We start from the raw sequence: 60,948 nt of genomic DNA on the forward strand, positions 1-60,948 counted from the left end.
TACTCTTTCTCATTTTTAATTTTATTTTTTAGCTATTATCCCATAATATTAAATTCAAACTTGTGCTCTCCATCCAATATATTCCTTCTAACTGCCCTAATAATGAGAAAATTCTTATGAGTTGCATTTTCCCATCTAGAAAAGTATTTAGTTTAACCTAATTAAGTATCTTATGGTTTCCTTTTCCGGTTTATCTGTTCATGCTTCTCTTGAGTATTAAATTTGAAAGTCAAATTTTCTATTTGATTCTGGTCTTTTCATCAGGAATACTTATAACTTCTTTATTTCATTAAATATATATCTTTTTCTCCTAAAGAATTTCACTCAATTTTGCTGGATAGATGATTCTTAGTTGTAATCCTGGCTCCTTTGCCCTTTAGAATATCATATTGCAAACCCTCTAATTCTTTAATGTAATGTGGCTTCATCTTGTATTAACCTGACTGTGACCCCATAATACTTGTATTGGTGTTTCTGGATGCTTGCAATATTTTCTTCTTGGCCTGGGAGCTCTAGAATTTAAGTATAACACTCCTGGGAGTTTTCATTTTGGGATCTTTTTCAGGAAGTTATTGGCTGATTCTTTCAATTTCTATTTATTTTACCCTGTCGTCCTAGGATATCAGAGAAGTTTTCCTTGATAATTTCTTGAAAAATTATGTCTTGGCTCTTTTTCTCATCTTGGTTTTTAAGAAATTCAATAATTTTTAAATTATCTCTCCTGGATTAATTTTCCAAGTAAATTGTTTTTCCAATGAGGTTTTCTTCTATTTTTTTTTGTTCTTTTGGTTTTGTTTTATTGTTTCTTGCTATCTCAAAGGGCATTAGTTTTCACTTCATCAATTATAATTTTTAAAGAATTTTTTTCTTTAGTTCACTTTTGTATCTTCTTTTCCATTTGGCCAAGATCTGCTTTTTAAGGCATTCTTCTCCTCATTGGCTTTTTGTGCTTCCTTCATCATTTGGCTTTATCTGTTTTTAAGGTATTCTTTTTCTTCATTTTTTGTGCCTCCTTTACTAAGTTGTTGACTCTTTTTTTTTTTCACAATTTTCTTGTATCATTCTGATTTTTGTTCCCGATTTTTCTTTTATCTCTTATTTGATTTTAAAAATCCTTTTTGAGCTCTTCCTTAACTTCAGAATAATTCACATTTTTCTTTGAGGCTTTGGATGTAGAAGTTTTGACTTTATTGTCTTCTGTGTGGGTATTTTGATCTTCCTTGTAACCACATTTCTCTGATATTTCTCATTTTTCCTGCCAACTTTTTAACTTTTCACTTTTTTATTAAAATAGGGCTCTGGTTCTAGAGTGCTGGGAGCACTGTCCCAAGCATCAGGGGTTTTGTGTAGTTATTTTCAAAGATATTTCTAGGAAACTGCAAATTTTCAATTCTTCCAAAATGGTATAATCTAAGGAAAGGTGTGTTTACTCCTCTCCTAGCCTGTGATCTTATCTGAAAGTGACTCCAAGCATTCTTTTCTATTCTAGAATTGTGAAAAGGGTACCCACTCCACTTTGATCACAAGCTCTGGTATACTACTGCTCCTGCTCACCCTGGTACTGCCACCCAAAACTGCAACCTGGACCCAAGGATGGGCAAAGCAAGAGTGTCCTGCTTCTTCCCACCTTGCCAGCAAAGTTCCTCTGTGCTTACTGAATGAAATGCACTTTAAGATAGTTCCAGACCCAAATCTTCTGTACAGCCTTCTTTGTCCACTCCAAATCATATTCTTTGTCTTCTGAACTCTGAAAGTATTTTATTTTCTCTATCATCCCCTTAGTACTGAACATGTTATTTTTTGTTAATCTTGTCATATATGAGTACATACCTATATAATATATATCTACACACATATATAAATATGAATATAAATATAAAGATCTTATTTCCTCTGCTAGACTGCAAACTCCTTGATAGTAAAGACTTTGCTTCTTACTTTTTAATGTCTTGTACAGAGTAGTTGCTCAATAAATATTTTTAGCATTCTTGATTAATTTATTCATCCCTACTGTCAGTATAATCACCAGTCTTACTCTTTTTCCAGACAGATGTGATCATTTTTTGTTTGTTTACATATAGTTGCTTGCAACAGCAGCAAATATGTTACTTTGTCTTATCAAATACATTTTTGTTGACAACACATCAGATAGAGAATGAGACACTACTCCCTCAATCTAAAAATGTTCATTTGGCAGACAAAGCACAAACTTAGAGAAGTGAGGAAAACCAAGAATCTACTTAAGGGAAGAAAAACATTTCTTAAAAAGTAGGTCAGAATTATGCAATATTGTTGGTTTTTTTTTTTTTTTTTGGTTGCTCTTAAAGACCTAGACAGGATCCAGACTTCTCAAATCAGGTCTGAATAACCAAGAGAGAGTGAAGAAATATAGCAATTTTCCTATAAATTACTAAGAAAAGTCCTCTAATAATGAGGGTCAAAGCCAAAACAAAACAAAATAAAACAAACCATTTCATTTCTCATTTTATAAATCTCTGCCTGAATCATATAAATAATAGTTGTTTGCAGCTTGATAAAGAGGAAAAAATCATTGTTTCTAGAGTAAAAAAGACTTAAATTTGAAACTTGCCCTTGAAAGTAGTATTTGTGTGATCATGCTCAAATCACTTAATTCTTAATATCCCCAAGTAACTACTTTAATCTTTAAGTTAGAGGTCATTGTTGATCTGCATGTCTGGAGGCAATTTCCACACCAGAACTTCCCTACATTTATGAAATTATATACTTGAAATAAAATTTAAAAAAATAAATTAATTCTACATAACATCAAAGTGTTTGAGAAATCTTGATTAAAAGGATTTGAGGGGGGTAAATCCATCTTTTGATTATAATAATTATTTTAGGTTTTTTTATCTAGAGATTTTATAAATATATATATTTTAGATAAATTTTAGTTATAGAAATAAATATAACTAAATATATAATATATAGATATATAATGTTCTATAACAATTTTTATAGAAATAAATAAAACTAAATATGAATAATGGAAAAAATATAATAAATATAAAACTAAATAAAAAGTTAGAAGAGGATGACAGTTCTGAAGTAGAGATTGTAAGGCTCAAGAAGCTATGTGTGATTAGTCATTAGAAGAGGGCAAGAAGAGGAAATAGAAAAAGGAATGGGTAGATGATTGCACATGAAACTGCAAATCTATTGTATAAAACTTGCTATTCCTTTTAAATATATATTTATCATGTAAATTTCTTTTTTTCCTTTTTTCTTCCCTCTCTCCCCCACCCTAGAGATGCTACCATTAGACAGAATAGTATATATGTGATTCATTTATGTGTATATATATAGATAGATAGATAGATAGATAGATAGGTAATTTGTATGTATATGTAAAAACATTATATACAAATTTCTACTTATTAGTTCTTTCTCTGGATGCAGATGTCTTCCTTTATGTCTTTTGTAGTTAATTTATGTATTTATAACAATTAAAATGACTTAGTCACTCAAAGGTGTTCTTAAGACAATATTGTTTTTACCGTGTGCAACTTGCTCTTGATTTTTCTCATTTCATTCTTCATTATTTCATATGTCTATCCATGTTTTTCTAAGATCATTGAGCTCATCATTTTTTAAACCACCCTAGTATTTTATCATAATCAGATAGTACATTTAGATGGAGAGAAATTCACCTATGGAACTTTAAGTCAAGGGCAAGGGTTAGAAAAACTACCCTGGAGTCAGGAGAGCCTGAGTTCCAATCAGCTCAGACATTTACTAGTTATATGAACCTCCGGTAGTTACTTAACTTTGGTTTCCTCTGCCCCCAAAAAAAGTACCAACAAAAGGGGAATTTTAAGTTACAAAATTATCCAGGATCTATCTTTTATCTGGACTATTTGAAGTCAACTCTTTATAAATCTAGGGTGTGCATTAGATTATTTCAAGGTTCTTTCTTCCTGTCTTAGATGCTAAGATGCAGTGGTCATTTCCTCTAGTTCTCATCATTTCTGTTTCAGCAAACAGTCCCTACTTGCAAGCTAAAAATCAGGTCCAGAATAAGTGTATCCCTTATTTTTTTAACCTACCTTTTGAACAATGAAAAAAGAAATTATCAGTTGTTTGGTTTGGGATGGTGAAACAAGTCTAGAAGATGGCTGACCAACTGAAGACCTCACTTCAATTCTATACTATGTTTCTGTTTTCTAAGCTCCTTGATGAATTCATTCTTCTGACCTTTTGTTCTGTACTATATTCCTATGGCAATATTTTTTTTTCTTTTCCTTTCAACTCAAGTTCCTGAATTTTCCTCACATGAGTAAATCTTCTTAATATACAGCACTAATCTACTTAGCTTTTGATTCTCTTTTCTGCTACTCTTGAATACAATACTCACTATCTGTGTGACTTTAAGTCACAATCCCTCTCAGCCTCAGTTTTATTAACTGTTTAATGTGAGTACTAATAGTACCTAACCTCTATCTGTTCTGTATTTATCTTGGATTTTCTGATTTTGAAATGTGGCTTCTCTCATTAGGCTCTAAGCTCCTTAAGGGCTATAACTAGTTTTCCTTTATCTTTTTATCTCTAACACTTAGCACATTGCCTGATACATTTTATGTGATTTTATTAATGTTTGTTGATTATTGATTAAAACAGACTACATGTGCAGTGCTTTGAAGAACTTAAGGCATTGTATAAATGTTAACTGTTATCAATATTCCCTTTCTACAGATTTGTTGCAGTAATGAGTCTCATCTTACTAAATCTCAGTTGTATCTATGAGATCAAATTCACTTCCTTATCTTAGAATCTCTAGTTGGACCTATGTTACCTATATGTTCTTTATATATTGGATGAAAAACACAAAAAACAGGTCTATTAGAACAGATATCTTGAAATGGAAAGAATAGTAAAAGAAAATGAACACTGTAATTAAAATGACTAAATGTTGACCTAAGAGTTATGAAAAAGCACCTTCTTCCCTTCATTGCAGAGAAATTACATTCTTCAATTTTTCATATACTGTCAGATGTAGTCAATGTAATATTTGATTTTATTGAACTGCTTTCCCCCCTTCTCTTTCATTTTTAATCTGTAGGGCTCCCCAGGTAGGAGAAAGGGAGGGAAATATGCAGAGATGACAAAAATAAAAGGCATCAATTGTAATTTAAAAAGAAAAGGACATTAATCTTAGACAGACACTGAACATGGATAATCATCTGAGCCCAGAATTGAATAGTAGGAAAAAACTGGGCTGGATTGCATTTGGGAAATTATGCAGTGCTTTTATTGACCCCATTGCAATCAATTGTAATTGAAGAACTCCCCCTATCAATAAGATAATAGATCCATCAAAGTTTTGCAATATGTGCTATCTTTACATATAGAGAATAGAGGACATGAATTTATTGCTAACTCTTTTTTTGGATATTATATCCCCAGTATAAATTACTGGTCTTCTCCACTGCTTTATTTCTTATTACATTACACTTGCTATTCTCCATGGTATCTGGCATGGCAGATCTATATGGGTTGTTTTCTCCCTCTTCCTCTCTTTTTACTTTAAAGGCTTCTTGATAAGATTCACAAAATTCCAGAAAAATTTGTACTTTTACTAGTCCTTTTTAGGTATTGAACAAGCCTATATTTAACCAATGGTCTACAAGCAAAAATTTCATTCTCAGCATCTTCTTAGTTCATTTCCAATACATAATCCTCCTTACTCTCAGATATTTTGTGCACAAATGAAATATAACACATCATTCTTCTTGGCAACTAATGTCTCTCAGCACTCTGTCATTCTTGTTGATATCTCTCATGCCTTACTTACTTTTGTAGTAAACTGCATGTTTTCCATACGTGATGGGTAAACCGAGAATCTCCAATTATGCAGAGTCTCAGTCACTGGGAGCTTAAGGAGACCTTTTTAAAAAAAAATTTTTTTTGTAAATAGGCTTCCCATCTTTTCCTTTGATATGGTGCTAATGTCTCAGCTGCCTTTGATCTGTAATTAGCAGAATCCTACCAAGATGTAAAGCAAAGAGAAACTGCCCCCAACTGTCCTCTGTATATTGATATCAAATAAATACAATTACCAGCAAGACTTTGGATGTTTTTTTAAAATCTTATTATTTAGTTGTTATAGGGAATTCCTACTGATTCAATGCAGATTCCAAAAATTAAAGTCTTGAAATATTATATTAGGCAATGAGAAATTAAGATACTTTTCCAGGATACTAATTCATGTATCAAAAAGAGACTTAAACCTATGTTTCCTAGCCCCAAGACCCACTTGTTATCCACTCTTTCCTATTCCTACACTAAACTCCTTCTTATCAAGGCTTTATGTAATTAAATTTAATTACTCCATCTTTTCTTCATCTTTTTTGTCTCTTAGATATCACTTTACCCTTACTTGACCTCTGATAAAAGAAAATCCTAATACACAGAAAATTGACCAAAAACTCCTTAATTAAGCAGACTCTGCATTGTTCTGCTGTAAAGAATGTCTTATCTGGCTTTCACTTTCCTTCTCTTGCTAACATTTTCAGCATCAAGATCAGTTTAAGTCCCTTAAACCATGGACAAGACCAGTTTTTATAAGCTATCTATATTTACTTTCAGAGAGTAACCAAAACTAGCAACCTTTTGACAGTAGTTGCTCCATTCCCACCTCATAGATCAGTTGCCTACAATTGCCTTTACTAATTTTGTTTCTCTATGTCTATTTCCTCATCTATAAAATGAGAAGGTTGGTTTATATATATTTTATTCCACATTATGACTACTGTGATCATAGGTGATTACAAGTCATTGGTTAGTAGATCAATCAATAGGAAATGAAAAATGAGGAGGTTGAGAAGGTAACTATGTGCCAGGCACCGTGCTAGCTGTTAGAATTTCTGGTGTCACCATCTTCCCTCTACAGCTTTATTTCAGTCCACCATTTTAGCATCATGGCTCTAGATCTAGAAGGGACCCCAAAAATCACTTAATTCAGTTCCCTCATTTAACACAGAGGGCCTAAACCCCAGAGAGTTTAAATATTTTGCTCAAGATCACCCAGTGATCAAAAGTGGGATCCAAGTGTTTGGATCTCTCTCTCAAATTTTCCCCTCAAACAGGCACTATTTTTACCCTCAATATCTGTATCTCAGAGTAAGTAATTATTTCCTGACCAAAGCTAGATTACTGGGAAGTGATCATTTATAAAGAGCCTGGCCCATCCAATCAGTTGCATACTATTTGAAAAGTCATCATAGTGTAGTAATGAGTAGATCTAGAAAGAGAAGACTTGGGTACAAATCCTAGATGTTTATTTGTTTTTTAATAACATTTTTTCCAATCATATATAAAAACAAATTTTAGCATTCATTTTTAAAAAATTTTTGTTCCAGATTTACTCCCTCCCTGACCTCCCCATTTCCTAAGATGGTAACCAATTTAATATAGGGTATACATGTTGAGTCATGCAAAAGCTATTTATATTGTAGACATGTTGTAAAAGATCAGTTCATGGCTTCACCAAGAGGAGACAAGTGTCCCAATTTTCCCACGTCCCCGCCAGCATTTATCATTTACCAATCTGATAGTTGTAAGGTGGTACCTCAGTGTTGTTTTAATTTTCATTTTCTTATTCAGTAGTGATTTTAAGCAGTTTTTCATATTACCATAGATAGTTTTGATTTTTTTCATCTGAAAACTATTTGTTCAAATCCTTTGACTATCAATTGGGTAATGACTTATATCCTTATAAATCTGACTTAGTTCTCTACATATTTGAGAAGTGAGACTCTTTATGAGAAATATTTGATATAAAATTGTTTATCAGTTTTCTGCTTTACTTTTAATCCTGGTTGCATTGGTTTTGTTAACATAAAACCTTATATTTAATGTAATCAAAATTAACTGTTTTGCATTTCATAATTCTTCTATCTCTTGTTTGGTCATAAATTCTACCCTTCTTCATGAATTTGACAGGTAAACTATTCCTTGCTCTCCCAATTTGCTTATGGTATCACTCTTTATGTCTAAATCATGTATACATACTAGATATATTTATTAGCTTTGTGACCTTGATCAAATCACTTTAATCTCTCTGCACATCATTTTTTGTCTGTAAAATAAAGAGACTGGATTTAATGATTCCTAAGTTTCCTTCCAATTTTAAATCTATCTCCATCCAGACCTTACTTTGGCAAAGAAATTTGCCCTTTTTTTCTTAGCTCTATGCTTAGACCAGGCCAAGTTGATAACTATTCATTTCCCAAGTCTTTAAGTAGATGAAGTTTTTCTTCTTAATTCTTCAAGATCCTTATACCTCAAACTGGCCGTTTTCTCTTTGGTTCCCAGGTCAGGAAGTCTTTCAAGATAATCCCTTTCTAGTAATAACTAGATCCATTTGCTTGATTATGCACTCAATGCAGCCTCTGAGGCTGATACAACAAATTATAAATCAATTCTCTACTGCTTGTGCTAATGTTGGCACATTTATTTAAGAAATTAGTAATATTTAAGAAAATAGAATTTCTCCCACCAGCCAGAACCACACTACCCACGTGTGGAACCATCAGTTATAGCAAATGGAGAAATTTTGAATGGTGTGATTAAGTTCACTTACTTTGGCAGTATATTTTCCAGAGATATACACATAGATTGATGCAAGCATTGCCAGAGCAAACTCAGAGTTTTCCAAACAAAGAAAAGCATGGGAGAGGAGATTAAACTGTTCAAACTGAAGGTCTACAGAAGCACTTTGCTGACCTTATTGTTGTAGGTCTGGGGATGGACAGTATACCAGCTCCATGCCAGGAAACTGAATCACTTCCATTTGAATTGTCTTAGGAAGATTCTAAAGATCACCTGGCGAAATAAAGTACTGGACACAGGCCCTTTCTCAAACTGAATTGCCAAGCATTCAAACTCTAAGGCAGAGAATGCAACTCCAATGAGCTGGCCATTAAATATCAAAAGTATTTTTGCCTAAAAGGCAAAACTTACACAAAACAAGTACTCACATGGAGGTCAGAAGAAGCAATACAAGGACACCCTCAAGTTCTCTCTGAAGAACTTTGGAATCGATTGTGAGAATTGGGAGATACTGGCACAGGACCATTTTGCAAGGTGTGCCTGCATCAAAGAAAGTACTGTATTCTATGAGCAAAACATAACAGCAGTTGGCTCAAAAGAAAAGTAAAATATGCAGATTTAGAGACATCTCCATCCCAAATGTTGATATGGGCTATTTTTTTTTTTACAACCTGTAGTAGAGCCTTCCAAGTTCATATTAATCTGATCAGCCACATTGAGACACAATGTGCCTTAACCCCAATATAGTGATATTATTTTGGTCTTTCAGAATGAAGGAAATTAACAACTAGAAGAGTATTAGAGATATTATGGAATCCTAGATTGCAGACTGGCCTAGAAGCTAAGAATATTTGAGTTCAAGTTCTGACTGATATATGGCACTATGTCTGGCAAGTTTCTTAACCTCTTAGTACTCTATATAGCCCCCACTATAAGTTACAAAGAAGATGCAGACCAACATAATTAGGAGTTTCTCATACCAACAAAATCACAGGTTCAGTGCTATTCTATAATCTATATCAACATTCTAAACTACAATCTTTTGGGTCTTACGCTAATGAATTAAATACTTTCCTTAAAGAACTGGGTACCAATTCATTTTCTTCCATATTTTGGATTTTGTTGTTGTTTAGACATTTTCATCCTCCAGTTATACTGACAATTTCCCTTTCTCTTTCTGCTTCTTTTTAGTCACTCTCTGGTTTATAATAAATTAGCATTTATAGCTATCTACTTTTCCAATTAAATGCATAATATGGTTCTTGCCTATAGCAAGAAGCATCTTGTCTGTAAAACACATACAATTGAGGAAGGGGAACAACTCTAGACATATTGTTATCAACTAGTTTTCAAAAACCTCAACAAAGCAATTATTCCTTATTATGAAGTAGCAGAAGTACCCTATAGCTAGGATTATGGGATGTAGGGAAGAAGAGAACCTTACTACTCTCCATCCACTTATATTACCGTGTGTGTGTGTGTGTGTGTGTGTGTGTGTGTGTATGTGTGTGTGAATTTTGACTAGGTATTCTCTAAGTTTTCTTCCAGTTAGAAATCTACAAACCTAAGATCTTGCTATCTTTTTATATGTTCTGTCATTCAACAAGCATGAATTAACAACAAATACAAAGTTAGTAAATTGTTATTAAGTCATTTTCAATCATGTCTAATTTTTCACCATCCCGTTTGGTGTTTTCTTGTCAAAGACACTATAGTGGTTTGCCATTTCCTTCTCCAGCACATTGTTTAGATTAGAAAACTGAGGCAGACAGGAAACTTGCCCAGGGTCACATAGCCAGTAAGTAACTGAGGCAAGATTGAGACTCAGAGCTTTCTGACTCCAATACTGGCCCTCTATCTACTATATCATCTAGCCTCCCCCAAAGTTACAGTAGTTACATGTACAGCATATGTACATACAGCACCTACAGTACTTAATCAATACAGTAGTTAAATGAAGTAATTGAATATAAAATAGTTTGGATTAACAGGGGTCCTCAAACTACGGCCCGCGGGCCAGATGCAGCAGCTGAGGTCAATTATCCTCTTCACCCAGGGCTATGAAGTTTCTTTATTTAAAGGCCCACAAAACAAAGTTTTTGTTTTTACTATAGTCTGGCCCTCTAACAATCTGAGGGACAGTGAACTAGCCCCCTTTTTAAAAAGTTTGAGGATCCCTGCAGGGAAGGCTAAGCAGTTGGGGGAATCAAGAAAGGCTTCCTGAAGAAGGTGGTGACTGAGCTCTTTGGTTTTTTTATTAAAGTTTTTTATTTTCACAATCTATGCATGGATAATTTTTAAGCAAATAACAACAAAAAGAGTGAGAATGTTATGTTGTGATCCACCCTCAGTTCCCACAGTCCTCTCTCTGGATGCAGATGTCTCTCTACATCACAAGATCATTGGAACTGGCCTGAAACATCTCATTGTTGAAAAGAGCCAATTGATCTTCCTATAATCTTGTTGCTGTGTACAATAATCTCCTGGTTCTGCTCATTTCACTTAGCACCTGAGCTCTTTCTTAAAGAAAGGGATTTTTTGAGATAAGGAGAAACAAGAGCTTTTTCCAGGCATGAAGCACAGCAAGTGCGAATGTCCAGAGGCAGAATGAAAACCCAAAAGAAGTCCTATTTGACTACATTATAAACTGGGGGAAGGGAATAGTATTTAATGAAGCTGGAAAAGCAGTTGAATCCAGTTTTTGTAGGGCTTTAAAAATTAAAGAGAGTTTATGTTTTATTCTGGAAATGATTGGAAGCCACTATAGTTGATTGAGTAAAGGAATGACATTGTTAAATTTGGCAATGTGTGTAGGACAGACAAGAGTGAGTAGACTTGAGGCAAGGAGAAAATTAATAGGCTTTTGCAATTATCTAGATGAGTGGTGATGAGGACCTGAACTTACATGATAGCTTTCTTTGTTAATGAAGGTGTAAGACACAAGAGATGTTGTGAAAATAGAAACAATAAAATTTGACAACTTATTGGACATGTGGGATAAGGGAGAATGAGTAGTAAGGATAATGATAACGTTATAGACTTTACAGAATAGAATGATAATGGTGAGAGATAGAAAAGTCTGGAAGAGGAAAAATACATATTTATGGGATATGATGTGGATGATAAGCCCTCAAAGGAGATCAGTCAGGCAGATAGGAAGTAGAGAGAGAAGTATCCCTTTAGACCGCAAGTTCCTTGAGGTCAGAGACTGTTTCATTTTTATCTTTTAGCAACTGGTCCAAGGTCTTAAAAATACACACACACAAAATAGATAGAAAATAAACCTAAACTAGTTCAGGAAGGAAGAACATTAGTAATTGGGAGGTTGGGAGGAACTGGAAAGAGTTTATTCAGAAGATAATGCTTAGATTAAGTCTCAAAAGAAGTGGGAGGTTGTCAAATCCTGAAAATAAATAACTAAAGAGCCACAGAGGGGATACACTAATTGTTAAAATCTGAAAATACCAAAGTGTTCATTGAGGTTGTACATTGTTAACTCTGAAAAAATAAAAATAAAATCAAAGAACTCACAGGTTATAGACAAAAGTCTTCTTTATTCTATTGGAGTATAGAAACTACACACACTTGCCAGAGTTTCCTCTGAGACCTAGAAGACCCAAGGCAGGGAAGCTAAGCCTTGACATACATAGTTGGGGGCTACACAAAGAACTAAGCAATGAGGTGTAATGAGGTGTAATGTAGCAATGAGACGGAACAGCAACAATGAGGCAGGTTTTCTAGTGACAATATGTCTATTCATAGCAGGGTTTCATGACCAGAACATGGTTCTTGTAGATATTTGGCTAAGGTGAGGGACCATCTGGTTTGAGTCCAAGTGGATGATTTTGCTACAGCAGAATTCATCCATAGGCTGAGTGCAAAGAATTGTTGCTTTGCCAAACTTGGAGCACAGCTTTCTTGCTGGACCTCAGCTCTGGAAAACAAGGTGTCTCCTAAAAATAAGGAAGTATAGGAATGAATAGAGAAGTGTTCTTGGCGTGGGAGTCCTGACAAGGTGATAAAGGAATCCCAAGGCATTGGAGCATGGCCAGGGTAGGTACACAGATATAGAAGATGGAATGTTCTGTGTAATAAATAGAGAAAACCAATTTGAATAAATAATGAAATATGGGAGGGTGAGTAATGTATGAGGTTGGAAAAGTGAGTTGGGGGTCAAGATATAAAAGAGTTTAAAAACCAGAGGAGTTTATATTACACCCTAGATAGAGAACATAGAACCACAGAAGTTGACTGAATAGATAGTTATATATGGATGGATTTTAATAATTAATAAGTGCTTATTGAATTGACTCTAATTCAGTCCTCTTATTTTGCAGTTGAGAAAACTGAGGCTTAAAATTTTTTGTAATTTTTTTTGAGGCTTTAAATTATTTGAAATATAAACAGCTAATAAGTTGCAGAGTTAAAATTCAAATCTTTGAATCTAAATCACCCCGTGTTATTGCCATCATGCATCCTACTTCTGCCGCTGTCACCTAAACCCATGTTATCTAATATCTTTGTTTCAATTTTATTCTATAAAATGGAGGCAATATCACTTGTTCTATATTTTGAGAGAGATGATGTGATCAAATGAGCTTATAGATGCAACAATGCTTTGAAAGATCAAAAGCAATCTTAATGTATGAGAAAACTAAAAATGCTGATTGTTATATTTAGAGTAATAATTATAGTGCCAAAATAGATTGTATAGTTCTGTATTTGACATCTAGATAACCCTCCATTTTTATTTTTTAATTAAAGTTGTTATTTATAAAACATACGCATGGGTAATTTTTCAACATTGACCCTTGCAAAGCCTTCTGTTCCAAATTATCCCCTTTCCTTCCACCCCCTTCCCTAGATGGCAGGTAGTCCAACACATGTTAAATGTATTAAAATATATGTTAAATCCAATATATGTATACATATTTATACAGTTATCCCTCTGCACAAGAAAAATCGGATCAATAAGGAAAAAAAAACTGGGAAAGAAAACAAAATGCAAGCAAACAACAACAGAAAGAGTGAGAATTCTATGTTGTGGTCCACACTTAGTTACCACAGTTCTCTCTCTGGGTGTAGATGGTTCTTTTCATCATTGAACAAGTGGAATTGGTTTGAATCATCTCATTGTTGAAGAGAACCATGTCCATCAGAATTGATCATCATATAGTATTGTTGTTGAAGTGTATAATGATCTCCTGGTCCTGCTCATTTCACTCAGCATCAGTTCATGTAAGTTTCTCCAGGCATCTCTGAAATCATCCTGCTGGTCTTTTCTTACAGAACAATAGTGTTCCATAGCATTCATATTCCATAATTTATTCAGCCATTCTCCAGTTGATGGGCATCCATTCAGTTTCTTGATACTATAAAAAGGGCTGCCACAAACATTTTGGCACATACAGGTCCCTTTCTCTCCTTTAAGATCTCTTTGGGATATAAGTCCAGTAGAAACACTGCTGGATCAAAGGTTATGCACAATGTGATAACTTTTTGAGCATAGTTCCAAATTGCTCTCCAGAATGGCTGGATGTATTCACAACTCCACCAACAATGTATCGGTGTCCCAGTTTTCCCACATCCCCTCCAACATTCATCATTATCTTTTCCTGTCATCTTAGCTAATCTGAGGTGTGTAGTGGTACCTCAGAGTTGTCTTAATTTGCATTTCTCTGATCAATAGTTATTTGGAACAACTTTTCATATGACTAGAAATCGTTTCAATTTCTTCATCTGAAAATCATCTCTTCATATCTTTTGACCATTTATTAATTGGAGAATGGCTTGAATTCTTATAAAGTTGAGTCACTTCTCTTTATCTTTTCAGAAATGAGACCTTTATCAGAACCTTTGACTGTAAAAATATTTTCCCATTTTATTGGTTCCCTTCTAATCTTTTCTGCATTAGTTTTGTTTGTACAAAAACTTTTTAACTCAATAGAATCAAAATTATCTATTTTGTAATCAATAATAAATCTCTAATTCTTCTTTGGTCACAAATCCCTTCCTCCTCTATAGATCTGAGAGGTAAACTATCCTATGCTCTTCTAATTTGTTTATAATATCATTCTTTATGTCTAGATGATGAACCCCTTTTGACCTTATCTTGGTATACAGTATTAGGTGTGTGTTAATGCCTAGTTTCTGCCATACTAGTTTCCAATTTTCCCTGCAGTTTTTGTCAAACAGTGAATTCTTATTTCAAAAAGTTGAGTCTTTGTAACCTACCATTTTTAATAGTAGATACCAATATCTCTTCAAGTTTCTCTCCTTTGGATATGAATGTTATACCCTAAAGATTTCTTAGGTGTTAAATGCACTACTGTATGTGTAATTCTTTGGGCTGGAGGTAGAAGGTTTCACATAATTTTTCATCTACTGAACTATTTCCTTTTATTCAGATCAGAATTAAAATATCTCTGAGATATTTAAAATTAGATATTCTGGTGACAACTACAATTAAATATACTGTGGAATGGTGAATAAAACATGGACAAGGATATTAAAAAATACTATTTTGTCACAAGAAAAAAGCATGAAACATTTAGAGAATCATGAGGTAATTTGTATGAATTGATGCAAAGTAAAGAAAGCAGAAATGGAAAACAATAAACATAATACTTAAAATAATGAATGAAAACACTGAGGCAAAAGAATTCAGATTAAACATATAACTAGTCTCAGTGCTAGAGAAGAGATGATGATATACACCTCCCTCCAGTCAGTAAAGATTGAAGGCTATGCGTATGAAATACTGTATATGTTGTCCAAAATAGTTTTGGTGATAGTCACTTTTGTTTAACTGCATTTCTTTTCTATAAAGACAAGTTCTATTGAAAAGGAAAAGTAGAGGAGGGATTAAATCCATAAATTACTATGGTATAATGACAAAGAGCATCAATAAAACATCTTCAAAGATAAAATGTCAGAAAACTCTCCTCCAACGTGATTTGTGCTATGCTAAAATAGATAACTCAAACTATCCTATTCTCAGTGTCTTTTTTATGTCATTGCTAATAATGACAGTGATGATAGTTGAATAGCCTTGCATGCTTAAACAAGCAAACTGTCCTTCTAGATTAAACTTGATGCTGACACTATCTTTTACCTTTCTTTGTATGCCCAGAGTTTAACATGCAGCCTGATCCATAGTACACACTTAATAAATGTTTATTGATCGACTGTGAAGCATTCTAACTAGAAAATTAAAAGTCATAGAATCTTAACATTTTCAAGATCATCTAGTCTAGTGCTCAAAACAGCTCTCAGGCCCTTGACTCTTCTTGACTTCACAAACAATTATCAGGCAGGAGAAATAAGGCAGATCTGAAATATCTTGCTTGTAAACAAATCAGTCAAGTAAAAATCTGCAATCCATTTTAGAATACATTCAAATGTTCAGTGTTGAAGCAAAAATAAGATTATAAATATAGCACTTGACAAGTGCAAGTACCTTAGAGAGCACCAACTATTTTGTCTTTCTTTGAAACCTCAACAATTAGCATTGTCCCTGGAACTTCATAGACCCTTAAACATTCTTTGTTGATTTGATTCAAAACTGTAACTTCCAAACATACTTCTACCTTTTTAATAAATCATAGAAGATATCAACTATCCTTAATTTTAACACTTCCAAAAGGTTAACAAAATTCTCTTCAAAAACAATTTCCTCAGCTTGGAATCCAGGAGAGTAGATTTCAGGGTGCCATCTCTGGCTTCTGACACCTCCCAGAGCTATCATGATGGCTGCTCTTAGTATTATAACATCTGTGACAATTTCCTCATTCCTTTAAAACAAATAATCTCATTTGTGTGTGTGTGTGTGTGTGTGTGTGTGTGTGTGTGTATTTCTAGTAGTATAATAATTTTAGTATTGTTTACTAATGAAATAGTAAATTTTGTTAAGGAAGCACGATAAAAGCTGGGCTTAGAGTGTTTGACCATTTTGTTTTTTCCCCTTGATTTGGCAGATAGTATCTCTTGAGAATGTATTCCTGTAATGAAGAGGACTTCAGGAACACACCATTGTCTCTGCAATGATATGAGTTGGCAGCATGTTCCTTTAAATCACATTTGGTTGATGAAATAGAAAAACTTAAGGTCCTATGGGAACAAGACCCAGAGCACTGACTAAGAACATTAACTTATTCCTTTGTGATACTGCTTTTTGTCATTTTGCCTGAGAGGAGGAGAAGGATACACAGGAATACAAGTGGTGCCTGGAGCTAAATAGGTCTGGGTCTAATTGCTACACTGTGAAGAGCTAGAGAAAAAATAAAACCAGTGGCAGAAGATTTTGCTCCCTTGGAAACACAAGAATACTTAGGAAGCTTCAGAAAAAAAGAATGCTAAATTTATTTGCAATTCTTACTCTTAAAAAACTGTGGTGCTAACACATACAGACATATACACACACATACATACACTACAAACTAAATCACAAGATATCTAGGTATGATAGAAAATAAGGTAGTAGCTGAAGAAATTCAAATGACAGCTCTCTAATAAGTTCAGTTTGAGGGAAAAAAAAATACAGCAATGAAAGATGAAAACAAGAACACCTAACCTGAAACAAGCAAAAAAAAAAAAATACTCTAAATGTAATACCTCAGTTTCCTGTCTCAGTTTCCCTTAATTGTAATACCTGTTTCCCTGAATTATTATGCTATATCCTGAATTAAATTTTTTGGCCTCCCTCCCCCACTTTCATTATCCCATTAAACTCTGGTCACTCTCTCATTCCAGTGAGTCATAAAAATCCAGATGGCTTATCTCAAATGCCTGGTGATCTCTTGCCTCAAACTTCTATTTCCTGCCCACATCTTTATCTTGACCCCAGTCTGTCAGAACTAAGTTATGATCCTTTCCTAAAATTATGATTTCCCAATGTTTTGCCCCTTCTTGCCTTTGTTTCCCTGACAACTGGAGCCCTATAAAAGTCTCTGGAATTAATTGTTGGGTGCTGGATGCTTTGAGACAAGAGTCCTATTCAGCCAGCTAGTTTTTGCTAGCCTAAATTCTCCATTATCAAAATATTAAAAATCTAGTCTCTGTCTTGCCTCAGTTTTTCCAACATTACATAAACTTGTAAGAATAACAGTAGAAAGGCTCAGGCCTAGAATTAGCTAACATATATGAAAGAGAATGGAAAGAAAAACAAGGAAAGGACAGATTATTCCTTGGGTATAGAATATAATGCCACTATATAAAAGAGTCAAAGTAGAAATGGACACTTCCTAATCTGTTTCAGTATTCTCTATCATAACATATAATTTTCAAAGCAGAAAATATACATTACATCCATTATATATATACCTATATATATGCATATATATCTATATAGCATCATATATTTTCTTTTCAATATTTGTTAAACATATATATTTTATTTTATATAAATTATATATATGTAACTCCATACACACACACACACACACACACACACACACACACATATCACTAAGATGAATAGGGGAGAATAAAATAAAATGAAGAGAATATGGAACAAAATAAAATTTAATTTAATTTAAAAACCATTGCATTGAAGTTCAGGTTGGGTGTAGAGATAGTATAAGTTCTTACTCAAATGTACAAATGGATTTGTGACCTTATTAAAATGAATCACACTTCTAAATATATAATCAACAACCCATAGATAACTGCCCATTCAGGACAATTATTCTCTATATCTTCCCACAAGTTCATCATGTAAAGTGGGGAACTGGCAACCAACATACTAAGGATCTTCTTTGTTTTCCCTGAATATCATGAGGATGCCAGTGGTTATCCTTCACTCTGGTCACATTAATTAAAAATTAATTTAAATCTCAGATCTAGTGAATGTCATACCAATGTCATACCAAGATACAGAAAGAACTTTCAGATGTCATTAATTGAGGTATGCTGGCATTTGAGAAAGATGCCAGACTATGAAAGAGAGTAAACACTACTGATTTTCAAAATGTCAGGAAAGGTAGATTCCAGAAATTAAAGATCAGTCAATTTAGCATTGATCTCTAGCAAAATTCTACAATTGAATATTAAACAGATGATTAGTGAACACTCTGGAAAAGAAAGGGATCATAGGTAGATCAAGGAATGACATAGGAAGTTCTACATAATATTTATATAATTGATTTGGCAAGACATTTGACAAAGAAGGCCTTGTGGACAAAAAAGAGAAGCATTGACTCAGGAATTGTGCAGCAAGATGAATTCAGTGAGGAAGAGCTCAGCTAGCTAGTTCAATATACTCTCTCCAGGGATGATGGAATAATATATGAAAAAAGAAATTTTATTTAGTCACTACTGTATAGAGCAAAAAAAAAAAAAATCATCTACATAAACTTGCTGTGCTGTATATATATATATATATTGTTTTTAAAATATATTTTAACATGTTAAACATATTACTTGCCACCTAGGGGAGGGGGTGGGAGGAAGAAGCAAATTTGGAATGCAAAGTTTTGCAAGAGTCAATGTTGAAAAATTATCCATGCATAGATTGTGGGGAAAAAACAAAAAAGCTTTAATAAAATAACTAAATAATGAACTTGTTGTGCCCCAACTTTTTACCTTGAATTTGGCCCTAGTTTTCTATCACTTTATAGCACCAAGGACCTTGCACTTCCAATATTATCTTACCCTGCAGCAATATTTGCAAAATAAATTTTATTAAGAAAAAAAAAACTTCTTACCAATACAAATGAGGCTGCCAAATTATTTTGAAAGTATTCTTAGTGGGAGTCACTTGTTACAATGATAAGAATTTAAAATGATCACAACTACATAAAAATCCAGTTGAGTTTTTGTGAGCTACGATAGCTTTTTTGAAAAAAAAGTTTGTTATTATTCTATTTAAAATATAATTTTTAAAGAAAAAATGATATTGGAAATTTTCTAGTGGAATCCTATGACCTAAATTTTGTTTATTCAAGCTGCTCTTCTATCTCTGCTTTCCTTACTGATTTTCAATTCTGCTTGCCTAAGAACCACATTTCCCAGAATTCCTCCTGCTGATTTCCGGTCCAATGATTTCAGTTTGAGTCTGAGCCAGCTTTATTTTCTTTAGCCAATCACTACCGAGTATGCAATAGCTTTAGGTACATGTAGTGCAAATTGAAACAGATTACCAGAACCTCCTGTGAGGTGGCACTTAAGCATTGAAATTTGCAGGCACTAGATTGTAATCTGCAAAGTCATTTAGCAACTAATAAATCTAACTTCAGGAGCCGCGAGAAGAGACTCCCTGTTCCTCAACCTATCTCATCAGATTATCTAAAAATTTCACTTAGCATGCCAAAAAATTCATGTCCATGACCAAATAATCAGAAACAAATATCTTTCAAATTTGTAGCTAACTTTTCCTAAAATTTGGACCTCCATAAACTGTTAAAAGTAGCATTTTTCTCCCTTGTGTTTTGGATAATCAGGTCAATAAGTCACCTCATATATGACATAAAACAGCCTATTACAGAAAGATCTTAAAAGTTTCTTTCATAAGGTCCACTCAACATTTAGCACTATTTTATGAAGAAGAGTTTATTCCTATGCTCACAAATAGTAGTGAAATAATTGAATCATCATCAGTGACCACCCCCACCCCCACAATAATGCTAAGTATAAAAAAAGCATGGTCATTGTCCATCCAGGTAAGAAACCGGGAACTAGCTTTGTCATGCTCATTGGTATCAACATTCATTGGCTGGCATTTCAAGCTTCTATATTGCCTAGGCATTTGGGGAATCATGTCAGGTTTCTCTACTGTTTCTAGAAAGGCTTTGGACCCCTCTATTCCAGAGAATCACTAGTTACCAGCCTAGTCTCCAGAAAAAAACGAGTTCTGAGTTTTCTGCCTATTTGGGGGAGTTCTATAGTTCATCTGACTATATGGAAAAGCATATATATCTCAAGGAAAATGTATTAAAAAGAAGCTTAAAGAATTGTCTTAACATTTCTGGCCAGAAGCAGGCCCCATCCTCTTTGGGAAGAGGAACACTGAGTGCAGAAATGGGGGAACCTTTATACTTACTCGGATGATGTAGCGATAGGTCCATTTATCCAGATTACAGTCTTTCTGATAAACGCACTACACCTTTCCCCTTAATATGTATAAAACATGTGTGTCCCCCCATCATATATCCCATGTTCAAAAATGTTCAAAAATCCTCTGGGATGTGTTGTTTAATATTCAATTAGTCTATTAAGCAAGCACAATAGTGATTTGGTCAACTCCTGTCATTGACCCCAACTAGTTTGGGCTGGATTGGCTATTAAATCTTACATTTCTTTTTTTCTCCAAACTACAAGACTCTTTCTGATTGGCTGAATGCACCTGTGCCTTTCTAACCCCTTCCCCCCAATTTTTTATTTGCTTAAGGCTTCTGTTGATCACTCAATTGTTCTGGAATCTTAACCTATCTTAACCTTTCACTTGCTGAAAACCTTGGTCTGCAGGGACCCATTATCTCGCCCTATCTCAAAGCTTGCAACATTGTTGAAGCCCAACTTTTCAGCATTTCTCACTGGGAGAAAAATAAAAGGGAGTTCTAGTTCTGGATTATCAGGCTTTTAAGATAACTTGATGGTACAGACCTCTTAAACCAGTTATGGAAGGCCAGAGTATAACGCTGACACTCTAGGGGTTGACATGTCAGCTTTGACTGTCAATTTGAATCCTTTCACAGAACTATACTTGGGGAATCCTTTGGTGGAGCTAAACTGGGACGTGACCAAAGCTTTTTTCCCTTATGATTAGAAGAAACCAGAACACAATTTCTCCTCATTCAAACTGTGTGGGAGGGGTGCTAGACCCCCTTCCCCTAATCAGAGACATCTTCAGTACAAAGAGAAAGCATTTTAGTCCCTGCAAGGAAAGGCCCCACATAGCTGCCCAAATCTTATCAGTGTAAACCTTCAATATTATTAGCATTAAATGAAAAGGACCATTTTTTCATAGAGATCTAAATAGAGATGATAGAAAATATGAGAAAACATTTCCAAGAATTCTAGTTTGTACTTGTATCCAAATTATTCAACTGTATATAAATAACTTAGCAGCAAGACACTCAGAGAAGAGTTTCCATCTTCATTAACTGATGTATTTGACTGACTCACTGAGGTACATTACTCTAAATTGGTATGCTACCACTGTTCTGTAGAAGGTATATTTGAATTGCTTATTTCTGACCACTTCAGTCCAAAAAGATGGATCTGTATTACCTGGCCACTATTCATATACTTAAGAAATTTTATCTGTTGTTGAACTGAACATCTCCTATAATTTCACATATATTAGGACTGGGGCAATTTTAAATTCTTGTAATAGTGTCTTACACCTTCCAAGACACTGAAAGAGTGGCTGTTGATTAATTTTTTCAGCTTTTCATTATTGCGGGTATTGCTGTAGAAAGCATTTATTAAGTGCCTCCTGCTGCCTATATTCCAGGCACTGTGCTAGACGCTTTGGGTACAAAGAAAATAATTTTCGAAGAGGTGATATTTATTCTGCTGGAGAAACATTAAGCATATAAATCCATTCTAGATATATATGTAATGAAAGCAAAATAATTTTGGGAAGCCATGGTCAGTCCTGTAGTTTAGGAAAACCATTTGGCAGCTCTGTCAAGAATAATTGGAGGACTGATAAATGGTTAAAGAATATGAACTGACAATTTTCATCTGAAGAAATTAAAACCATTTCTAGTTATATGAAAAAATGCTCTAAATTACTATTGATCAGAGAAATGCAAATTAAAACAATTCTGAGGTACCACTATTCCCTTCTCAGATTGGCTAAGATGATAGGAAAAGATAATGAAAAATGTTGGAGGGGATGTGGGAAAACTGGGACACTAATACATTGTTCGTGGAGTTGTGAACTGATCCAACCATTCTGGAGAGCAATATGGAACTATGCTCAAAGGATAATCAAGCTGGGCACACCCTTTGATCCAGCAGTGTCTCCACTGGGCCTGTATCCCAAAGAGATCATAAAAAAGGAAAAAGGATCCACATGGGCAAAAATGTTTGTGACAGCCCTTTTGGTAGTGGCAAGGAACTGGAAACTCAGTGGATGTTTGTCAGTTGGGGAATGGCTGAATAAAGTATGGTATATGAATGTTATAGAATATTATTATTCTATAAGAAATCATCAGCAGGATGGTTTCAGAAGGGTCTGGAGACACTTACATAAACTGATGCTAAGTGAAGTTAGCAGAACTAGGAGATCATTGTACATGGCAACAATAAGATCATGCAAGGATCAATTCTGATGGACCTGACTCTTTTCAACAATGTGGTGATTCAGGCTAATTCCAGTGGTCTTGTGGTGGAGAGAGCCATCTGCATCCAGCGAGAGCACTGTGGGAACTGGGTGTGGATCACAACATAGTTTTTTTCCCCACTTTTTTTTGTTATTTTTTTCCTCATTTTTTATTCCTTTTTGATCTGATTTTTCTTGTGCAGCATGATAATTATGGAACTATATATAGAAAAATTGCACATGTTTAACATATATTGGATTACTTGCTGTCTAGGAGAGAAAGAAAAAAATGGAACGCAAGGTTTTGCAAGGGTGAATGTTGAAAACTATGTATATGTTTTGTAAATAAAAAGCTATAAAATAAAAAAAAATAGAAAAAATTATAATTGGAGGGTGGGAGAAACTTAAGGCAGGGAAACCAATTTGGAGGTTATTGCAACAATTCTAGCAAATAGAACCTAATTTAGGATAGTAGCATTGTCAGTGGAGAAAAGGCAGATTAGATGGGAGGTGAAATATCAATTGATATGATTTAAATGATTGGATGGGGATATGATTTAAATGATTGGATGGGAAAGGTGCTGGAATATGAAGAATTGAGAATCACTTCCTCCTTTCCTTCCTCCATTCCTTCCTTCCTGTAAAATGGTCATCATACCTACCTCTTTGGGTTACTGGGTGGATAATAAGATAACAATGGTAAAGCGCTTGCAACACAGTCAATATTACATAAATGTTTATTATTACTTATTATATTATCTTTTTTTTTTTTTCAGATAGCCCAAACACATTTGTTCCTCTCCTCTCCCCCATTTCCCCAGTCATTTTTTAAAAATACATATATTCGAGGGAAAATTAGGAATGTTTTTCATTTTTGTTGTTTTTTCGTTAAGTTCACACACATTCACACAAAATAAAATTAAAAGAAAAAAAAGCTTGAAGTATGACTTCTAGTTTGTCCACATGAGTAATTTAGGAGGCTGGTACACAAATAAGAAAGTTGGGAAGGAAGATTACAGTTGGGGAGGTGGGGGAGGGAATATAATAAGTTCTGTTTTGGACATTTTGAGCGTGAAAGCCTACAGCACAGCATGAAAATTCGTTTTATTCTTGGGGTTTCATCTTTAAAAAACAACAACAACAACAACAAAAGCCCATATTTCAACAAAAACACAAAAGTTCAGCAGGGCCTAGCAGCTTTCCCAAGGGCGGGGCGAGACGAGCAGGGGCGGGGGGAAGCCTTGCGCACGTGAGGTCCTCTTTTCACTCCCTCCAATCCCTCCTCGCTCCTCCCTTCTCTCCCCTGCTAGACTACGCGTTCCTGTTAGAGCGGAAGTGTTTGTTTCTCGGTGTAGTCTGTCCTGCTCGGCCGCTGTAGAATTGGGCTGACGTGTCAACGGTTGCTGCGGTGGGTCGGATAGAGCCGAACCGGGCCGGACCAGCGCCGCGGCCGCTATGGCGGAGGCGTGGGACGAGATCCGCCGGTTGGCAGCCGACTTCCAGCGGGCGCAGTTCTCCGAGACCACGCAGAGGTGCACGCTCTGACCCTGACCCGCTCGTCTTTTAGGGAAAACTCGCCAAATGCCTCCCTTAGGATTTGGGCTCGCGTCGGCCTTAGGGCCTCCAGGTTTCCCTTTCCCCGACCCGCTGAGGCCCCCGGCCTTCGGAGGGCCCTGGTTTCAGGCCGTCTCCCAGCCTGTCTGGAGGCCGTGTTTGGGCCCGTTCCTCCCCAAACCCGCCATCTACACACCTGTAATTTTCACTGGCGATTGGGGGTGGGTTGAGGGTTGAGGTGCATCATTAGCCCTTGCACACATATGTATTGTAAAAGTTTTTTCCCAGACCTGTATGTGTAGTGGACAAAAATAACCATTAGTAATGATTATGAACCTGTGTAATAGACAAAACGACCCAATAATAATAGTAATAAACGGCCAAAAGAATGGTGGTGATGATGATGATGGACATTAGGGCAGCTTAGTGATCCAAATGCATAAGAAGACTGGGCCTGGAATCAGGAAGACTCAATCTTCCTGAATTAAAATCCAGCATCCGAAACTTAATGTTGTGAGTCTGGGCAAGTCACTTAACCTTGTTTACCCCAAGAATCCTTCATTTGTAAAATGTGCTGGAGAAATAAATGGCAAACCACTGGGGGATTGCAGGGGGGAGGGAAAAAAAAGCTGTGGTATCTTTGCCAAGAAAATTCCAATGGGCACAGGATTGAAAGGACTTGACAAAAAATACAATCCTGTGAGTATGAGGACTTTTACTTTCATTTTAGAATTAGATCCACTCAAAAATGCTGGAGTATCCAAGACCAGTTTCCAATGTAGGTCTTTTATTTCTAATGACCAGTCCCTTTTAAACCACTTTGCCAAAAGGAAGAAGTGGCCTCGTGGGATGTTTAGTTGGCTTCCCATTACTGTTAAGGAAACAGACCCAAAAAGACCATTGAAGAGAATAGGGATGAAATCCTATTAGTCCCCAGATGGCAGAAGTAGGAGCAATTTCTCTAGAAATGGTTGAGGCAAATTTAGGTCTGGAAAACTAGTTGACAGAGCTGTACAAAACATAAGTGGGCCGCCTCAACTGCCATGGTAGAGGTCTTCAACCAAAGGTTGGATGACTGCTTATGAGAGTTGTATCATGGATTCCTTTAGCCATCTGGTGAAGCCTATGAGCCTCTTCCAGAATGATGTTTTAAAATATAAATATATTTTATTAACGTTACAAACATGTAAAGATAAATATAATAATAGATACTTAAGTGTATTAAATATGAATATAATAGCTATATTTAAATGTACTCATATATAATATACTGTTTATGTATAAATAGTATAAATACGATTTCTAGGGAAATAAATTTGTTGAAATATAGCTATCGAGATAGTTTCATAAAATAAGTTCAATACTCCCAGGTGAAAAACCTTTGATCTAGTAAGAATAAAATTTTAAAGCTGAGAGGAAGCATCAAGATATTATTCTGTTTTTATAGACTCAAAAAGTTGAGTCACAAATTACTAACTAATTTGCCCAAACTCACATAGCTAATTATTAGTAGTAGTATTGAAGCTGGAAAGTCTAGAGTCCTTAGATACTGCCTAGAAATGCTGTAAATATCTAAAGGATCAGAAATTGCTTAGGTAATTAAAATATTAATATATTAGACTGAGTGTTAAACATGCAGGGTGAAGAAAAACATTGCAATATACAATGTACACCTTTAATTTAAAACTATAAATTCTATTAGCTTAAAATTTATGCTGACTTTAGGGACAACTTGTATTTTTACATAACCCTGAACAAAAATGGTTTTCCCAAAATAGCCAAATATTGGATATCCAATCCAAAATACTGTGAAAAATAAGAATGCCTTTTTAATTCTTGAATTGTTTGATCTTTGACATTCTACTTTGAATGAAGAGAACCAAAGTAAATATTACACTACTATGAAGAGAATTAATTTGAAATATATGGTAGACTTCACAGGCTAAGTAAATAATAAAACAATTCAACTAGCTTTCTTTAAAGAATTAAAATTTAAATCAGCTAATTTGGAGGATACTAGTTTAATTTATTCAAATTATAAAATTAGACTGGGGTAGGAAGCCTCTGGCTCATGGGCTTTTATAAGATAGATGAAATCATTTGCTAACGCAACCATAGGCGATGAGCTGAAAGGTAAAGATAACAACCTTCCACGGCTTTGCTATTAAGTTGATAATTTTGTATGGCCCTCAAACGATGTTCTAAATACCCAAATGGCCCCATTCATGAATTAGACTAATAGCTATTATCTAGAACAAGATTAATAATATTTATATGTTGATACAAGTACAAGACACCAAAAATAATTTCTATTCAAGAAGCAGTATCAGAATTATTATTGTGGACAAGTATTGAGTAAGGGGCTCAATGATGAAAAGCCCAAATCTTGTACTTCAACAAATGTTAACAACTTGGTGGAAGATTTCCTAGTATAGAGGTTCAGAGCCTCTAAAGAAAATTTATGGAAAGTTATGAACAAGAATCTTTCAGGATGAGAATGCATGGATAGCTTGTGGTTTGCCCAAGTGGATATAGTGCCAACACCAATGAGATTATGAGTTCATCAAAATAGCATTTTTTCCCTCTTTTTTCCACAGGTTATCAGAACGAAACTGCATTGAAATTGTAACTAAATTGATTGCTCAGAAGCAGTTAGAAGTGGTTCACACACTTGATGGTAAAGAATATATTACTCCTGCTCAGATAACGAGGGAAATGAGGGATGAGCTTCATGTTCGAGGTGGTAAGTATCCTTAAATTTTACTTATCAATAATTATGAAATAGGTATTTAGAGCTTATAATAAGTTTTCCTCAATACCATTTGCTAATATGATAATTACATGATTTTAAAGAATCTTATTAGTAGAGATAAAAATGTAGTTGAAATTATTTTAAATGATTATTACAGATGCTTGGTAAATATAGGTGTATATTTTAAATGCTAAATTTCAACTAATTTTTCTTAATTCACTAATTTGTTTTGTAGCCCAAAGTAAGTCATTCAACTGCATTGTAAAACCATATTATCTGTAAGAGATCTTATCTATAAGCTACTTTGTGACTTACTAATTGTGAGAAGTCAGTGACTTTATGTTTTGGAAAAATTCACTGGTAACCATGGCCAGAACATGATAATGATTTTTTAAAAATCTGTTAATTATATGTCTGCAAATAAAGAGGCTGAGGCATTATAGTATGATGGAAAGAACATTGAATTTTGCAGTCCACAAATCATATCCTTGTTATATACTGTATGAATTCAGAAAAATCACAGCTCCCTGAACCTCCTTTAGCTTTATTTGTAAAACAAAGGGATTGAAATAGATTGTCTCTGATGTTCTTTGGCTCTCCAAGTTTTATGTCCCTATCAGTTCAATGACAAAGTATTCTATTTCAAGAATATCACAATATCTGTGCTTAATAAAGAATTTACATTTCAAGGATTTAAGCAAATCCTGCTTTTTTCCTTTGCTTTTCATTTTAATTTCATCCAAACAGTAGTTAAAAAAAAAAATTAAAGGAAACTTTTTCTCAACTTCTTTCTAGCTTTGGACATATACTTTTAATGTGACAATTCTGAGAAATGACCCAAAATGTGTCCTTTGGATTATTATTGTATTAGTAGTGGTAGCCAGATCTTTCTTTCTTTTCCAAAAAACTGAATTTGCTATGAACAGCCATGAAAGTTAAAATAATGTATAAAACACAGCAGCAATCATACATGTCTTTGGTTGAAAATTTTTCTTGAAAGAATTTCTTCTTGAAGAGAACTAGAAGCAGAATTGCATTCAGAAAATTAAATTCACTATTTTCCCCTACCTGCTGCTGCTTCTTTGTTCCCTTTCATTTAAAAGTAGTCATTCTCTCTTTCCAGTCACCCATGTAGTCAGTCACCATTGACTTTCTCTTCTTCATTAGCTTCTTAGTTACTAAATTAAATTAGTTGTTAAATTATTTTGCTTCTTCCTGCAAAATATAATAGCTATCAAATTTATAGCACTTTAAGATTTTCAAACTGTTTTATAAATGTTTTGTTTTATGTTCACAACAACCCTGAGAGATCATTTTACACGAAGAAACTGAGGAAGGTGGTTAAATAACTTGAATTAAGCATTTGTGGCTGGGTTTGAACTCAAGTACTCTTTATCCTTCAGTTCCATTGTTCTGCCCACTATGCATTCTAGCTGCTCTCAGTATTATTTAATTTTGCTAAATCTATTTTTTAAGAAGTTTTCTTCAGAAAATTTCTGTCTCCTTTTCCAAACTCTCCAGCAAAGTTCTCATTTCCTTTCCTCATTTTTCTTCTCTTTTTAAAATCCTTTTTGAATTTATCCAAAAGAGCCTTGTGAAATGGGTACCAACTCATATCACCCTTTGGGGCTTCATTTGGAGACAATTTGCCATTAGTATCCTCAGGGTTTGAGGTGTATTTTGTGTCTTCATAAAAGCTCTCTATGATCAGAGTTCTTTTTGCTTTTTTGCTCATTTTAAAAAGTTGAGGTCTGTTCTTAGGACAAAAGGGAGATTGTCCCAAGCTTCTTCTACAGGCAATAGCAGCTTTCTGGTGCCCTGGGCTGGTGCTGCTGACTTCCTTTCTATACTGGATAGTCATGGCTAAGTCTGGGGTTCAAAGGCTCACTATTTGCTTTTTGCATTTGTGTTGATAGTCTCATAGCTAATCTGCTGATCCACTGGCTTCTGAACCAGGACAGAGTAGCCAACACTGCTGTATATTTGGCTACGAGCTTCTCGGTGGGTAACCTGGTAGACAGATGCCACACTGCCCTGAGTCCCTATGCTGTGTCTGTGCTCGAAAAGTGTGACACTCCCAATATTTGTGGGTTCTGTCACTCTAAAACCAGTTCAGAGGCTTGATCTGGTGTTGATCTGAGGGATGGTAGGAGGAGCTCAGATAAAGGTCTGTCTGCTCTCTGCCATCTTAGCTCTCACCTCTCAATATTATTTCATCTCCTTCCCCTCCTTTCTACTCCTGCTACTAATACACTAATTTAGATTCTCATCACTTCCATGTGGACAATTGACTTATCTTTAACTCTTCTCATTACTTCTCTCCTTTATCATCCAACTTTCCTTTTTGTAACTGCCAAAATTATATTTCTAATGCACAGATTCCATACTATTCCCCTGCTGAAAAACTTTCAGTAGAGTAAAAATGAACTGTTCTTGGGAGTTGGGTGAGATTTTAGTTGATGCTTCCAAGTTGTATAGTCACTTAATTTTTGTTAGACCTGAGTTTGTCTACAAAATGAGGAAGTTGGCCTAGATCAATGGTAATCAAACTCAAGTAGAATCATTACTGACTCAGAAAATCACAGATTAGCATTATCTATATTGGATTTTTATTTATTTTGTTTAATGTTTCCCAGTTAAACCACAAGTTTCACATGTCTGGCTTAGATGAGCTCTGAGGTTCATTTGCCTCAAATATCTTGATTCATTAAATGCCAAATTAAAATTATTGGGATTTTATTGTTTACCAATTCTATCCAACCACTTCTTTCTTATCCAAGTGCATTAATATTATCAGTGCAGCAATTTTTCAGTTTTATATAATCATAGTTAATCATTTTTTATAAGGCTAGCTATGCAGCACAGAAGGTAGAACATTAGACCTGGAGTCAGAAAAACGAGTTCAAATCCAGCCTCAGACACTTATTAGCTGCATGACCTTGGGCAAGTCACTTAACTGTTTGCCTCAGTTTCTCATTTGTAAAATGAGTTAGAGAAGGAAAGAACAAACCACTCCAGTATCTTTGCCAAGAAAAACCCCCAGAAAAGCTGAACACAACTGAAACAACAATCTGTTTTATCCTTTATGATTGCCTCTCTGTTTTGGCGAAGAATACATCTCTTACCCATGGCTTTGAGAGGCTTTTTTTCTAATTTTTAAAATAATATAATCTTTAATATTAAGATCCTTTATCCTTTTAGAATTTATTGTAGAATGTAGTGCAAAATGTCATTCTAAGCCTAATTTCTATTAGAAAAAAGCTTCAGTTTTCCCAGAAATATTTTTTCTTTTTTTAAATCAAATGGGAAAGAAATATTTTTCTGGGTAATTCATGGTTTCTTTTTTATCATACATTAAATAATTACATTCCATTGTTTCTGATTCTCCCTTGATCTACCTCTCCACTTATAATATTAGGTGGTTTTGATGACTTGTGCTTTATAATTTTAGATCTGGAATTGTTACTCCCCTTTCATCCTGATTTCTTTTCATCATTCATCATGAAATTAAAAATCTTTTATTTTTCCAAATGAATTTTGTTATTTTATCAAGTTTTATAAAGTAATCTGATTGACATAGCTTTAAAAATGTAAATTAACTTGGGTGATAGTGTTATTTTGTTATGTTGGTAAGGCCTGATCATGAATATAACACTGACACTAAATATTCCTTCAGTTTTTTTAATGTTGTTTTCTATTTCCTTAAAGAGAACTTTGTAATTGCATCTATACTAGTACTTTATATGCTTTGGGAGATTGATCCTCAGGATATTTTTTGTGCTTTGTGATAATTTGGAATGGAGTTTCCTTTCTATTGTTGCTTTTTGGATTTTGTATATAATAATATAGGTGATATATATAGAAATGCAGTTCATATTTGAGGGTTTATTCTATAGAATGCAAGTTTGCTCTCAAATAGTATCTTTGCTGACTCCTGCGAATTTTCCAAGTATAATATCATCAGCAAATAGGAATGATTTTAATCTCCTCTTTACCTGTCTTTCCTCTGTCTGATTTAAAAAAGTATAGCAAATAATAATGGAAAGAGTGTTTTTATTCCTGTATTTTTTGAAGAAAGTTTCTAATGTATCCTCATTGCATATGGTGCCTACAGTTCATAGAATTTAGAGCAGATAAGACAGTTGTATTTTGTCAAAAGCTTTTTCTGCATCTGTTGAGATCAATCAGATGATTTTGGATGTATATTGTTTTTCTAGTATAAATCCAACTTGGTCATAAAGAAAGATTTCTTAGATAAATCATTATAGTCAGTTTCTCAGGATTTTGTTTAAAATTTTAAATCAATATTCACTAGTGATATTGGCCTGTAGTTTTCCATCCAGATTTTGCCTTCCCTTGGTTAAGCTAAGAGGATTAGATTTGGCTCATAAAAGGATTTTGGTAGGCAACTTCCTCAGTTTCTGAGAATAATTTGTGTTTTATTGGCACTAATTTATCAATCCACCGAGATTGTAAGAAAATGCTGTGAAGTGAATAATTGGTTGACTTTTTTAAGTGTCCCATTTGAGAATAACTGCTACTTTGACCACAATTAGAGGTAACAAGTTAAGAAATTATCCAAAGTACTTAGATCAGAGAATCAAAGAATCTCAGGGTTTAGCAGGAATCTCAAAAGCAGTCATCTACCCTTTATTTGAAGAATCCACCCCAGGGAGCTTTTGAGAAATTAGAATATATGTAGCTTTCTTGGTGTCCTAGTATATACTGTTCATCTCACAAATTGTTCACATATTGTAATTGAAGTCTTAAAAATATATTGTTGTGTATCTTCAAGACTTCATTGCAGAGGTAAAGGACAGTGGTGTACAGTATCCCATAGTGTCAGAAATAATTGTTATATTGCTTGGTTTTAAGCATTTTTCTTCTCTTTCTTTTAAAATTTGTCATAAGAGATGTCTTACTGGGGAAAGTGATGGGGAAGAAATATGTTAAGAAATAAATGTGATTAAGAAAATGGTACCAAAAAAATGGTACAGATAAACAAACTTACATGTGCAGGTATGCATATTGTATATGATTGTGTGTATATACATCATTTATATGTGTGTGTGTATTTGATTTTGCTTGTGCCTTAAGAAAAAGGATTTATTGAGATACTTGATTAACAATTAAAGCAAGTAATTATTGATACTGCCTTTGTATGGAAATAAGATATTAATGAAATTACACATGTTGGAAAAATTTCCTATTTTACTACCAATTTTTTTCTAGTATTTTAAAATATGATTAATAAAAGTGACATTTAAACTTTGTGCTTTTTTTTGAAGGTCGAGTAAATATTGTTGATCTACAGCAGGTAACTTTAAAATTTCTAAAACATTTGATTTTGACAAGTTAAATTTTTTTATTGTTGAAGATAATATAGGTGCCATTATCTTGATTTTTTAAAGTGATCTTTGCTACCAAGGGGCAAATAATTTTACATACAAATTTAAGTAAACAGCTATACAAATTTTATTTAACTTGACTAGTCTATGCAAATTTAGTTTCCTTTTCTCTTTGAACATTTCCCTCTTACTTTTTTTTTATCATTTAGCTTCATTTTTGTGACTATAAATTTTATATAATTGCTTCTGCTAAGTTAGCAGGATTTCATTTCTACTTTCATGAAAGTTGAATAGTTTAAACATAACGACTTTAAAATCGGTTTTTGAAGCATTTTGAAAATGATTCCGTGTGCATGGTTTGAAATTCTTTACACTTGAGAAAAATGCTATTAAAAGAAACATCTTAAACATGTCTTTCTAATATAAGTGAATGTTTGTTTTTATAAATATTTTGCTTGTAAAGGATTTCACACCAATTTTTTCTGGTAATAGTTCTATCATTTCTGTATAACATATGGGGAAATTGGCAGTTTTTGTAACTTACTGTCATAAAATAATGACAGACTTGAGATACAGACTTAGATTTTTTTTTTAATTCCCCCTACCTCTAATGTACTTTTTTGGCTAGATCACAAAACATGAATTAAATATATATATTTTTTATTATAGCTTTTTTATTTACAAGATATATGCATGGGTAATTTTTCAGCATTGACAATTGTAAAACCTTTTGTTCCAATTTTTTCCCTTCCCCCCCCCCCCACTTTCTCCTCCAGATGGCAGGTTGACCAATACATGTTAAATATGTTAAAGTATATGTTAAATTCAATATATGTATACATGTCCATACAGTTATTTTGCTGTACAAAAAGAATCAGACTTTGAAATAGTGTACAATTAACCTGTGAAGGAAATCAAAAATGCAGGCAGACAAAAATAGAGAGATTGGAGATTCGATGTAGTGGTTCATACTCATTTCCCAGAGTTCTTTTGCTGGGTGTAGCTGGTTCATGAATTAAATATGTTGTGTCATTTTGAAAAATTAAGTTGTATTCATTACTAGAAGAAAGATAGCCAAAGTGAGAGTGAGAAATATTTAAGAGATAAAGTTATTCATCAGATTCAGTAATCTCCAAATTATTTTAGTCTCATCCTCACATAATTCTTCACTGTAACACCCAACAAAGTAAACCAGAAGCCAAAATAAAAGGGGCAGTGATAGCCCCAGGGCATACTACCATGTATGTAGAGACCATTGGTTTTTGTTTTTTTGCTGAGGCAATTGTGGTTAAGTGACTTGCCCAGGGAAACAGCTAGGAAGCATTACATGTCCAAGACTAGATTTGAATTCAGGACCTCCTAACTTCAGGGGTGGTGCTCTATCCACTGCACCATCTAGCTGCTCCAAGACTATTGATTTTTAATTTGATTTGGTGAGTGCTTATTTGTACTGTATATTTTTTTTAAGAATTAGAATCTACAAAATACCTTAAGAAATAATGCCAATAATAATGGAATGTCTGTATATTTTTCAGGTAATTAATGTGGATCTGACTCATATTGAAAACAGAATTAGTGACATTATTAAGTCAGAGAAAAATGTCCAAGTAGTCTTAGGACAGCTGATAGATGAGTAAGTACAATATTTCAGAGCAATGTGTTATTTTTATGATAGAATTTTTACTAAAATTTGATATGATTATTTGTGGCTATTTTGACATTTGGTAATACTGTTCTTGTGTTGCTGTCTATTGTGAGCTTTTTTCTATTCATTCTGATATTTAAATAGCTTCTTGTTGGTATGAAATCCCACCTCTAATAGTGCTATTATTTAGTGACCTTGGGCAAGTCGCTTAACCTCCCTGGGCTCCATTTCCTCATCTGTACAGTAAAGGGGATGGATTAGATAACTTCTGAGCTGCCTTCCAGTTTTAAATCTATGATCATGATTTGCTTTTAAATTAGTATGTGTAACTTAGTATTGAGATTGAGTGTCTTGTTTAAAAAGATGATTTTAAAATGTTAATTCCCCTACATATTCATGGTTTAAAAGTTAAATATCTAATGGAATGAAATGATGTTCTTGTCCACTGTGAAATTTTATAGACCTTGAGTTTTCTTTCACTGCCATTCACCAAAGAAATGAAAACATGATTTTCTTCAGTAGTCCATCCTATATAATCCCAATTGTGATACAGTTTCCCCTTTTCCCCCTTTTTGGGAGAAATGAGAGTTATTTTTTCCATCTGTCTCACCCTACTCCCCCCCCCAAAAAAAAAAAAAAAAAACCAGCCCAAGACTTTTTTCAATATCTTTATGGTTAGGAAAGTACTACTAAGAAAAATGGCAATTCTTTTCTTGACAGAAATTTGTGCTTTTCAAAATAGTTTTTATTGTGTTATATTGTGAGGTTTGGGAAATATATATATAGATATATATATATATGTATATATATCCCTTTTGATAATACTACTTTCATAACACTTTCATAACATAATAGTGATATTAACTTTGAATAATACTAAAAATATAAGTACAAAAAGAAATTTGATCATTCATTTTTTATTAATTTCTAATTAGGAACTATCTGGATCACTTAGCTGAGGAAGTAAATGACAAACTACAGGAAACAGGTCAAGTACCCATATCAGAACTTTGTAAAACCTATGATCTTCCAGGAAACTTTTTGACACAGGTAATTTCTTATTAATATAAATTATCTTATCTTTTTAAAAATATATTTTTATATCTTTTTTTCTTTCACAGAAAGGGTTCCCCACCGAACCCTCTCTTGTGACAATGAAAACAATTAAGCAAAATTATCTGATTCTGATAGCTTGTGAGACAATCTGTATTTTGTTCTTGTAACTTTCCACCTCACTACTGTCATCTTTTCATCTTCATTGATTTTTTTTTCTCCCATTATTATATTTCAACTTCCTCTTATTTATCTTTTTGCTTAAATTATTGTATTCACTGTGTATATTGCTTTCTTGGTCCTCTTTATTTCCCTCTTCATCAATTAATACAAATCTTTCTGTTTCTTTGATTCTTTTCTTTTCATTACTTATAGCATAATCATTAGTTACCACAAATTCAAATACCATATTTTTTTCAGCCATTTTCCAATAATAGATACCACAAACTTTTTCATATGCAGATCACTAATTGATTGGGAGAAAGGAGACTTAAAATAGTTTTTACATTTTTCAGTATTTTGGTAATAGTATAAATAATGTCAAAATATAAGGAAACTTTAAAATTTAATGATCAGAGAGACTAAATATTTTATCACAGTAAAGCAGAAAGATTAATTTAATATTTTTAATCACTCGGTAAACATTTTATTAAAATACATCAAATTAGCATTCTTATTTCACTATTTGTGATATTTCAAATATTTTCCAGTGTAGGCTTTAATTTTATTTTGAACTTCTGGTTCTTTATCTACTAACTCTCAGCTTTATAAGTGAAAGAATAAAATCTCTTATCTATCTTATTATTGGAGAATCTATTAGTGTTTCCAGCAAATACAATAAATTTTTTGAGTAATGAATAGTATGCAGGAGGCATTTCACTTAAAAATAGTACATTTTATCTTCATTTTCAGATGTATTGACATTTCATCACAGTTTGTCACATGAGAGAAAGCTATGGTTTTTGATGTGTCCAATTGAAGAAATTCTAACATAAGAAACAGTAGTTTGAAACTCAGTTGTGGGCATTTTAATATAATTCTCCTCATAATCTTACCACAAACTCAATAAGCTACTCAGTCGCTCATTGGTTTTCTTCAGTTTACTCATTTGTGGCATTTCTGGTTCTAATCACAAATAAAAAATTAAATAGATTTTAGTGTGTCTGTGTATATAATTATAATCTGCCCTTTCATTTACTGTCATTTTAAATCTTGTTTATATTTAGGCACTGTCCCAGCGTCTGGGTAAAATTATCAATGGGCAAATAGACCTTGACAACAGGGGAGTGATTTTTACTGAGGCATTTGTGGCTCGACATAAGGCACGCATACGTGGTCTTTTTAGTGCTATTACCCGGTAAGAATGTGACAATAAAAAGTATAATTTAGATTAGATATAACCCCTCATATTTTAAACCAGTTGAGCTTTCTTTTCAGTCATAGGATTTCAGAATCCTTTTTGTTAATTTTGAAAAGCTTCAGTTTCATGCCGTGGAAGTAGTATAAAGTGACACTTAATTAATCAGAGTCCCTGATACCTTAAAATTCTTTTTTCTTAAAGAGCACTTCCAAAATTCAGTCATCTTAAATCTAAGTACATAGCTCAGTGCCCATCTGGCAGGAATTACTATAGTGGGTAAGTCCCTGTGTAATTTTATAAAAATTAAATTTGTATTATGTTATGATTTATTTCTCTTTTGACAAAATCACTTTAAAAGTTTTTAGTTATTGTTATTTTTAGTGTTGAGTGATTAATTGATGACTGACTATTATGTGGCCTCTTGCTTTGTAGATACACTTCTCCACCCTTAACCTTAGTTTTTTCTGATGTTTCTATTTGACTTTGCTATGCCAGGGAAGGCAGCATACTAGGTGCTATAAAGGATATTATTTTCATCACTATTAATCTCAATACCTTAGTGACTCCATTTTAGCCTTCAGTTTCTGTAGTTTGACAGCTTTTTATAGAAAAGTTCTAATCACTGAATATTGTATGTACAGCTGTCATATAAGCAACATCAATGGAACCATCCCCACAGTGTTGAGTTTGATTTCCTGAACAAATCAATACCAGTGAAAATGTCTAGTTCCAGATATTCTACAATCTTATTCATGAGGGATTTGTAGATTTCTAATTCAGTTAGCCAAAAATTCAAGATGTCCTGAAAGTCTACTCTTATGAAATTGTCTTACAAGGAATAAGATTTTAGTCAACAGTCATATATTAATGTATTGTGGGCTTTCTATGGAATAAGGTCTATGCTAGGTTCTCTTAAATACAGAGAAAAGCAAAAATAGTCATTGACTTCAAGGGGCTTACATTCTAATGGAGAAGACAAGATTTAAATAAGCACAATCAAGGTATACACACAGAGTAGGATGAAGGTTTGCTAAGAAAAGGGATGGCATTAACAGCGGGGGAATGCTAGGAAAGACAAAAGATGTAATTTAAGCTGGGTCTTGAAAGAAGTCCAGGAAAATAAGAAATTGAGATGAGAAGCCCAAATTTCCAGTAGGCATAGGGGATTTGAAAAGGTAGGGAAATGGGAAATAAAGTGTCTTGTTCTGGCATTACAGAGTTGGTCATTGTAACTGGATTGTAGACTATGGAAAGGAGAACCATGTCTAAGAATATGAAAAGGATACAGATCCTTTTTATGAAGAGCTTTAAATTCCAAAGAGCGAAATTTATATTTGATCCTATAAATAAAAGGAAACTCTCAGAGGGATTGATAACTTGGCAGATAAGTAGAGGATGGATTGGAATGGACTCGGACTTGAGTCAGAGTGAAACAGTTAAAAGGCCAGGTTGATAACAGTCTGAACTAGAGCTGTACCTTTGTGAGTTGAAAAAGATTTATTGTAAATGTAGAAATGACAAGGTTTAGTCCCAGTCCATCCCAAAGCCCAGCTGGAATGGCCTGACCTGTCCTATGACCTATCCAGAATGGGCGAACAGTGAGAATGTTTCCATCAGGAGCATTTTACCCCAAACTTTTATCTCTTGGAGGTCTGCTTGATTCCTCTCAGACATTGAATGAGATCAAAATAAAACTTACCATCCTTCTTCTGATAAGATAGTAATAGGGCCAAACCCAGATAGAAATAGGAGCCACTAAACTGTACATAGGGCTGGAATGTGTACATAGGCTGGAATATAGCCTGTGAATTGCATATTGACATAGGAAGCCACATATTAACATCATCTATGTTTTATTATATTTGTATTTATTCAGTTCAGTAACTTCCAAATTACATTTTATCCTGGTTTACATCATGGTTGGGAGTGTTGTGAACTACATGTGATCTGTGGATAGTATGTTTTGACACTTAAAAATGGAGGATGTGAAGCTTTGCCATTTGTGGGCCACCTTAAGAATTCTGGGCCATTATCTGCATTGCAACTGAACTTTGTTTTATGTATTGTCTCTTGCACTTAGTACAGTGTTTGGGATGGTCACACTTAAAAATGCTTTTTTGTTTATTCATTTTGGGAGTGAGAAAAGGAGTCTAACTAGGAGGATGGAGGTGTGTCTCTGATTAGTAAAAAGGAAAGTTTGGAGGAAGAAACTTGGGTTTGTTCTGTACTGAATGGGTTGAATTTGGGATGCTTATGGTATATTTAGTTCAAGAAATGCAAAACAAGGCAGCTGGTAATTTGTGACTGTAGTCAGTTGAGAGGCTAGGGCTGGATTTATACTTCTGAGGAATCATCTTTGTACAGATGGTAGTTGAATCCATGAGATAATACAAAGTTAAAAAAAAAAGGGGCGGGGGGACCCAGGACCAACTCTATGTAAGAAGCTAAAATATATTTAATTATTAAATTAAAATAGTTTTTAGCATCTAAATATTACCAGAAAAAGCCAGACATCATGCAGAGCAATGATAGATCTTTTTTCCCTTATATGTTTTGACAGGTTCTTCTAATGGGATGTAGGGAATGTATGTAGGGGCCATTGTAAGGGAGAAAAATTTGACTATCACTTTTAGTAAATTAACCAATGGTTTTTCACATTTTCATTGTTACTAGAAAATTTGTTGAAATACCTTTATGCTTAACAACTTGGATATAAAGTTGGTAGTGTGCTTATCTTATTAGTGATGTTGTTTTTCTCTTTCTTTATAGGCCTACTCCAGTAATTTCCTTGATTTCCCGCTATGGATTTCAGGAACAACTGCTTTATTGTAAGTTTGGTTCATACTGTGTTTCCTTTGCTAAATAGCTGCTCCATAAATTTGTGATTAAATTGAAAAAATTGATATTCCTTTTTTTCCCCTTTATAAACCTTAAAAAGTAGTAATTGCCTGGTAAAGAAAAAAGTTTTAAGTTGCTTTTTTTTTCTGAAGATACTCAAAAATGAAATTATATTCTTAGAACTCAAATTATAATAAAAATTCTGAAAACTCTTAAGAGCCTGCCCTAAGAAAAGCTCTTAGAGCCTGCCCCCAGGAATGTTATTATTAAACTTTTCTTGATACTATAAATTTTACATGTATTGATTTTGCTTTTGTTTGTCATAATTAGTGGAAACAACAGTCTCCTTTATAAATCTGGGAAGTTGAATATCTTTTTGCCCAGATTATTGAGCACTTGCATATTAAATTTACATTAGGAAAAGGAATTTGAAGGGTTTTATTTTTGTAATGTTGAAATATTATTTATCTCTTTCATACAACTTTTAAGTGAAACTTGAAATGTGAAAAAATTATGAAGTAAACTAGAACCTTATTAATAAAGATCTGAGTCCCAGTATTGATATCTTTGGTCACTTTAATCTGAATCTATAATATATTTGGGTTTTTATTGATATTCTTGATATAATTTTAGAAATTATCATAAAGCAAAATATTCCAGATGAATCAAAAATGGTAAAACCTAAGATCACCTGGAATTGGACTGTATGTTGTAAATTTCTAGATTTTTTTACTAGAAAGTTAATGATAATTTAAAAAAAACTATTGAGTGTTTTAGGTCACAGCTATATTGCATATAAGGAAATTCTTTTTTAAATTCGGCTTTTATGTGCAGTAGAGCAAGATATCTGGAAATAGTGGATAGCTTTGAATTGAATCATAATAGTGCAATTAGTACCACTTGTAAATTAGTCAAGAAGGCATGAAAATTATACATGTTGTAACCTATCATTTTGTTTTGAAAAATAACAATTTTAAGAGCTACCTAGATGTCTGTAGTTTAAAATTGCAAAGGAATGAAGTTTTGCAAACTCTTTAGTATGTAATAGGCATTCTAAATGCCAGAACTTTGAGCTTTATAACAATAGTGAAGGAACAGATTTGATATGCAACTACCTTTCAAAAAGTTTTTTTTATTAAATAATTGATGTAATGATACTCAGTTTGAGAATTCAAGGAAAAATAATGTTTTATGTTCAAATAATGTTAGTAAGAATTTTTCCCTTATCACAAGTACTGTTTTGTGCATTGATTTCTCAGAATTTCCTTTGCTGGTGGAATATTTTAAGTAGTGCTTTCACTCATTTTATAATATCTTTGAGAAGCATGGCAAAATATTATATGCTTATCAGAATTATTTGACTTTTTAGTGATCTTATGTGCCTGTTGATTTTTTGTGTACTTTTTTCTCCTTCAAAGCTGTGCTTGAGGAACTAGTTAATAGTGGACGTTTAAAAGGTGCAGTTGTTGGAGGGAGACAAGATAAAGCTGTATTTGTTCCTGATATATATTCAAGAACACAGAACAACTGGGTGGATTCCTTTTTCAGGCAAAATGGCTACCTAGGTAACTTTTTTATTTTTTTATTTTTAAAACTTGATCACACATTTCCAGAGATTCAGTTTGTCACATAAACAATCGAACTGAGCCGTTATGAACAGTTTCCATTGCTGTTGCTCTTTAAGTGTGAAAATATTCATAATAAATGCACATGCTTATCTTGGTCTTAATCCTGTCATTACCATAATGCTTTATCAAAAGTTTAAAATGCACAGCATAGTTTTGTTTTTTTTGTTGTTGTTTTTTGCTAACAGTATCTGTAGTTTTTTCCTTTGAAGAGTGGCACTAAGTACTCATTTTTTCTCATTCTTGTAAAATTACATTTTTCATAAATTTTCAGTGTACTACATAAGTCCCAGATATTTACTAGTCTCTTACCTTTTTTACATTATGGATTTTTATTAGTAAAGAGATGCTTCAAAATGATAGCAATAAAACTATGATAATCCTTGCTATGATAGCTATCTTGATTTTTAGATAATGCTTGATTGATTCCACTCATTAGAGAGATTATCTTCTTTGAATTCATCTTACAAGTTGTTTTGAGGATCAAATAATACATGAAAAAAAATAAATAAATCACGTTGAAAATTTTAAGTGACCATCTAAATATTAGCTATTATTATTAATGTTAAAAAAAAATGAAGTCCATTTTGGTGGTCTTAGCAACCAAATAAAGTTGACCTTCTAAAAACCCACAAACATTTATTATTACATTCCTGCTACATAACAGTCATCTCAGTTTCATTGCTTGATGGGTAATTAGTCATAATTCTGTATCATGTTTTAAAATATATTCTAAACTGGAGGTTCTTAACCTTTTTTGTGACATGGGCCTCTTTTGAAAGTAACATATAAATGCATAAAATATTACAAACTATTTACATTGAAATATAATCATCAAAATATTTTAAAAACAATATTATAGACCCTTGTTTAGCAACTCCTGGCCTATTCCATTTTTTTGTTTGTTGTTTATTTTTGCTGAGGCAATTGGGGTTAAGTGACTTGCCCAGGGTCACACAGCTAGGAGGTGTTAAGTGTCTTGAGACCAAATTTGAACTCAGATCCTCCTGATTTCAGGGCTAGTGTTCTATCTATTGCGCCACCTAGCTGCCCCTACCCTTGACCTATTCTAAAGGAGACAGACTGTTTATTTTTGTTTCCATGATTTTGAGTTATGGAGGTAAGTCCCTTTTCAGTCTCTCTAAAGTTCAACAATGAACTTTAGAACTAATGCTTGAGAGAAGAGAGCATTGTATAGAGCAAGAATGATAAATTTGGAGTTGGAGAATATAGGTTTGAGTCCAGTTTTGCTACTTAGTAGCCATGAACTTGTAAAATTTTACCATTCTGAACCTCAGTTTTCTCATCTATAAAATGAGAGGATTGTCTACATGGTAGACACTTCATAAAGTGTTATTGCATATTATGATATTTTATTTTAATTTAATTTAATGTTTATTTGTACATAATTACCCTTTTTTGAGTACTAAGTACCATCACAGGAGATTAAACTTTTTAACTTTTTTCCCAATATTTTCATCATACTACTTTATTTTAATTCAGTTGATATAGGTATATATTAGAGACACATGAACTGTTTTGGGAAATTAATTATACTTACATGAAGATTAATTCCATTTATTTTTTTCTACTTTTTAAGAATTTTAACCATAAATACAAAAGAAAGAAAATTGCATGTGCACAACAGACATAAGGATTCAAAATATATAGTAGTGAATTTTCATTTTAAGAAAATCTTTAAAATAAATACTACACATTATATTTGAGGCTAGCCATCTTTTCTTTACTTCCTTATGCTTTCTTTTGTTCTCTACTGTGCACTTTTAATTTTATTATGTTTTTTTCTCCTCTTCCTTCACCCCTCACCCCAAGAAGACTAAAATTAAGTATATATATATATAATATATACACATATATAATATATATATAAAACATACATATACACATGCATGCATATGCACTAATTCCATTTTAATTAAGTTTAATAGGAAATAAAATGTGAAATTTATTTTGCTTAATTTGACATTCCTTAATATAAAAAGTCTGAACTTTCTCTGTGTTTTTCATCTTTCTTTTTGAGTTCTGAATTGAATGTTAGTGATTAAAGTGCCAAAACTTTGAGTGAATATTTCATTCTCATCTTTTGCAAATATCAAAAAAATTTTTAAATGAAAAAAATAAGATATTCCAAGGAATATCATTATTTTTGTTAAAAAAAAATTCTTAAGTTTTCTAAAAATAATTAAACACTACTGTGTAATGCCCCTAAAAAAGGATTAAACATTGTATTGTAGTTGAGGCCTAGAAAGAGAAAGGTATAAATTAGTTCGAGGTCATAATCAGTAAATACTGAAACAGAATTTGAATTCTGATTTTCTGTATCTTAACTGTAATGCTTAGTTTATTTAGATCTAATTAGTAGTGTAGGTATGCCTTCTTCTGATGACAGATTGGAATTCTCATGTTTTCATTCTATCAGCCCCATTTTTTCCAAAAGTCTTCAATAGAGGATTCTTCTCACTTATTGGAATCCTTCCTCTGATTCTTTTAATATTTAGGGCACCCCTAATATTAAGGATTTCACAGTTGATAGTTTTCCTATAGCATTTGAACAGTTTGTAAAAGTGACGTTGATTAATTGCCTATGAAGCTACTGAAAAATGTCAGAATCTGAGACATTCAATACAATGAAACCTCTTTGAGATGAGACAATTGGATTTATGTATTTGCATCTCAGTGCCTAGAACATAGATAGCTAATAACATCTTGAATGAACAAATGACTAAAATACAGTGTGCACACATTAAAATGATTTAAAAAAAAAAAAAAAAAAGAACAACAACATGTTATGCTGGAAAATTTGAATGCCTTTGAGCATCCAAAGTTGATAAAACTCATACAAATTTTTTTGTGATGAATATGTAGAATTTGATGCTTTATCCAGACTTGGGATCCCAGATGCTGTAAGCTACATAAAGAAAAGATACAAAACTGCACAGCTCTTGTTTTTGAAAGCTGCTTGTGTTGGTCAAGAGATTGTAGATCAAATCGAAGCTTCAGTAGAGGAAGCCATCAGTTCTGGTTCCTGGGTGGATATTTTGGTATGTTTTCTTTTATTTATATTCAATAGCAGTCTGTTTCTTTCTAACAGTTAACTATTTTATATGCTTCATATAATTAAGACACTTATTTCTAGGCAAGTCATTTAACCTTTTAGTAGCCCAGGAAACTTTTTTTTTTTGGTAAAGTTTTTATTTTTGTATAATTGTGAATGGTTGGTTTTCTAGTATTTGAAAGGAAATAAATTTTAAAATTAGTAAAATACGCTTTTCTGAATCATTGAAATAATATGAAGATTACAAATATTTTCCTAGGAGGAAATCCGGGTAGCTCTTTAAAATAAGTCATAAGTAAGTTGTTGATGTGCATCAGTAGCAAGAATTGATGTATCACATTGATGGAATTGATTATGCAAACAAAAGAGGAGGAAAAAATCAAGAAAAAAACATTTGGGCAATTGTGAGAGTTTTTTTTCTACTAAGATTATTGTAATTACTCTTAGAAATAGTTTTATTTTCTGTCTTTTAGTTTTTGAAGTATTATGTTAGGTAAATTTTGATCCTTGGGTCTGTACTTCTGCTTCACCGATTTGACACCTAGTTTCCCTTACCTCTTCTTCCAATTGGTTGCCCATGCTTTGCCCTCTCTGTTCTCTTTTCATTCTGTTAGCTCTCTCACATTGCCTCTGCTTTCTCACTTCCCAATTCTTTTTTTCCTACTATCTCTCTTTTCTTAAGTTGTCAATAGATATTGCTAAAACCCTTTCATAGACCTCATTCTTCTTTACCTCTTTGTGACCATTCCATGTTCCTGGATTTTCTAAACTCCATTTTTTTGAGGGGGGATACTGGTTTTGGTTCTTCTGTTCAGATTACTGCTTTTCACTCCTTTGCTGCATCATTTCCATCCCCTCCCATGTGTAATTTGGGTGTTTCCCAAAGCTATTTCCTGGGCCCTCCTTTCTTTCTATTTTTTTGGTGAGCTCAGCTTCCATGGGTTCAGTGATTACCTCTATATAGATGATATCTATAGCTATATTCATATCTGTTTCTACTTTCATGCATATTTATGCATGCATGAATATATATATTTCTCTTTTGTTCTCTTAAGTAATCTCCTGCTGTACATAGCCGTATAGACACCTTATTAGCATCTCACAAATGTATTCCTTTGCCTAACTTCCTTTTTGCCATTCCCATTCTTCCAATCTTATAGATTATTATTATTTTTTTTTTTTGGCATGGCAATTGTGGTTAAGTGGTCACATAGCTAATAAATATTAATTGTCTGAGATTGTATTTGAATTCAGATCCTTCTGACTTCAGGATCAGTACTCTATCCTGTATTTGAATTCAGATCCTTCTGACTTCAGGATCAGTACTCTATCCACTGCACCAACTAGCTGCCCCAGTCTTGTAGATTTTTAACTTCAAAAAAATTCTCAGTTCTTCTCTTCTCCCTCATTTTTGTTCACTTGCCAAACCTTATTGATTTTACTCTCACATAATTACTTCATGTGACTCCCATACATTCCCTTCTTTATACTTACTGTGTCACATCTCTGTTTTCAGACACCCATCACTTCTTGCTTGGACTGTTATAAATAGTTATACCTAATTGTCTGATTTTTGTTTAATCCATCCTGAACATAATTGCTACATAAAAATTTGATCATGTTATTTTCCGTCTCAAAAGCCGAATTCATCATTTAAAGCATCCCAGTCTGGATTTATTTCACATTACTCCTCTTCATTCACTTTATTTTCTGGTCCACTTGGCTGACTGATTGTTCCCCAGCTCACAGTGTCTGTCTTTATGCTTTTGTATTTTGTCTCCCGTGTCTAGAATTTACTCTCTTTTGAATTCTCTAACTTCCTTTAACACATAATTCTACCTTCAATTCAAAGCTTTCCTTGATTTGTACTCCTTACCCATCCGGTTATTAGTAAACCTTAGTGAAATCATCTTGTATTTATTTATATGTATTATTTCTATTATATCACTCTAAGTAGAATTAGAAAACTGTTAAGGAGGCAGAAACTTTTTGTCTTTTGTCACTTTCCGTCAGCACCTAGTAGAACAGTCTGCATATTAATATGTTTAATAAATGTTAGATTAGAAATACATATGTATATATGTAACATTAACTTTGTTATTTTAGCCACTACTGCCCAGTTCTTTATCAGTAGAAGATGCTGGAATGTTGCTTCAGCAGGTGATGAGAACATTCAACAAACAGCCATCAGCCGTGGTCTTTAGTGATACTATCGTAGTTAGTGAAAAGTTTATAAAAGATTGTACAGAATTGTTCAGTGAATTGATGCACCAGAAAGCTGAAAAGGTATGCTAATTTTTCTGTCATACAACCCAACATTGAAATGTTTTAAACATTTGATTGTTTTATTTTGAGAGAAACTGGCAATATAAAAAAATAGATGCGAATTATATTATTTGTAGATTCCCATTAATTTTTTCCTTTGGACTTTGTCTCTGTTTGTTCCTCTTTGAGTATGTATACCCCTTCCTCCTAGTATTTGACTCTTTAGAAAATCATCTTCTCAAATGATTCTCCTTAAGGTACAGAAGCTTTTAAAATGAAAATGAATGAAAGGTCTCCCATGTTTTTAAATTAGTTTGAATTTGATTAAGAATTTCCTTGTGATACATAACTTCTTTGCAGCATATTCTCTGTATTCTGTGTGTACATAAATACTTTATGTACTTAAGTGTTATTAATTGAATTTAATTGTGAGGAAGGCAATTCTAAATTATTGAGAAAACAGAATTATGAAAAGGCTCTTTTAAAATAGTTGTTTGAAGGTAGGAACTAAGGCACTGTCTTGCCTCTTTTTATATCAGTGCTTAGTAAAGTACATGGTATATAGTGGGCACTTCATAAATATTTATTAATTGATTCAAATATATGTTTTTATCAAGAACATACATAAAGCATTTTAATACTTAATGTACATTTATTATTGTTAATATTATACACGTTATTAATTTCTTTCCATGTACATATCATCTAGTTATGTTTTAATAAATATGAATAGGATTTGTGATTTTATTGCTATAGGGAACTCCCAGATGAGGAAACTCTTTTTCCCATTTCGGGTTGGCATTGTTTCTATAACTTACACTCTTAAAAGAGATTTTTAAAAATGATTGTTTTTAATTAGGATGCCTGGATAATGTCTGCTAATAAAAATTTGATAGCATTGAATTTAAAACATGTCTTAAAGTTTTCTTAAGAAAACTTAGATTTTTATTCTAAGTACTATAAATGAAGCTGGTTGGTTTATTTTTTGTGAATTTTAACATTTCTGCTTAAAAGATTGGGGCTTCGACTTTTTTTTTTTTTTTTTTTTTTTGGAGTTATATTAATTGTTCTGTACATTTAATGCAACCACTGATTTTTTGAATAATATTAGAAAGTAACAGGTATTGATTATATTTTACTATGTCTTAATATATTAAACATGCATCCTTAGAAGAGCATTATTGAATAAGAAGTAAATGACAACATATTTCTTGTAGAAAATTTGTCCTTTTCGTTTCTATAAGGAGAGAGGGGGAATTCTTTTTAATATGCTTTTAATTATCAGTCACAAAAATGGTTCTAAGGAAATCAATAAAAAAGATTAATGACTGCTTCCACTTGGCTTTTTTTTTTTTAATGGATATAGATACATTAGTGCTGTGTTATTTCAAGTCAGCTGTCTGGAAACTTCAAGTATCCAGAATAGTGAAAAAGAGTGCCTCGGTATAAATAACCACCCTTTAAAGTACTGATGAAAATAGTTAGGAAATTCCCAAATTACATTTCATTACATATGATTGGTTGTTTCACTGCCCAGAAGTAAAGAATTGTCTGATACTGGCAAGAAAATGCAAACTTATTGACATAGAAATCAAAACCACAGAGAAAGTTAAAACAGCAACAAAAGAGAAGAAAAGATAGAGGGAAGTCTGGAATGGTATTAAACATTAGAAGCAGTGATATGGTTGTCCAATGGCAAAGAACTCTGAGGAGAAAGTGACATCATACCTGCTCTCCAAAACAATTCCTTATTTCGCTTGGCATTAGAAGATAGTTCTCAAACAAAAAAATAGAACCTATTTATGTAACCAAAGATCATTTTGTTTTATAGTACATAGAAGGCATGTTTAGATATAGTGAAAATAAGTCTATTTTTTCCTCTCAGGAAATGAAGAATAATCCTGTTCATTTAATCACTGAAGAAGATTTGAAACAATCTTCTGTCCTGGAAAGTGTTAGTTCAAGTAAAAAGGATAAAAAAGATGAACGCCGAAGGAAAGCAACAGGTAACTTATTAGTATTAACAATTCAGACAGGTGTTTCTAATCCAAATATTTTCATTTTATAATATCTACTTTATAAAGGTTGAACTTGAGTAGTGTGTGTGTGTGTGTGTGTGTGTGTGTGTGTGTGTGTGTGTGTGTTTGTTTGTTTATATGTGGAAGTTAAACAAGTTAGAAGATTTATACTTCTTAAGTTTTCATTTTGACTGCCAACATTAAGCTGTTTAGGTACTGATACTTGATTTTTCAAATCTCCAGTTTATGCACTGAAAATATCAGAGTCATGTTAATCTGGAAACTAAGGCACTTAGGTTGAGAATTTAGAACTCATGATTGTAGGACATGGTTGGTAATAAGAGTTTGAATGGTGAATGTATCCAACATGGTGACTTAAATTTTTAATACTAATATGTAAATGCCTTCAATTAATTTTAAAACACCTCTTAAAAGTCAAGTGGTTTCCCAATAAAATAGATGAGGACTCTTTTTAAAAAGATGTTTTTGTTTAGAATCAGTGGAAATTATCTTTTGTTGGTAATGCTACTAATTATCATTGGAAAATAACAGATTTGTAAACATTTTCTTTATAGCAAAAAGTAAAATATTCCAAATCTTTAGATGTACCCTCAAGTAGCATTAATCTGGAATGCAGTATATTCACAGCTACAGTATTTGGACATTGACATGTAAAAATCTTTTTTTTTTTTTTTTTTTGTTTTAATTTGTTTGCATACCATTTTAGTTTTTGTTATTCAGTTTATATTTCTCTTTTTTGTTCTACCAAATAATCATAATACTTTGAAATCTCTCTTTGCTACTTTGGGAAAATTGCACCAAGGATATGCTGCTCACATTAATAAAACATTTTTCAAAAGTTATGTTTTTCTTTTTGTTCTGTTTTAAAAGAATGATATTGTTGTAAATTGAACCTAATAAATTTATGGCTAGATATATCAGTGTATATTAATCAATCATTTTCTTTCCAGTCATTAAAAGAAATCCTTTAAGTATGGTTGCTTTCATGACAATGCTAGTGTGCTGTTTTATGTAGTTAATAAATGTGATTGTTAAACCTCCCTCAAACTGAAAAAGACTTCAGGCATGAAAACCATTCTAAAGGCCTAGTTATTAAGAAATTTAAGGTCATATTCCTCTTAGTATCGTGCTTTGGGAGATAAGGTCCTTTTTCATTCTAAAAACAGAGAGAAAATAAGATAATAGTACCTTAAAATATGCAAAGAATTAATAGAATTCTACTTAGAACTTTGAAAATAGAGAACTTAGTTTTTATGTAAATGTATTTTAAAAGGCAAATAAACATTGTGATACAAAGATGGCTTTATTTTAATCATAATCATAACTTAGCAAAGGGCTCTAGTTTTTTTTATTATTATTATTTTATCTTTCCAGCTAACATTAAATAGATTCATCTGATCTTCATTACATGACTTTTATTTTCAGTACTCTAAATGCTAAGTGGTTTCATGAGCTATGTTTGCCAAGTTTTTGTTTAGGCAGAAAATTTGACATTGATGTATTTGCTGCCCACTTGAAAAATAATGTTTCACCAGACTTGTTTTTCAGGTTTTCTCATTTTCAAATTTTTATAAAGTTTAGTTTGTTTTTGAGATGGAAGTAAAAATTTACTTTTTAGAAGAAATAATCTATTCTTTTAAATATAGCTAACAATTTCTACTTCTGATTGAGAAATTACATGTTTATAATTTTATTAAGAAAATCCCAAGCAAATAAACAAGAAAAACAATTACTTTTGATTCTTTTCTGACATAAACTTGGGCCATATGACAATATATGATCACTTTTCCCTCTGTAAGGTAATTTGAATGGGCTATACTAAATCATGTCATTTTCCACCAGAGGGCAGTGGAAGTGTGCGAGGAGGCGGCGGTGGAAATGCCAGAGAATTCAAAATTAAAAAGACCAAGAAGAAAGGAAGGAAAGATGATGATAGTGATGATGAGACTCAGTCAGCAAACACTGGTTTGTGGCATTCTTATTTTATTAAATAGTCTAATCTTTAGATTTTTCTTTGTATGTGCTCAAATATTATGAAATAGAAAATTTTAAAATTTGAATTCTTGAAAAACAAAAGAAATACAATACATATTTTAATATTTTTATTTAGTGTTTAGTCTGTATCTAAGTGTGACTGAGATTTATATTTGGTTTTATGGATTATTTTGTTATTGGTTTTAAACTCAAGTTTGAAATTCAATTTTAGATCAGGATTTTCTGCTTTTGAATTTAAGTTAATATTAAGTTAATAAAGCTACTGAACCTTGGTGATCTCCTTAATGGAGAAAATTGTAAGATAATTGGTTATTTTAATTTGGATTTCAACTGAATTTCAAGTGTTACTTCACTGTAGGACTGATGAGTAATGTAAAAATACTGCTGACAAACAATAAGGAAAACACATAAAGTCACATCAGCTTTGAATTTGCTATAGCCTTTTAGCACCCATTGCTTTTATCCAAAGTAGCTTTGAGAGATTTTTGTGCTTTTCTTATTGGAACAGGTAAAATAACTATGAGTACTTGTTTCACCAACAAAATTTAGAATTTTAGTAAATGATAAGAAACTTAAAGCATTCATAAAAATTGTTATGTCCCTCTTTGGTGGTTAACAATATTAGACCCTTAACTAGATTCATGTTTTAGGAAAAGTGAAATTATTAAGGCATAGGATTGATCAGACAGTGAACATGTGCATATAAAGCCAAAAATGAAATAGATCCTCTTCTCATAAGAGTTTCATTTCATACAGAAAACACATCATTTGCAAAATAATCTGGAGGATGGGGGATGTACTAGCAGCTGAGATCAGAAAAGGCATTATGTAGTAGGTAGTGTTTAAGCTAAATTTTAAAATAAAGAAAGCAAAGTTGCAGAATGTGAATCAGCCTTTTCTGTCAAAAGAACTAGAATAGAAAAGGTTTAAGTGCCTCCATTTTCAATCTTAGTGTCAAATACAATAATGATATTTAATGAAGTAAAAATTAACCATTACTGTCTAGGACCTACACCTGTAATTTCACTTGATTGTTATAAAGAATCTTGGCCAATGAGAAAAAATTCCTCTCTGTCACTGTTAAGTGACTGGCCATGGGGCACATATCCAGTATGTGTCAAATAGTCCACTAACAAACCACTATGCTATCATGCCCTCTCAATTCTTGAGTAACTTAAAATAGTAATTCATTCAATAAGCTCCAGCTTCATAACATGCATTATATGAGAGAAAAATGTTAAAACAAAATTTTAGAAAAGATTTTAAAGACTGCATATTTCTAATATACCCATATTTTAGTGTAATATGAATGGTTTTTTGCACATTAAAATAATTTCAGCCATTTAAAAAGGTCATGCTAATAGCTATTATGTAATTGTTAGTTCTTATTGTGGAATAAAAAGCTTCATTATTATTTGTTTTTAAATTACTGTTTACTGTAATTCTTTACATTTATTTTTATTTCTAAATAACATGAAAGCCAAAGTAATATAATGGGTAAGTTCCTGATTAGAAACTATAATAACTTTAAGTTAAAGCCCACCTCTCACACATATTGAACTATGAGGTCTTCTGCCTTCCCCTTCCCCCTCAATAACTCAAAACACATAAGAAATTTCAAGCCTCAATAAAATAAATTTTCATTGTACTTCTATCACATTTGGTAAGAAAGAAAGCTATAAAAGTGTTATTCCCTTCATTTTGATGAGTGTCTTATCCCTAAATTGTAGAGGAAATTTTTTAGGAGAGTTAATCATTCAAATGATTTTTAATATTCCTTTTCATTAGCGACTATCAGTAAATTTTGTTGACATAAGATTTTGTAATGCTGTCTTTGTTCTGGGCAGATAAAATGAATTATGTTTTACTGAGTTATATTGTTAGTTTTTAAAAATTGTTAATGTTTGTCATAGGTAGGAAAAAGCTTGAAATTTCTTTCATGTCACTGGAGGAAATTGAAGATGTTTTAAAGAAGTACATACAGGATGGCCCTGAAGAATTTGTTACAGAACTTGCTGAACACTTAATAAGGCAAGTATAGAAATATACTTTAGCTTCTTAATTTTTAAACATCAAAAATAACATTTTGATTTGCTCATAGAAATTCACTGATAACATTAGGAAAAATATTTAAAGTTTGGAAATTAAGAGCTCAGAATTTAAAATCAGTTTTTCAAGTTTTGCTTTCCTGTTGATTTACTGGATTTCTTTTCTTTTATATTCCAGTCCTTCAGTGAATCACAGAATTTTCGGTCATTTAGGCTAACTCATGCCCAAAAAAAGAATCATTACCACACAGGCAATAAGCTGACATTCAACTTCAGCTTAAAGACTTATAATGAAACTTTCCCAAAACAGACTGTTCTGCTTTTGGATGGTTCTAATTATTTAGAGCTATTTAGAGCCCCTCTCTCATAAGAAAATGTATCTGGTTAGTAGAGCAGGGTTTAGTGACCCATGGAGCCATCTGCCAAATCTGAAAAGCATTACCTCATTTGATGACCAGGAAAGCTCCATCTTCATGGCCTGAGAAGTTTCATGTTAACTGTATGGCTTAGGAAAAGTTTCTTTTTAGGTAAAGAACTAGCCTGTAGATAGTGATTCTTTCATAATGTTGCTTCCTTTAGACAACTTTTTTTTTCTTTTTCATCTGAGTCATTTTCACTTATGTTCAGGATCTTACTCATAAGTTACCTATCCTTCTGGGGCTGACTTTCTCTATAGAATGTTAATCAGAAAGATATCTCTTCTTTCCTTGAATCCTTTGAAATCTGCTCTCTCCAACTTTAGGGTGCATGTCATACAGTTGCCAGTTTTCTTCTCTTATCAAATCCTTGAAGAAATGATTTCCTCCAAGGTTTCCATCATTTCCACTCCACCAACCAGCATATAGTTTCTCCCTGTAAGAATCAGTATCCAGGAGAAAATTTGCCTTTTTTTTTTTTTTTTTTTTTTTTTTTTTTGGTTTTGTTTCCTCTATTTTTCAGAGAACACACTTATTAAAATAAGTCAGGATTTTTTTTTTTTTTTTAAGTTTTGTTTCTGACACAGAACTGATTTAAATGATCCATCCCTAATATGTCATTTCTCTTTGTCAGATATGGTAGCACTTAATTTATTTCCTGAAATCTTCATCTCTTCTTTTTGTCCAGGTGGCCTATACTATGCCTTAATGAAAAAAATCACTTCTTTCCTCCCTATTGATGCTTTCCTTGGCTCCGGTGCTACTCTCTCTGCTCTAATCTTTAAGAAGTGATTAGGAGTATCTATTCAGTATTCTATTTAAAACTCTCATCCCAGTAAATCCAAATGATACCTGTGAAATCCAATTTGCTTTTTTGCATTCAAATCTCTAGTTATATTTGTTTGGGCCTAAACTGTGATTTTGTGTATAAACATTTGATCTAAAAAAAACTGAAGGTTTTTTCCCCCTTTAGCTTTGTTTTTTTACTGGCTCCTAGGATTTTGCATCTTAGGAATTTCTGGGCATCTCACCTATTATTATTTTTCCTTCATTCTGGTGACTGTAATATTTAACCTGATGAATATAGATAGTTTTCTTCCTTCATTCTTTTCAGTTGAATAGTTTGGGGTTTGGGGGGGTTTGGGGTTTTTTTGTTTGTTTTGTTTTACACTTGATTTACACGATAGCAGGCAAATTTCTGGCCAAGTAATTATCAGTCTTATATTTTAAGCCATAGGTCAGAAATCCAACTCCCTTTCCCTAAGATCATCATGTTGGTTTTTTGTTAACTATTTCAAATCTATTGTTCTGAATAATATGCATTTAATGGGCCACACCACCTATGATGTTAGGATCTTCAGTTTTCTAGCCCAAGTCTTCTTGGTTTTCTAGGTTCCTTTTTGCAGTGTAGCTTATTATGCCCACAAAAATTACCAAAGGTGGGCAACGATTAGCCTTTTAAGTAACTCTTAGAATTTCTCAATTATGTCCTGGATATATGCCCCACAAAGACAACATATTTTTGCTATCAGATTGAAAATTTCTGCCCTAGTACTTCTGACTTGGGAGTCAGCCATTGTTCTTTTTTTTCCCTCTTATTGTTAATTACTGATTTCTCACCTAAAAGTATTTGTGAATCTAACTTTGTCATTCCTTGGAGAAATACCTTTTTCTGCCTCAGAGATTCAGCTCCTCCTCAATTTATTTGAAGGGAAGAACTTCACATAAATAAAAAATTTTTTAAGATCCAAGTGGATGATAACTTCTGTTCTTAGTCTTTTGTGTGACATTTTTTTCTCCCTAACTTCCTAACATAAAGCACATTTCTCTCTCCTGCTTATTTAGATCTTTTTTCTACATTTTTTCTTTGAATTTTGAAGTCTCTTTTCTAATCTTTTTTTTTTTTTTAAATGATTGATGATTATGTGGAAGGTAGAGAGGTATCTCTCTTCTAGAAGGGAGATAAGCCTACATTTAGAATTTAGATTGCAGGCACATAGGTGTGATAAATATTCCTGCTTTCATTGTAGTTGATGTACTCAATCTTTCTTCTCTCACTTATTGTGGGTTTTTATAGCTTACCTCCTAACTTCCTTTTTTACCTCTTAAGAACTTGTCATTCATATTTATTTCTTTTCCCAGCACTCATTAATCTCTTTATTTTGTCTTGTGTTTACTTAATTTTTCTAATTTAACCTTCCCTATCATCTCTTTGGGACAGTTAGATGACATAGTAGATAGAGCTCAGGCCTAGAATTAGATAAGCCTGAATTCAAATCTGTCATTTGGCACTTAATGACTGTGATCCTAGGCAAGTCATTTAACCCTATTCACCTCAGTTTCCTCATCTGTAAAATGAACTGGAGAAGGAAATGGCAAACCACTTTAATGTGGAGCCAAGAAAATTCCAAAATGAGTCATGAGATGACCACTGAAATGACTGAACAGCAATCATTTCCCATATCCTGTTCTTGTTTCAGCTTGAATCATCCTTTAGATTGAACTCTCTTCCTTGTTTAACTTGTTCTTCTATTTATTTACTTATGTAGAGTACTCCTCTCAGCAATTTATATAACACATACACAGCTGCCTTTTTGTCTTCTGTAAAGCTTATCCATATGCTATAAATTCACCACCTAGTGGTCCACTTTGCTTTTTCTTGAAATTATGTGAATATCACTGAAGCACTCAGGCTAAACTATTTTTCAAAATAACCTATCGATAAATTCAACTACATTTAATTGTGCTAAGTAAATATATATTTTTTTATTCATAGATACCTCAATAGAAGTTATCTGGAAGTGGTACGTTCAGTGTTTATGTCTTCAACTTCTTCTGCATCTGGAGCTAGTAGGAAACGTACCATCAAAGATTTACAAGATGAGGTGTCAAATCTATATAACAATATTAGATTATTTGAAAAAGGAACAAAGTTCTTTACAGGTATGTTTAATATTGTTTTTTATTTAATTCTCATTATTTCTTTTGGAAGTATGTTAAAATAAATATCATGTTTTACAGATGATGCACAAACTAATCTTGCCAAGCACTTACTGAAGACTGTTTGTACGGATATCACTAATCTCATTTTCAACTTCTTAGCTGCTGATTTAATGATGGCAGTAGAAGATCCAACTACTATAACAAGTGAGGTATATTAATCTTTTTGCTGTTCCAGAAGAAATATAGTATGTAGGAAATTATTTAGGGATAATTAATATATGCCATTTATAATTAACCAAAGATTACTATCATGCTTCTTCCTTCTATTAGATTAATAATAATAACTATCACTTTGGAGATACATATTGTTTTATTCCATTATTAAAGCATTTCCTAATCTTCTGTTGATTTCCTTCTAGATCAGAAAAAAGATTTTAGGTAAACTATCAGAAGAGACTAAAGGTCCTCTCACAAAGCTCCATAACTCTCTGAATGAAAAAGTAAGTTAAGTTTGAAGCTATTAGTGTTATAGGCCTTTAACATTTATATAACTTAAAAGAGACAAAAAAGTAGATAAAAGTGATGTTTTAAATGTAAAGTTTAGGCAAAGTATCTGATTTAACTAAAAGTTAAAAGCATTCAAGTTTGTTTTGTCTTTTTAAAAGAATAATCACTTATGCTTTCCAGCATCTTTGTTTTTTTCTTGAATCCTTGCCTTTATGTGTTTCTCTAATAATGTATTTATAGGATAATATGTGGTACTGCATGTCTTTTTTTAGAGCTTAGAAGACTTTCTTTCTTTTCTGGATTCTGCAGCAGATGCTTGTGATATTATGGTAAAAAAGGGAGACAAGAAAAAAGAAAGGTATTACCCAATTCATTCAATTGTTGTTAGTATTTCTTTAATTGCTTTTTATGACAGAATGACTTAACCTAAGAGAGAGCTTGATTTGCCCTTAATTAATTTGATTGTCATGACCTTTAAAGTCTCTGACATTCGTATACTTTTCACTCACTTTATTAAATGTAATAATACAAGTTGACTACAGTTTTCTTTATCTATATCTTAGTTTCTTTACTTATGTGATATTTTTCCTCCCTTCGTGAAATATTACAAGGGTTAGCTGTTCAGGCAGTTAAGGGACTAAAAATTAAAGCTAGAAAAGATACACATTTTAATTGAGAAATAGTTAAATATAAACATAAATACCTGTAAATAATCAAAAGGACATGGAAACAATAATTGATCAATTTGTACAGGATTAATTTTCAGATAAAATGTATGGGTTTTTTGGGACAAATGATTTTGAGAAAACTCCTTATGTTAGTCTTTGGATCTGTGTTTCTAGTGAACATAACCTAGGTTCTTGGTTAACAGTCTCTAAGCAGCCAGGAGAAATGATCCAGCTTTCCAGCCACTCAGGACTAGGTTCAAACAATGCAATAACATTTTCTCAAAGGACAGAATTGAATAAAAATGGGACTGAGTTCGCTCCATAATTGAGTCTTAAAATGTAGTTAGTGGGGTTTCACTCAGTTTCCACAATTAACAACTTGTCCTACTCCTCTCAATAGCTTATAAGTATCTGAGGCCAAAGTAGAACTCAGGTACTCCTGATTCAGTGCTGTATATATACAATGTGCCATATAGTTGCCCTTGAGCCTTAATTACATATATTAAAATATTTTGTATAACTAATGTGTTGTTTTTTTCCCATAGACAAGTACTATTCCAACACAGACAAGCACTAATTGAACAACTGAAAGTTACAGAAGACCCAGCTCTTATCCTACATCTTACCTCAGTTCTGTTGTTTCAATTTTCAACTCATTGTATGCTGCATGCACCTGGACGATGTGTACCACAAATCATTGCTTTTCTTAGCAATAAAATGCCGGAGGTAGTTATTCATTTTAGTGTATTTGTAATTTTATTTCACAGTTTTCAGATCTGAATTAATCGATTGAATGATTCTTATTTGCTCTGTAAGTCAAACAAATATTATTAATATATCTTTGCCCACTCCAACATTTCTGAGAATGTTTTTAGTGACTATACAGATTGATTTAAAAAAAAAAAAAGAATTTAGCTGCCTATTTTTATTTCTTTGAATCACTTTTGTTAACTTTCCTTTTTTTCCCCCCTTTAGGATCAACATTCTCTGCTGGTTAGATACCAAGGCCTAGTTGTGAAGCAGCTAGTTAATCAGAATAAGAAAACTGGACAAGGAGATGACCAGTTGGTTAACCAAGTAGACAAAGAACATGAAGATGCTAATAATGCCATCCGAAAGGAACTTCAAGAAATTTCCACATCTATCAAGGACCTTGTCCTCAAATCGAGAAAATCTTCTGTAACAGAGGAGTAATGATTTTTAATTTAATCTGAAATTTTTCATGTAGTCAGAGTTATTTTTTTAAAGAAATGGTTACAAAACACTTCTCAGTTGAGTGTTTCAACATTGCCTTCTGCAGCCACTTCTTTTTGAGAAGCTCTATGAAATCTCTCCTACCAGCATACTGTATGTTTTTATCCCAGTCTTCTGGTTATGAGATGTCCCTGTTTTTGAAATGTGTTATTCAAAGAAAGTTTCTTTTTTAACATTATAACTACGAGTTATGATTTGCAAGTTTATCATTGTCTTTTCAAATTCTGACTGAATAATTTCTTTTCTTTTGTCTTTTGTTCCTTGTAAAGTCATAATGCTAGATTACAAGTGACATTTGCAGTTTCCAGTCATTGTAAGTAATATATGCAAACATAAAATGTGTTCTTTTTAATGATAGGTTTGTTTTGTTTAGTTGTGTGTTTTATTGTTGGTTTTTTTTTTTATTTTTTTTATTTTTTGGTGGGGGCAGGATTAAGCTTTCTGTTATCAGCAAAGAGGATTTTCTAATGTTATTATTTTCTTTAAAATAATAGATAATGTCTCAAATCCAAAAGCCAATAACAACTGTGCTAAATTTTGATTGCATTTTTTAGTCCAATGTATTTGTTTCTCATAATTGCAGGATTTTATGTCTCTCCCACGAATGAAAACTTGAATGTATACAGGAATAGTAAAGATACCCTTATACTGCTTGCTGCATTCTGTTCCAAAAGTCAAGCTGCTGCCTGCATATGGAGAGGAAGTAGAGAGAGAAAAGGGAGGAGAAAGAAGCAGTCAGTATTGGTAGATTCTGGTCATTAGTCTCATTTGTTTGCATTGTGTACTCTTGGTGTCATTTAAACTGTTACTGTAACAAATCAATACAAGTTTAAAAAAAAAAATTGGTGCAGTTTGTAGCCACAAATTTCATTTTAAATACTTAAAAGAAGTATACTTAAAGAATTAGAGCTTACTTGGAAGTCTAATTGTTGTGTAAAGCATTCAGATTAGCCCCACAATTTGTTGAGCAGCTCTGTCATGGTATAGAATGTAGAGGGATCTGTCTTTATATATTCTTTCTCAAGGAAATTTAATCATTTTGACTATTTTATGGCACTTAATGGCAAAACTAAATCACAAACCATAGATACTTTAGTGTTTTCCAGTCACTCTGATTTCATCTGTTTTACAATATTGTGAAATCAATGACTAGTGGCTTTTTTGGTAGAATTACTGACAGAGCCTATAGACTTAAAATCTATTAATAACTTAAATAGAAACAATAAGGGATATTTTCACATGGCTGATAGAAAAATGCCAAGTCTTTTGTGCTTACATATGTTATATAGATTGATTTATATTTTGGTTTACTCAGTCTCAAAAATATTTTTTAAATTGTACAGTGGTCATGAAAAATAATCTTGCCAGGTAAGCATATAATTGCATCTGTGAGTATCAAATGATGTGTTTATTGTCACTGACAAAATAAAACAGTTAAAAGAAGCAAAAGGTAACAATGATATTTTTACTGCCTAAACTTTGTTCATGTTCAAACTGTGGTCTCAACTTGCATCAGAATAGTTCTGATTTTCCCCAAAATAAATAAAAATGTCATTTTTATTACATTGATCTGGTTTTTGTAACTAAAATCTGACATTATGTATGCAAATATAAAATAATTATTTTAATAAAGTTGAAAAGATTTAAGTGTGTAATTTGTCTACTACTGTGAACTAGGAATTTATGGCCTTTCAGTTTTAAACTATTTTCTATTTGGTTCTGCTTATTTTGCTTTGCAGTGCTTGAATAATTTTACTTAAGCACTGAGTCAGAATGATTATGAGTTTAGTAGTTGTAAATATTACATTAGAGTTTTTAAATTATATCTCATCCTGAAAATGATTAAATTGTTTTTAAAGAATTTAACAAGAAACTAACACTTTGTCAATGGCAGCAATTTTATAAACACTTTTACAAGTCATAATAATCTTTTCAGCTTAGAGCACATCCAGATAAACAAGACTCAAAGTATGTTCCAAATGGTTGTGAAGATTTACTGCTATCTTTTAATGTCATAGTTTAACAGAGAAAAGTCCATAAAATGCCTGTTGCACTTTTTCATTTAATTTTGACTCACTTGCTTTTGAAAAAATTTAATTTGATTTTAAAACTAATTTTAATTTATTAATGCTCAGCTCTAGTTTAAACAGCTTTGAAAACACTTTTAACAAGTAACTTCAGAGAAGCAAAAGAAATTATTCAAATAAAGAACAAATATAGATTTTATCATTTTCTTATAAATTTGAATCAGTTCCTTATAGAATTAGGAAATGATTTTCAAATAAGCTTTCAAAGATTTTCCCCCTTTTGTGCAAAACCTTTTAAATTTTACATGAGTATCTTTATTCTTTGTTTAATTATGAACATTTATCCTATCCAGAGATCTCATAATAATTTTTTTTTGTGGTTTTTACCAAGTGTCAGGTCTCAAACTGTACTACACAACATTAGTATATTAAACAATTAGGTACATAATATACAAACTTTTTTGGATAAGGACTCGTTATTTGATTAAAAAAAGAAAAAACAATTAAGAAAATTATACAACAATTTGAAGCAAATTAGATCACTATTTTTAGTTTTACTTAACTGTTTCACTTTGTTACAAGAGACTTTTCATGATGGAGCAGTCTATATGCATGTTTTTAATGTAAAAACAAAATCCATCACTAAAACTTAGGAAAAAAGAACAAATACAGAATTTCCCAGAAGCAATTACTTA

General features: G+C 32.7%; 1 protein-coding gene across 4 annotated transcripts; it reads left to right on the forward strand.

Annotated features, from left to right (window-relative positions):
- The first annotated feature begins 24,175 nt into the window (after positions 1–24,175).
- On the forward strand, positions 24,176–59,873 carry UFL1 (UFM1 specific ligase 1). Of its 4 annotated transcripts, XM_051997424.1 has the most exons (21): positions 24,176–24,372; positions 26,992–27,137; positions 32,435–32,463; positions 34,030–34,127; positions 35,075–35,189; positions 36,419–36,549; positions 39,322–39,380; positions 40,809–40,955; positions 43,902–44,077; positions 46,198–46,377; positions 48,242–48,362; positions 50,238–50,360; positions 52,304–52,421; positions 55,631–55,797; positions 55,876–56,006; positions 56,217–56,297; positions 56,577–56,662; positions 57,518–57,698; positions 57,948–58,162; positions 58,496–58,539; positions 58,810–59,873. In XM_051997424.1, coding segments are annotated over exons 1-21 (2,427 nt in total). In that variant the 5' UTR covers positions 24,176–24,295; the 3' UTR covers positions 58,812–59,873. The 4 variants fall into 4 exon arrangements, 3 of the variants coding, with proteins under 3 accessions (XP_051853384.1, XP_051853383.1, XP_051853385.1); XR_007953593.1 differs by having other exon boundaries at positions 57,948–58,539; XM_051997423.1 differs by having other exon boundaries at positions 58,496–59,873.
- Positions 59,874–60,948: the final 1,075 nt, after the last annotated feature.

The sequence above is a fragment of the Antechinus flavipes genome, chromosome 4 (assembly GCF_016432865.1).
Source record: "Antechinus flavipes isolate AdamAnt ecotype Samford, QLD, Australia chromosome 4, AdamAnt_v2, whole genome shotgun sequence".
Classification (NCBI taxonomy): domain Eukaryota; kingdom Metazoa; phylum Chordata; class Mammalia; order Dasyuromorphia; family Dasyuridae; genus Antechinus; species Antechinus flavipes.

Excerpts from the sequence above, each read along its gene's own strand:
- UFL1 (XM_051997423.1), top strand. The coding sequence starts at position 24,296 with ATGGCGGAGGCGTGGGACGAGATCCGCCGGTTGGCAGCCGACTTCCAG. Across the intron at positions 46,378-48,241 it reads TGCACCAGAAAGCTGAAAAG|GAAATGAAGAATAATCCTGT; the intron begins GTATGCTAATTT and ends TTTTCCTCTCAG. Across the intron at positions 55,798-55,875 it reads AGGAACAAAGTTCTTTACAG|ATGATGCACAAACTAATCTT; the intron begins GTATGTTTAATA and ends CATGTTTTACAG.